The 66,124-nt window shown below is 41.4% G+C and overlaps 1 protein-coding gene across 1 annotated transcript; it reads right to left on the bottom strand.

The window, feature by feature from the left end:
• Nucleotides 1–10,755: 10,755 nt before the first annotated feature.
• LOC307012701 (uncharacterized protein) lies at nt 10,756–33,938 on the bottom strand. Its single transcript, XM_079639660.1, has 16 exons — nt 33,868–33,938; nt 28,812–28,914; nt 27,535–27,641; nt 27,213–27,258; nt 26,898–27,041; nt 22,926–23,090; nt 20,649–20,795; nt 20,389–20,547; nt 20,112–20,258; nt 13,120–13,266; nt 12,683–12,829; nt 12,230–12,382; nt 11,964–12,119; nt 11,457–11,603; nt 11,197–11,355; nt 10,756–11,014 (listed from the first exon to the last, which is right to left on the bottom strand). The coding sequence occupies exons 2-16, from the start codon at nt 28,822–28,824 to the stop codon at nt 10,917–10,919; spliced, it is 1,935 nt and encodes a 644-aa protein (XP_079495786.1). The 5' UTR covers nt 28,825–28,914; nt 33,868–33,938; the 3' UTR covers nt 10,756–10,916.
• Nucleotides 33,939–66,124: the final 32,186 nt, after the last annotated feature.

Genomic DNA, 66,124 nt, shown 5'->3' with positions numbered 1-66,124 from the left:
TGAACATGCAAAAAAGGGACATACACACTTGTAAACAAACGCACACACACGCACGCACGCACATACACGCGCAAACACACACAATGCGCGCGCGCGATCACACACACACATACACACGCGCAAACACATGAACATGAACGCAAACACATGAACATGAATGCAAACACATGAACGCAAACGCAGACACACATGCATGCAAACACATGAACGCACACATGCATGCAAACACTCAACGCACACACATGATATGCAACGCATATACACACGCGCATACCACACACTAAGATGCGTGAAACAGTGGTATTCTGAACTGAAATACTGAATATGTGACTATTTTACTGACATTTATCACAGCTTTATCAGAAAAAAAAGACAAGCTTCACTTACCAATCCATGTCTGGATCAATACCAGCAGCATATGCCTCTTCAACATCTGAATATGCAGACTCCGGGTCTGAAGAGTCCCGCTCAGCCTCCTTCCAAGCGTCATCAAAAATAAACTCAATCGCCTCCTCTCTTGTATACTCTGTCTTCGCCATGTTTTTGTCCTTTTTTAATTATGTTTTGTAATCTAAAAATCGTCTTAACTAAAAATCGTCTCTAACCTGCCGCGCTCCGTATATCCGTTCAAATCCTTCCTTCCCGCTCTCGGCTCGCCCCGAAAGCCGCTGTCATTTGCTAATGGAAAGCATGACATTACCGTAATAAGCCGTATATTGGCAAAAAGCGCACAATGTCTACTTTCAGGATCTATTTGAAATGTTATGATAGTGCAAACGGTTGAAGAGTTATGGTAACATGAATACAGCTCGGTCGGCTGTGTCGGCGACGACACATCCGGTTTTAAAGGGTTAAAGGGAATGTGAGAGGACGCTCTGATTGGTTTATTTCATGTTACGCCCAAACCACACCTATGAATAATGAAGCTACTTCAGACCAACCCCTTTTAGATTTGCGTCGGGCGCAAGAGTCATTTATCCGCCGGGAAAATAGCAACAGCGCCGGGATCCGCCCACAAAGTTACTTGCGCTTTGCACTTTGACACTTGCGTTTCAGATCGTTAAAATAGGGCCCCTGATCTCTCAACACATTCATTCACATCTTTATTAAAAGGAAGTTATGGGAAAAAGAACAGTTTGGGTCAGTTTCATATAATTTCTTTTCATCTTTACAACACAATGCTTAATTTTCAAAATTAAAAGAAAAAAAATCGATACATTCTATATAATTATGTAAGGTTAGACTAAACACAAATCTAAACTGTACCTCTACATGTGTTATTGAAGCTGAAGGTGAGACTTGGGTTTATTACAGTGAATCCATCCAAACATGAGCAATTGTAACTTCCTATTTCATTTGTACAGTTGGAATGGGGACCACACACAGGTGGACTGACCAGACATTCATCTATATCTATGAAAAAAAGTGATTATTTGATAAAAAAATAAATCAAAAGGTATACATACAAGGAGTATCCAAATTAAGTAGTAATGTTACCCCCTCCCCCCCAAAAAAAACCCCTCCTTAAATAAAACCATAAAATAAATATAATAAATAAAAAAACTGGATCCTGAATGTATTTTAAAACTATACATTGTAAATAAGAATCATTTAAAATAAATACATTTTTATGTTATTGCCAAAAGTTGAAATACATAAGCATGACTTGTAAATTACAATTTAGAATATCAAATAAACAAAACCTTACCGATGCATGGGTTGTTTTTATTAATAGCTTGATTGCCATCTGTGACAGTATATCCATTCCAACAAAAGCATGAGAAGCTTCCATTGTAATTGTAACAGTAAGAGTTGGGCCCACACACTGATGGTGAGTCAAGACATTCATGAATATCTGAAACAAAGTAATTGATACAGTAAACAGTTGGCAGAATATGGCAGTACAAACAGTAACAAAACAGAGAATCAGCTGCCAATCATACCTCTGCATGGGTTACTGCTATTTATAGGGAGGTTTGGGTCTGTTACATTATATCCAGTCATGCACAAGCAATCGTGACTCCCAACAGTGTTGTTGCAGATTGAGTTTGGACCGCAGACCTCTGATCTCTCGACACATTCATCCACATCTTTATTAAAAGAATATTATGGACATAAAAATAATAGTTTCCTCTTTAGGTCACTCATGCAGAATGTGGAGGTCAACTTATTAATTGCCTAACAGTACACTCTAATATTCCATTTAGAATATTTTATCCAAAGTAGGAAACACTGAAACTCCAAAATGTTAGCATTAAAAACATATTTGCTATTTATTTTTATAAAATTGATTGGACTAAGGGTGTACAAAAACATTTAGTTTATTATTCAGTGTTAGATAACAAAGAGATCTGAATATAGAATGTACCTCTACATGTGTTATTGATGCTGATGGTGAGATTTGAGTTTGTTGCAGTGAATCCATCCAAACATGAACAATTGTAACTTCCTATTTCATTAGAGCAGTTGGAATCTGGACCACAAACAGATGGACTGAACAGACATTCATTTATATCTATGGAAAAATATTTAAGTAATAATTTAAAAATTGTTTTCATTAACACAAACACCTAAAGGCATGAAATACATTTGTTATCTCATAGCATTCATCTATGGAGACAGATTAGTCTAAAATATAATTAACGCAAAAAACATTCACATGCGTAGACAATTTCACATGCATGAAACCTAATTCACAAACACACACAAAAAAATCATGTGCGTGAAAAAAATATATATTCACAAAAAGCAATTAACATGCACAAAATAAAATGATATATTCCTAAAACACATTTCACAAATGCAAAACACAATTCGTAGATATACAACTGTGCACAAAAACCTTTGAATGTTTAAAATGTACGAGTTTATTATTGAATGTGAATGTGTAAATCGTCATTCACATGTAAATCGCCTCGGATGTGTGTGTGTGTGTGTGTGTGTGTGTGTGTGTTTGAGACTTTCATGGCAGCGCTCTCCTTCTACACAGATCAGTGGTACTCTTTAGCCAATCAGATTCAAGCTTATCAATGTGGACTACAATGTGTTGCTGTATACGTGCAGTTCATTATTAGTTCATGTTAACTAATGTTAACTAATGAAAGTTATTGTAAAGTGTTACCAATTAAGACATTAATAAATAAAAAAAAGTATAAAAGAGAATAAAGAAACAACATGAATTAAGATGTTTGTGACTGCTATCAAGATGTCATGCCAAAGGTGAGTAATCCTGAAAAATGCAGGGGAACAACAAGTGTTTAAGAATTTAACAACATACACAAATTGCACAAATGGCAAATAAACAATGGGTGCTCATTAAAATAGGTCTATTCACTATTTAAAGAACAATCTCGATGAGGCCAGTGCTAAGAGAGCTAGGGTGGGTATTGACCACAGATAATTGTTTTGCAATCATTAGCATGATTGTTGTAGCTGAGAGCTGTCTGTACATGCAGCTAAAATACAACAAAACAAGCATCATTCTTCTTCATTTTTGACACGATATGGGACATCTGATTACCACAGCACTTGCTTACATCAGTTAATAATTCATAAACTATTGCTTCAACTGATCTCAAACTAGTGATGGCAATTTCAAAACACTGCTTCATAAAGCTTCGAAGCCTTTACGAATCTTTTGTTCCGAATCAGTGGTTCGGAGTGTGTATCAAACTGCCAGAGACACGTGATTTCAGTAAACGAGGCTTCATTACGTCATAACTGTTTCGAAACACTTTGAAATTTAAATGGTTCACCGCTGGGGGCGATGATCTCGGTCACCAAAATCAAAATCATGAGGAGTCACTGAGAATGAGAGGAATGAATCAATGAACAAGTGTCTGTGCGTTTTACCTGATCTGATCTCTGATCAGTTTTATACATTTGTAGACGTTTTAATTAGACATTAGAAATAGTATAATTAAAACGAATAATGGTATAATGGAGTCTTATTGGTCTGTTTAGCTGAGCCATTCATAGAACAAACAAAACAAACCCCGACAATTGATAAAATAACACATACACTTGATAATCTTATTAGATTATTAGATAATTCCATGTGAAAGATTTTACTTTCAATAAAAAATTTGCAATATTTATAAAAGGTGTTTTTATGAATGTTTGGCCTGGGTTTTTGTTCCATTTACACTGTTTTGACCACTAGGGGTCACCGTGGAAAAGGGTGTCAGATTGTTTCGAAGCCTCGACACAATACGGCACATTTGCTTCAACTGTTTCAGTGTTCCATGAAGCCTCGATCTGCCCAGCCCTATCTCAGACTTCTTTAACTTCAGTAAACAAAAATTAACTGATCAACTGCACTAACCTCTGCTAAACCATGAACTGGTCGAAAGCGGATGATGTAACATGTAGGTAGGACTGCCCTCACATTGTAAGGCAAATTTGAAAAATTTGACACGATACCGATACTGATTGGTCGATTGATAAGCTTAAATCTGATTGGCTAAAGAGTACGACTGCTTTGTGTAGGAGGAGAGCGCTGCCAGGAAAGTCTCAAAAACACACATGCAAATCTAAGGCGATTCACACGTGAATCATGAATGACGATATTCACATTCAAGGTTAAACTCATTTATTTTAAACATTCAAAGGTTTTTGTGCACAGTTGTATATATATCTACAAATTTAGTTTTGCATTTGTGAAATGTATTTTATGTATAATATATAATTTTATTTTGCGCATCTGAATTGCTTTTTGTGAATATATATATTTTTTTCATGCACGTGAATTAGGTTTCATGCATGTGAAATTGTCTACGCATGTTTGAATCATGTTTTTTGCGTGAATTATAATTGAGACTATTCCACTTCCATATTTCCTTTGTCTATAGTAAGGAGAATATAAATCAAGAAGGTAGAAACTGTAATATTTAAAGCACAACAGGCCCGAGCAAATGAAAACGTATCTCCCAAAGAAAAAGCGCTGGATAAAAATAGTATAAACAGCCCCAAAGTCCAAACTGCATGTGCAAATAAATAAATAAAAAAGGAGAAAAAATAAGTCAAATGAGATTTTTCTAAAAAACTATATGAAATATGTTGATAATCATTGTTTTTTTTAATAAAAAACATTTGAAATGATGCAAAATTATGACAGAGAATATTACATAGTGCAAACTTACCGATGCATGGGTTACTTTTGGTAATCACCTCATTCCCATCTGAGACGTTATATCCTTCCCAACAAAAGCATGAGAAGCTTCCATTGTAATTGTAACAGTGAGAGTTCGGCCCACATACTGATACTGAGTCAAGACATTCATATATATCTGAAATAATATAATTGATAAAGAGAAGGGTTACATTTGATTTGACAAAATATTTAGACAGTACAAATTTAAACTGCTCAGTGCTTCAGTGTTCAATCATACCTTTGCATGTGTTATTGCTGTTTATAGGGAGGTTTGGGTCTGTTACATTATATCCACTCTTGCACGAGCAATTGTGACTCCCAACAGTGTTGTTGCAGATTGAGTTTGGACCGCAGACCTCTGATCTCTCGACACATTCATCCACATCTAGTAAAAGTAGGTTATGGGAAAAATTACAGTTTGGGTCACTCACATGTGTGCATTAATAATGAGAATAATGAGAATGAGAATGGTTAGCTTACAAAAATTACATAAAAAAATGTACAGTACATAAACTCTTATTTTTCAAAGTTAAAGTAAACAAATCTGAATATAGAATGTACCTCTACATGCGTTATTGATGCTGATAGTGAGACTTGAGTTTGTTGCAGTGAATCCGTACAAACATGAACAATTGTAACTTCCCATTTCATTTGTGCAGTTGGAATCTGGACCACAAACAGATGGACTGACCAAACATTCATTTATATCTATGGGGGGAAAAAAAATCAATATTATTAAAACAAGCAATTGTTTAAAAACAGTTTCATTTCCTCATTTCAAAAGTAAAATTTCAGCCCAAAAACTGATGGTGAGTCCAAACATTCATGAATACCTGATATACAATAGTTGATCAAATGTAAGGTGCCAGTTAACAGAAGATTCAGGCAGTTCAAACAGTAATGCTTCAGCTGTCAATCATACCTTTGCATGTGTTATTGCTGTTTATAGGGAGGTTTGGATCTGTTACATTATATCCACTCATGCAAGAGCAATTGTGACTCCCAACAGTGTTGTTGCAGATTGAGTTTGGACCGCACACCTCTGATCTTTCAACATGTTTGGTTGATATGTGGCTGCATTTAATTTTGAAGAATTAAATCAGGGGAGGGCAACTTTGATAGTGACGAGGGCCAACAAATTTTCTCCTTCATACCAGATTACTAATCTACCCCACACCTTTTACACCGTTTTACTCAATTTCCTTTTTATTAAGGAAAATCAATGTATAATTCATGTAATTTGTTTTTAAAGATTTTATTAACTATAAAACATGTGCAATTACGCTAATTCAAATGGGATACTTTGTAAGCTGCATCCTGTCGAGGCAGGCGCTGAGGCACGGAGATTGGAAGAGTTTTTGTCGTGCGGAAGTACAGTAGATCTGTTCACATCTCTGGAGATGGCACATTGTCCTCTATGGTTCTCCCTTACACACCCAGCTCCTTTTGGGATGGATGCCATGGTGAAGATATGCACGAGGCTACTTCTGTTTACATTTCCCAGATTGCTCTGCAGAGAGTTCGCTGGGACGGGCCCGTCTTCTCCTAGTAGCCCTGTTCTGGCCGGCCCGAGTCTGGTTCTCAGACCTTGTGTCCTCGATTGTCGGCTCTCCTTGGGAGATTCCGGTTAGGAAGGACCTTATGTCTCAAGCAGGGGTGACAATCCTTCACCCCGTCCAGAGTTGTGGAAGCTGTCAAAGGCTTGGCCTTTGAGGGGCCCAACTCATAGACTTAGAGGTTGTTGAGACCATACTTCACTCCAGAGCTCCATATGAGGAAACTATATTCCCTGAAGTGGAGAGTATTCACTTCATGGTGCGGAAATTGCCAGCTGGACCAAGTCAATTGCACATTGGTACAGTGCTGAAGTTCCTGCAGGAACGGTTCTCTGCAGGGTTATTCCCCTCCACATTTAAAAGTGTATGTAGTGACCATAGCTGCTGCTTACCACACTTACCACTCCTGGGTGGTGTGTCTTTAGGGAGAAACCCTCTGATGACTTTGAGGCTGAGCCCTGCAGTTTGCACGAGAGTGCTGGCTTGGGATTTGGCCATAGTGTTTGAAGGCCTTTCTATGGCTCCCTTTAAGCCTATCGAAGATGTTCCAGAAAAGTTTCTCACTCTCAAAACTGCGTTCCTTTTGGTATATACTTAGTGTTTAGAATTTGTACCTGGTATGGTGAAAGCCTTTCTCCACCCTAAACCGGGTTACGTTCCTAAACTCCCCACACATGCGGCGAGACCCATCATGCTGCAGGCCTCCTGTCCTCCTCCCTTTTGGACCAAGAGAAGCAAAAATCTGCTTTGCCAAGTCAGGGCATTAGATGCATATGTCCACAGAGCTGTCCTGTGGCGAGAAACAGACCAGTTTTGGGTCTCCCAAGAAAGGGTTCCCAGCATCTAAGCAAGTGGGTAGTCATGGCTATCTCACTTGCATATGAGTTAACCGGCCAGTCTTCACCTACGGCTGTCCAGGCCCACTCCACTAGGAGTATGGCTGCTTCAAAAGCTTTGATATCAGGAGTTTCCCTCCAAAATGTTTGTGATGCGGCAGGCTAGTCCTCCCCGCACATATTTGTGAGGTTTTATAACCTAGATTTGCTCTCGTGCTCTCATCTTAGTTTGCGCATTATGACTTCACACAGACTGACACTTGTTAATACGGTGGCATGGGTATAAATGGTCCCACAGTGTTTTTGAAAAGGCAAAGAGAACGTCTCAGGTTACGACTGTAACCATGGGTTCGTTGAAAGGGAACAATACGATGTGTCATCCTGCCATTCAACCAGCATGCATGTATCAGAAGCTAGTGCTTCTAGGTCTGGGTGTGCTTTATAGTTTCCTGGTCATGATGTCACCCGCCTATGAAGTTCTGTCACGTCATTGGACTGAATTTCACAAGTGCTTTACGAAGCAATCACACAGAGACGTTCCCACAGCGTCTTCAACGCAGCGCCAACGCAGAGGTCACTCTTGCGCCGGAACTTGAACTTGCGAACAGCCTTTACCGTAAGCCAGTGATTATAGTTTTATAAAGTTTTAAATATGGATATTTTTCTCACAAAATGACATTGCTTCGCTTCAGAAGGCATTTCTTACAGTTTTTCTCAATCGCTTAAACACAAAACACAAAACCACTGGATACATTGGCACATTTTTATTCATTCATGTACCACACACACACACACACACACACACACACACACACACACACACACACACACACACACACACACACACACACACACACACACACACACACACACACACACACACACACACACACACACACACACACACACACACACACACACACACACACACACACACACACAGAAACACACACACACACACACACACACACACACACACACCATGGACAAGGACATGGTCAACTAAAGTGGCTTGAATTTCATCCGAGACGGCTTGTCTTCTTGCCCTTGCCCTTCCTCCTCCTCCTATCCCTCCTCATCCTCATCCTCCTCCTCTTCCTATCCCTCCTCATCCTCATCCTCCTCCTATCCCTACTTGACCTCTTCCTTCATGTCTTTCTGGATCCATTGTTCCAAAGCTCAATAAACTGATTTGGGCCGTTTTATCTATCTATTGAAGGATCTGATTGATGTGTGTTAAATTTTGACTCTTAGTGTCTTCACCTGGGTAATTGTGTGCTAACTGAGCTAAAGCTGTGCTGACTTGAGTGAACAATATTGAATGCTAGTGCTTTCTAAATGACAACATGGTGTAGGCAATGAGAAATTAAGGGATTTGTGTGAGTTTTGCAGTGACAGTTCAACAAATCTGACTCATGGGCCAAAACCAGGGAATAGTGTTTATAGTTTAGTGCAATGGGTGTGCTTTTTGATAAATGGCATTATGGTTTTGAAATTTTAGTTCAAAAGCCTGGTTATAGTGTTTAAGCAATCGAGAAAAACTGTAATGAAAGGACCACTTACGCTGAACTCTGATTCATAATTTGGCTTTCTATTGTGCCACCAGTATTGTATTATTGTGGTGGTTATCGGTACATATCAAAGTAAAAATAAAGATTTTGGTATTAAGTAGGTATATTAACACAACAATTTAATGAAAAGTACGGTTATACGTTTTAAGCAAAATATACTGGCATTCTGTTTTTTGTGTGTTACAGTGGGCAAAAAAACCAAAGGCATGAAAGACTATGGGACGAAGGAAATGTAGAGGCATTAAAAGGATGTTTTTTAAGTACGAACTGGTCAGTATTTCACGACACAGATCTGAATGCAGTTACGGAGACGACTACGGACTATATTCGCTTCTGTGTGGATACAATACTCCCCAAAAAGGAGATAATGGGGTTCCCTAATAATAAGTCTCTCATAACAAAAGAAGTGAAAGCCTGCATCAATAGGAAAAAAGTAGCTTTTCTGAAAAAGGACCGGGTTGAGTTAAAAGTCGTCCAAAAAGAACTGAATAAACTATTATGGGAAGCTAGGAAGCGAAAAAAGGACTACATTGAACAAAAGATTGCATCTATGAACAATAAAAAACTGTGGAATTCACTGAGAACTATCTCTAACATGGATTCTAAAAAACAACGTTTCATTACCACTGATGATTTTAAGAAAGCAAATGAGTTGAGTGACTTTATTCGGTTTGATAAAAATGATCCTGTTAAGGAATGTGCAAGAGTTTTTACTAAATATTGAATGTGCAATGGATGTTAGATTACTTGTGGACCCTCAAGAAGTTACTTCTCTTTTTCGGAAAACTTGCACTAAGAAATCAACTGGGCCAGATGGTATCTCAGCGTATCTTCTACGAGAGTGTGCTGAAGAATACGCTTTAGCCGCAGTTACTCCTGGGTAAGCTTGTAAAAAGCAATGTAAACCCTTTTATCATTAAGTGGCTCTTCTCTTTTTTAACCAATCGTACACAATATGTAAAAGTAAATAATACACTCTCTGATGTTAAATCTATTAGTATCGGTGCGCCTCAAGGTTGCGTATGTTCGCCCTTTCTGTTGACTCTTTATACAAATGACTGTTTTAGTATAAATAAGAACAACTACATTATTAAATACTCTGATGACACAGTGATATTGAGTCTCCTAGAGAAAGATCGAGATATATTAGCGTATCAGTCTGAAATTGAGAATGTTGTGCGGTGGTGCAATGTAAATCATCTTATCGTAAATGTATCAAAAACGAAGGAAATGATAATAGATCCAAAAAGATTAGGTGATTATAGCCCAGTTATCATCTATGATAATATCGTTGAGCAGGTGGATACCCATAAGTATCTAGGTGTGATCATTGATCGTTCATTTACTTGGAAAGCCCACATTGATTATATTTGTTCAAAATTCCAACAACGACTGTATTTTTTAAGAAGACTTAGGCTGTTTGGTGTAAATCAGAGAATTATGCAATTATTTTATTATGCTGTTTTAGGTAGTCTTTTGAATTATGGGATGCAAACTTGGTATGGCAATCTTACGGTCCAATTAAAATCACAGCTTGCTCGTCTTGTGAAAATTGCAATGAAAGTTATGGGTGTAAGGGAGTACTCATCACTTCAATCAATTTACGAATCGCTGATTTTAAAAAACGCAAAGACAATAGTGAGTGATTCAAGCCATGTTTTATTTTCAATGTATCAGATGCTACCATCAGGAAGACGGTATAGAGTCCCATTATGTAAGAGCAACCGTTACAAAAAGTAATTTATTCCTGTATCTATTAATATGTTAAATAGCTAGATGTAGTAATGTAGTCTGGTAATGCTCATATAGATTTGAGCTTTTTATTTATTGGTTTGTGTGTGCATATGTTGTATGTATGTATTTGTGTATAAATGCAGCTTTGAGTCCAAGACAAATTTCCTGAAAAAGGACAATAAAGTATACAAACAAACAAACAAACAAACAAACAAACAAACATACATTACATAAATGTTAAACATTTTCTAAACCACCAAACGTGTCAAGTGTCACTGAGTAAAATCATACTGGTCATGTTACTACAATTACAATCAGTACATTTGTGATCTAATGTGTTTTCTCACCTCTCTGGCAAAGTGGACCCTCTGAAGGGAGAGCTTGAATACATCCACAAGTGCCTCCCACAATCTCATCACACTCATGATAGGCCCTGCAGGTGTCATTGGGCCAAACATGACGCTCCTCACACTTGCACTCATATTGTGTTCCATTTAACCCACACACTGTAATAGAATATGATTTATTAATCTGTGTTCAAACTGTCAATTTGTCCTAATACTGAAGTCATCTTAGTATGTGACATTATGAAACATTCTGCTCTCACCAGTAGTCATGTCGATTTCTGTGATATTTATGCGGTTGCTCAGAGTCAAAGGCAGGCTGATATTTCTGATGAGATTCCGTAAGTAGTTCACCAGGAACAAGTCAAAGAATCTCACATCAATGTCAATCATGTACTTAGAAGGCAGCACTGCAAGAACAAACAGAAGCAGGTTGAGCCAAACAATTAGTACGATTATATTCTTATACTGACTAAAAGTATAAGAATGTATACCAATGACTAAAACATTGGTTCCACTTGAGTGAACTAATATATATATATATATATATATATATATATATATATATATATATATATATATATATATATATATATATATATATATATATTCAGTAACTTCAAATTTGGAATATACAGAGCTATTAGCAAATAAAAACAACAAGCACATCAGTCCGTGAATCCTAGTAGCAAAATGCAGGAAAATCAAAGCAGAAAAATTAATTAAAGGGATAAAACTGATGTTGTCGTAGAATGATGCCAGTGTCTGACCTCGACAGAACTGTCCATCCGCTGGAAGGCCATTGATACATGTACATGATCCATCAGTGATGACATCACAGGCCTCGTATGAGTGACACGTGTTATTTGGCCAAACAAACAGACCCTCACATTTACATTGATACTGCGTTTGGTTCAATGAACACACTGAAAAGCAGAAGAAGAATCCAAACATCAAATAATCTAAGTCAGTATTCATGATGTACAGAGTTTATTCTTAGCTATTCAACATTACAAAGCAGAGACAGAGCTCGTACCAGTAGTTATGTTGATTTCTGTGATGTTAGTGCTGTCACTGAGTATGTAGGGCAAATTAAAAGACATCAGAAGGGTCCTCAGCTGATCAGTGACGCTACTATCCACACTATTGATCTGAATTTCAATCAGATATTCAGTCAAAGGTAGAGTCACTGTAGAAAAAAAGATTTAAAAAAAGAAATCATGACAATGCCTTTGACCTACAAATACAATAATCAAAGTGAACAAAAGAAAATGATTAACAGACAATGATTTTTTCAGGCCAATAGGATTTCATGTAACAGTTTTTTTTAAACAACTTGATTATGTATTTAAGCAGCTTTTATCATGGATGAAAACAGAAATTACAGAAACACACACCAAACCATATAATAGATTGAATCGATATTTCTGTCAAATTTACTTACAATATAAATAAAATACATCATTAAGTATATTTTCTACATGCTCACCATTGCATGGGTTACTGGTACTGACTGGTTGATTCATATTTGTTTCAGTAAACCCAATTAAGCAGGAACAGTTGTAACTCCCGATTGAGTTGATGCAAGGAGAGTTTGGACCACAGAACTCTGATGTCTTTAGACATTCATTCACATCTATATTACAGGAAGATATGAAAAAGGTTTTATTGTTATCAGGAACACTGAAATACTAATGCCACTTTAATTCAATTATTATTTTTTTTTTTTATGTTTTAGATACTTTATAAATAGAAGATAAATACAATTTAGCATGCAACAGTTGAAAAACAACATTGCTGGTCAACTGTTAATTAAACAACAAACAGTGTTAAATATGATTTGATTGAAAAATTAAACGTCTACAAAACCTACACTAGGTTATTTTCCAAAATTAGACTATAAATAAACATGATTATAGGATTTACCTCTACATGTGTTATTGATGCTGATGGTGAGATTTGAGTTTGTTACAGTGAATCCATCCAAACATGAGCAATTGTAACTTCCTATTTCATTTGTACAGTTGGAATCTGGACCACATACAGATGGACTGACCAGACATTCATTTATATCTATGGGGGAAAAACAAACAAATGAAAAATAGAACTGTTGTTTTGACTGTATTAAGGCAAAGAGGCTAAAGACATGAAAGACTTTTGGTATTTAAACAAAAGTATTGATATTATAATTCCAAGACGGGGAAAAAAGAATTATTTGTTGGGTGATGTCACAACTCAAACAGGAACAGCTAAAACTCACACTAGTTCTCTTACGTAGAGTTCTCTCGTACTGCGTCGAAAGAACGCTACGGGAAAGATATTTCTTTGTCGAGATTGAAGCCTAAAATTAATCCTTAATTTTGTAATATTGTAAAACGCTTTTCTGAAGCATACAACCTAGGCGGAGCAATACAGCTCACCCATTGGCTGCTCTGCCAGAAAAGCACAGCCTATGCGAGGCCAGAGACGCTGACCAATGAGGACGCTTCGCGCCCTTCTGCGTCACCTCCCGCCCAAACAGGCGTGGCCTAGGCCTATAAATACGAGCATAGCTGTCTAACACGCCGATTTTCTTAAATTCAACGAAGCTGCACGCATCGCTGGATTGATTCGAGCCGCCACAGCCGTTTGGAACAAGCACCTCAGCAGGACGCGCCTCTTACCTGAAGCCGCTGGTCATCGCCGCCTTCAGCCGCCGTTCCCTGCTGCGCTTCTCCGGCGTGGAATATCCTTTACATTATGTGTGTGTGTTTTGTGTGTGTGTTCGCCGTCGCGTCACACAGTTTTTCCACACTAAAAGAGCCGAGCGTCTTTTTCAAGATGTCTCGCACCTCCTGTGGCTCGTGTAGAGCCCCGCTCAGCGACGGGGACCACGTGCTTGTGTTTCCTGCCTGTGAGTATCACGCAGCTTCAGCTCTCGTCGATGGCGGCTGCCATCACTGTGATTTGATGCCTACGGTGACTCTGCGGACTCGCCTGGCGTTCATTTACTGAAGCTGCACCTTTTCCGCCCGCTGTAGTGCCGCGCCGTGAAAAGCGCCGTGCTCAGCGGAGCCCGGAACCTCCCTTCACCACGAGGTGCTCGCCGCTGCTGCCGCTAGCTTCTCCGCCCGCTTCGCTCGACTCTCTGACCGACGGACAAGGGCCGCTGTGTGCCGCCGCGTCCGTCATGGATGAGGAAGATGAAGCCGTGTCTGTGAAGGACGACTGCTGTTCTCTCCTCGCTTCGGGTAGCGAGGGATGGGCGAGCTCCGAGGATCTCCCCTCCCCCGCCGCTCGTGAGCGTCGACGGAGAAAGACCAGCATCGATGCGCTTACCGGCTGGATGGCTGCTTTTCTGCAGAGGAACGTACGTTACCGTCCTCACGACCCGCGCCTTTTTCTTCCTGAATTCACGAAGAAATCGCGGAGTCCCGGAAAGCCCCGGTTTCAGCCAGGATGCGCATTTCTGCTTCGAGGAAAGCTACAGTGTTAAAATCCCGCCGCGGCCGGATTTCACTAAAATGTCTCGCTCGCACAGTCCCAACATTCGCGACCGTGCCAGTGTATTTTGCAGTCACCAAATCGGCATCAATGCCCGTTTGCCTGCACACAGACGCCGTTTTCACGACGCCCCAGGTAAATCTGAAAATGTATTTACTGGTGTCCCGGCCACGGCCGATGGTGTAATGTGTGTATCCGTAATGCCCACGACCTAGTGCCCATTCGTACACACAAGCACAGCCCTACACAATACAGGGCTTGCACACATAAAATCGACTCATGTCGGTTGTGCTTCACATGTAAGTTAGTGAACGTGCCCGCTTTTCAGTGCCCACAATCACTACACACTGCATGTCCCGTGGTTTCTGTAAAAACGAAACGAATGCACGGTCAGTCGGTTCTGATAGACAGTACTCTCTGTGCTACACGGTGTCCCGGCCACAGCCGATGATGTAATGTGTGTATCCGTAATGCCCACGACCTAGTGCCCATTCGTACACACAAGCACAGCCCTACACATACAGGGCTTGCACACATAAATCGACTCATTTCGATTGTGCATTATATGTAGTGAGCGTGCCCGTTTTCAAGCGCCCACAATCACTACAAGCTACATGTCACACGGTTTCTATGAAACGAAACCAATGCACGGTCAGTCAGTTCTAATAGACAGTACTTCCCAGTGCTATAAATGTACCCGCGTTCACGCACCCACATTTATTCTCAAACATGCCGAGCCGTACGGGGCTCGCACCGCAGCTGAAAGAGAGAGCGCGCGCGGGCTGCCCGCTCGATTAAGCGCGCCCCCGCATCACGCTGCAATGGCGCCCATGTTACAGCAGACGACTGCTCTCGTGTCGCCGCCATTTCGCGACCAGAGCCCGGTTTTTCAACCCGTGCAAGCACAGCCCTGAACAACACAGGGTCTGCACACATAAAATCGGCTCATGCCGATTGTGTTTTACATGTAGTGAGCGTGACCCACTGCCAAGTGCCCACAACCACTACACACTGCACGTTCCGCGGTTTTCTGTAAAAACGAAACTAACGAACGGTCAGTCAGTACACAAAAACAGTGTCCCCGGTGTTATAAATGTGCCCGCCACCAAGCGCCCACGTTTATTTACAAACATAACGAGCCCTACGGGACTCGTCCCGCGCGCTCTCTCTCGACACAGAGAGCTGAGCGCGCGCGGGATGCATACTGTGTTAAACATGCCCCCCGCCTCACACGCCACGGCGTCCATGTCACAGCACACGGTTGCTCTCGTGTCGCCGCCATTTCGCGACCAGGGCCCAGATTATATTCAACCCCTAGTCACACGTGCAGATGCATGGGAATGACTTCCCGGGGTCTCAGAATGGGTGCTAGAGACTATAAAAAGAGGCTATTCGCTACAGTTTCATCGACGCCCTCCCCGTTTCACGGAGAAAGTCGAAACTACGGTGAAAACAGAAGTAGCACATCTACTTCGAGCCGAAATAGCGAAGCTATTGAGCAAAGGGGCCATAGAGCCTTTATCTCAAGCTCAGAGCGAAGGGGGTCTGTACAGCAGATATTTTCTGGAACCGAAAAAAGACGGGGGTCTCAGACCCATTTTAGATCTCAGGCATCTGAACAAAGCGCTGACAAAGCGAAAGTTCAGAATGCTCACGACCAGAGCTATCCTCGCGCAGATTCGCCGAGGAGACTGGTTTATGACAATAGATCTGAAAGACGCGTATTTTCATACAAATTGCGTCACGTCACAGGCGATTTTTGAGATTCGCCTTCGAGGGCCAGGCATATCAGTACACAGTCCTGCCATTCGGCCTGTCTCTAGCACCTCGTACATTTACAGTGTGCATGGACGCGGCGCTGGCACCCCTGAGACTCCGCGGCATTCGAATTCTGAATTATTTGGACGATTGGCTGATTCTAGCTCAATCACCTTCAGAACTCATCCGCCACAAGACCCTAATTCTCGATCACCTCGAGTGCTTAGGTCTGAGAGTCAATTGGGAGAAAAGTTCACTGTTTCCCAGTCAAAGGATCTCCTTTTTAGGACTGGATCTGAACTCACTGTCTATGACAGCACAGCTGTCATCACAGCGCAGGCGAAATACCCTGCAAATGGCGAAATCCTTCCGCAGCGGCCACATAGTGCCACTCAGGAGATTTCAGAAAATGCTGGGCCTCATGGCCTCAGCCTCAACAGTACTGCAGTTGGGCCTGCTGCGCATGCGCCCACTACAGTTCTGGTTGAGAGCGCGCGTACCGCGCCGAGCATGGTTACACGGTCGTTATCGCCTCAAGGTCACTCAGGAATGCATTTCAGCCCTGACACCATGGAGAGCGTCAGACTGGTACCGGTCAGGTGTAAGCCTGGGGACTTCCTCGAGCCTGAAGGTGGTGTCCACGGACGCGTCCACCTCAGGCTGGGGAGCACTGCTCGACGGCAGACCGCTCTTTGGCCAGTGGGCAGAGCGAGCCAAACTACCGCACATAAACTGCCTGGAAATGATGGCAGTGGACTTTGCGCTGAGGCGCTTCTGTCCCCGGATAAAAGGACACCACGTCCTGGTCCGCTCGGACAACATGTCGGTAGTAGCCTACATAAACCGCCAGGGTGGCGTGAGATCCCGGAACCTATTCAGGTTAGCGGAACGCATACTGGTGTGGGCCCAGCACAACCTGCGCTCGTTAAGAGCAATGCACGTGCCAGGCCACTTGAACGTAGGCCCGGACAGACTCTCACGGAACAACGTTCCTACGGGAGAGTGGTCCCTACACACACAGACAGTGCGTCTGCTGTGGAAAACGTTCGGCAGAGCGGAAATAGACCTGTTTGCAAACCAGGAAAACGCTCACTGCCCAGAATTCTTTTCGAAGAGCGCGAACGCGCTGGCCAGAGTCTGGCCCCGCCGCCCGCTCTATGCTTTTCCTCCTGTCTCACTCCTGCCTCAAGTGCTGGAGCGTATCAAGGAGAGCGGATGCTCAGTACTGCTAGTTGCTCCATTCTGGACGAATCAGACCTGGTTCCCAGCTTTGATGCGACTGAAAAGTACTGCCCCGTGGCCGATTCCAGTGAGGAGAGACCTCCTCTCACAGGCCAAGGGCTCGATTCTGCATCCTCACCCCGAGCTTTGGTCCCTACACGTATGGGCCATAAACGGGTACCCGCTAACCTCCCAAGAGGAGTGTTAGACACGATCGAACAAGCTAGGGCTCCGTCTACTAGACGGCTCTACGCTTCCAAATGGTCGGTGTTCTCTGGATGGTGTTCAGATCAAGGTCTGTCACCACTTCAGTGCGGAGAACCGGAGATTCTCTCCTTCTTGCAAGAGCTATTGGATAAGGGAAGAACCCCATCCACGCTCAAAGTCTATGTGGCTGCCATATCAGCGTTCGTTAATCCAACGCTTGGCCGTTCACTAGGCAGGAACGACCTGGTGGTCCGCTTCCTGAGAGGCGCCAGGAGGTTAAACCCTCCAAGGCCTCCTTCAGTCCCCGTTTGGGACCTTTCTACAGTGTTGAACGCTATGAAAGGGGCCCCTTTCGAGCCTATTCACTCAGTTGACATGAAACACCTGTCTCTCAAGACCGTGTTTCTTTTGGCTCTCGCTTCAGTGAAGCGTGTGGGAGACTTGCAAGCGCTCTCAGTGAGAGCTTCTTGTATGGAGTTCGGGCCAAACGACTCTGTAGTCGTATTGAAACCGAAGCATGGGTACGTGCCTAAGTCCCTCAACACACCGTTCAGGGCTCAGGTCATCTCCCTGTCGGCCCTGCCGGCCTCAGAGGACGGAAATAGCTCCCTTTGCCCGGTCAGGGCATTAAGAGCTTACGTGTCCCGCTCCGCTGTTTTTCGACAGACGGAGCAGCTCTTTGTTTCGTTCAGCGGGCGCTCCAAGGGACGAGCCGCAACGAAACAGAGTCTGTCTCGATGGGTAGTGGACGCCATTGCGCTAGCCTACGCATCTAGAGGCTTGGAATGCCCTTTGGGCATCAGAGCACATTCCACGAGAGGCATGGCCTCTTCATGGGCTTGGTATAGCGGAATCTCGTTACAAGATATCTGTATGGCGACAGGCTGGGCCTCCCCGTCTACATTTATTAGGTTCTATAACCTAGAGGTTCCTGCGTTGCAGGCTAAACTGCTCTCGGTCTAGAAGACTATGTATAAGTGTTCCTGCCCCGCGCTGCGGCCCAGGTCACTTCGATGTTAATATGTATAAGTGTTCCTGCCCCGCGCTGCGGCCCAGGTCACTTCAATGTTAATATGTATAAGTGTTCCTGCCCCGCGCTGCGGCCCAGGTCACTTCAATGTTTAAGCATCACTCACTGACAATGTGTCCCATGAGCATGCTATTACCCCTCATATATATCTATATTTACATATATATGCTATTATGCCTTAAGAGGCACTACTATATGGGATGATGCTATTTTAGCCGCTCTCCCTATACTTCTTGGGGTAGGCGCTTGTATACCAGGGCGCGCGCGCCCTTAGGTGTCTGTGTCGATCCAAGAGCACGCACAGCGGTTTGCATAGGGTTCCCGTAGCGTTCTTTCGACGCAGTACGAGAGAACTCTACGTAAGAGAACGTACTCGGTTACTAACGTAACCTCGGTTCTCTCTAGGAGAGGGAACGAGTACTGCGTCTCATGGCCGTGCGTGCCCACGCTGCGTCGCTTCATTGACGAAAATCGGCGTGTTAGACAGCTATGCTCGTATTTATAGGCCTAGGCCACGCCTGTTTGGGCGGGAGGTGACGCAGAAGGGCGCGAAGCGTCCTCATTGGTCAGCGTCTCTGGCCTCGCATAGGCTGTGCTTTTCTGGCAGAGCAGCCAATGGGTGAGCTGTATTGCTCCGCCTAGGTTGTATGCTTCAGAAAAGCGTTTTACAATATTACAAAATTAAGGATTAATTTTAGGCTTCAATCTCGACAAAGAAATATCTTTCCCGTAGCGTTCTTTCGACGCAGTACTCGTTCCCTCTCCTAGAGAGAACCGAGGTTACGTTAGTAACCGAGTACGTATTCACACAAACTGTAAAGATACAACAGCTCTGCACTCTCAAGTTAATGAGACTAAAATAGAAACCAAAATCAGTTGATAATACTCACTCAGTTGATAATACTTAAGTAGGTATATTAACACAATAATGTAATGAAAAGTACGGTTATACGTTTTAAGCAAAATAAACTGGCATTCTGTTTTTTGTGTGTTACAGTGGCCAAAAAAAAAACAAAGGCATGAAAGACCATTCATATACATTATAATTCCAAGAAGATGGAAAAGAGTAAAATTAATAATTAGTTTGGTGATGTCATTCTTCAAACAAGAACAGCTAAAATTCACAGCAGTATTCACACAAACTGTAAAGATATAGCAGCTCTGTACTCTTAATTCTATGAGGTAAAAACAGAAAACAAAATCAGTTGATAATACTCACCCTGACATGACATGTTGCGGCTCACAGGACTGTCTTTATTGGAGGTATTAAATCCACTCCAGCATGAACACATGTGACTCCCTATGATGTTGATACAATCTGAGTATTGACCACAAACTGACACTGCATCTTCACATTCATTGATGTCTGGGGAAAAAAAGAGTGAGAAAAGCTATTCTAAACCACCAAAACGTGTCAAGTGTCACTGAGTAAAATCATACTGGTCATGTTACTACAATTACAATCAGTATATTTGTGATCTAATGTGTTTTCTCACCTCTCTGGCAAAGCGGACCCTCTGAAGGGAGAGCTTGAATACATCCACAAGTGCCTCCCACAATCTCATCACACTCATGATAGGCCCTGCAGGTGTCATTGGGCCAAACATGACGCTCCTCACACTTGCACTCATATTGTGTTCCATTTAACCCACACACTGTAATAGAATAGGATTTATTAATCTGTGTTTAAACTGTCAATTTGTCCTAATACTGAACTCATCTTAGTATGTGCCATGATGAAACATTCTGCTCTCACCAGTAGTCATGTCGATATCTGTGATATTTATGCTGTTGCTCAGAGTCAAAGGCAGGCTGATATTTCTGATGAGATCTCGTAAGTAGTTCACCAGGAACAAGTCAAATAATCTCACATCAATGTCAATCATGTATTTAGAAGGCAGCACTGCAAGAACAAACAGAAGCAGGTTGAGCCAAACAATTAGTACGGCCCGGCTAAATCGAACCAATGAGGGCAGTCGATCAGTGGGTGAAGGTCTTTGCGCGTGACTGTCTTAATTTGAATAAATTTTTTCATATGTATTTTCTTGTTATTATGTAATATCATGTAATAATGCAACCTTTTAACATTTTGTTTTACTTATTTGGAAATGAGACATTTGTACCAGTTACCCTGAGACATTTTAAATGATACTAAATATGTATAATACTTGATGATAATCATTAACTTTAAACTATATATATTCTTGGGTGAATTTTAGGTGAAAACAAAAACTGTTACAAGTATTAATAACTACTAACAAAATATTTGTTTTACAAAAATTTCACAGTGTCTGGTGGTTCCCTGGGTTTAACACTAGAGGTCTCAGTTTTCACGGTGTCTAGGCATTTTCACTACATTTCCCATAATCCTGTCTGTCACTGATTGTTCATTTCCTTCAGCTTTTTCTCGTCACCTTGTTTGCACTTGTGTATATATACCATGTCTGTTTCAGTGTTTGTCATAGAGTCCTTGTATTTTGTCCCCACACTTCCGTTTCCTGTTGATCGTTTATGTCTTGTGTTCTTTGGATTGCCTTTTGATTTCGACCCTTGCCTGGACTGATTGTGAGTACGGATTACCCTTTTAATAAAGAATACTGCTCTTGGATCTACCTGTTCCTGTGTGTGTTCGTGACAAAAAATATCACCACACAGGCATTAAATAAACACATAATGGATCAGATTATGTCAAAAACTCAATTTCGACCAAAAGTGGAGATAGATCCTTATAATTCTAAGCTCACGAAATATACAACTAATTGAATAAAAAAATTAAAAAAATAATATTGTGCAAACACTGTGTAACAAAGCTTTCTGCTCTCAGTCACGTTGACAATTGTGATATTTATGCTGTTGCTCAGAATGAGAGGCAGGCTGATGTTTGTGATTAGACTTAAGTAGTTCACCAGGAACAAGTCAAAGAATCTCACATCAATGTCAATCTCGTAGGTAGAAGGTGGGGCTGCAAAAAACCCCCACTAAAACAGACAGAACAGAAGCTAGTATAGCCGAACAAAAGTGAAACTATGAACCAGTTTTTCTTGATGCCACGGACTCCTTCTGGAATGTTGTTGTTTTGCTGTATTTTTATGAATGTTCTTACTCTGCAATAGAGATCAGCCGATTCTGATTCAGATCATTTTTATACAACAGTGTCCAATTACTGATATGCTGAACCCATTTTGATGTGATTTCCTCTTTCCTATTTTAAGGATCTAAGCGCACAGTCTAAAGCGTACGGCGCAAGTGCACATAAGGCGTGTCTGAATCCAATTTTTGCTTAACAACGGGAAAAATGGTCGGCGCGCCCGGCTCATGGTCTAAAAGGGTTGTCCCTATTCTCTTAACGAGTAATGAGTGTGTTTTGGGCGTAACGTGCAATAAACCAATCAGAGTGTCCTCTCCCATTCCATTTAAAAGCCTGGCGGAAAAACATAGCGGAATTTGCAAGGAATCGGATCAGCTTATGCGCAATGTTAAAGCGTGCAAGCAGACCATCTACGGGACAAGCCAGATTCCACCATAATGTACACAATAATAATCTTTTACGTTGTAATACTTGTACATTGCATTTGTAATTTATATGTACTTTCAAGTACAATATATCAATTTATATAATAAATTCTATTAACAATAAAGCAATGTTTAAGTACATACAGTACAATTTAGCCTTCTACGTATTAAGTGAACTTTGTACATTAGTATTTGTCAAATCCTACATGTGTAAAAGCTGTAAAAAATAAGAAATTGAAATATAAAAATGTTCTTATAAAATAAATTTAAATGTAAAAATATGTACAAGACTTAAATATGATATAGACTTTCAATGTAAATTACATGTATTTGCAAATAATTTCAAATATATATACTGTATATATTAAAACTGCATATGTAAAGGTAACAAGTTAACCAATTAAGAGTTTTTTTATTATTATTGTTTAATTGTATCGTTATTTTTCTTTTAACATTACAAACTTTTTTACAGCTTTTTTTGGGTGCATTTGCAGTTGGCTTGTTTGGTCATGATTCTTACCGCTCTCCAGCACACACATCTCTCCATCACTCGGAATACCACTGATACATCCACATGAGCCCAGACTGATGTCATCACAGGCCTCATATGTCTTGCAGTTGTTGTATGACCATGCATAACCATCTTCACATACGCACTGGTATTCTGTCACATTTGGCTGGCACACTAATGTAAATATAACAGAACTGGTTAACAACAGTAAAGATGAAAATTAAAGGTAGGGTTGGCAATTTCGCAGAGGCTAGCAATAGTAAGCTAGCTTTGAAAGCATGAGATCCCGCCCTCCCTTCAGAGTGTCTCCAAAGCCATCAAAGTCCCTGCGTCACCGCCTCCATCACCCGGATTTATCATCATCATTATTGACTATTAATAAAGAGCCTTTTACTTGCATATTGTGTCCTCGTTTCTGACGTAACAGAACGATCTGACCAAGGATGGATACAGCAAGTACATCAGCGCCGACCATGGAGGACTGTTTGAGTAACAGTATGGCTCGTTTGGACATTCAAGAGAAGAATTTAAATGAGACTGGTCGCGCTGTTCAGGCGTTAGTGTTGCAGATGTCAGAGCTCACCCAGCAGATCCAACAGCTACGAGCTCCCACTGCGCCGCCCACACCGGCCGCTCCCCCCACACCATTGGAGAGCCCATCCCAGTCGGAGCCATGCCTACCAGCCCCAGAGCCCTATTCAGGTGATCCAAGATTTTGCAGAACTTTTCTAACCCGGTGTTCCATGCATTTTTCTCTCCAACCCAAGACCTTTCAGACCGAGCGATCCAAGGTCGCCTTCGTGATCACCCTCCTGACTGGGAAAGTGGCGTTATGGGGAACGGTGGTGTGGGAGAATGAAGATCCGTGCTGCGCCTTGTTCCAGGAGCTCTCCGATGAGAAGAGTTTTCGGCCGGGCGGTCGGCGGAAGAGAAGCTGCAAGAATGCTGGCTGAATTACGTCAAGGAAATAGATCAGTGTCAGACTTTTCGATCAAGTTCCGGACCCTTGCAGCGGAGAGCAAATGGAACGAGGAGGCGCAGTGGGAGATGTTCCTGCATGGGCTGGCTGACCGCGTCCAGAGAGAGATCTATGCTTTGGACCTGCCTCAATCTTTTAATGAACTCATCGCTTTAGCCCTCAGAGTTGATGCTCGACTATCCCGAGTTGGAGGTCACGCCATGAGTAGACGCTCTCTGGCAGGTGCCGAGGGTCCACAATTTGGAGGCGGGAAAGGTGGAGGTCCCAGGGCCTTTGCCTATACTGTGGAGGGGCCGGACACTATGCTTACAACTGTCCGGTAAAAGGCCAAGCCCGATAGTAAGTATGAGGCTACTATCGGGTGGGATCTCCGCCGAGAAGACCTCATCAACATCTACCCTCCTTCCGGTAAGACTGAGATGGTCAACACTCACTCATGACTGTCAAGCACTCTTGGACTCCAGGGCAGAAGGTAATTTCATGGATCACTCATTTGCACGTCAATTCAAGATTCCCCTCAAACCCCTCACACATCAGATTGCTGTACACGCACTTAATGGACAAGAACTCCCCACCATCACTTTTGCCACAGAAGACATCACCCTCATCACTTAAGGCAACCACACCGAGATCATCTCTTTCTATATCCTGGACACTCCCCTTACACCCATTGTCCGTGGTCACCCTTAGCACACCCTGCACAACCCTAAAGTGGACTGGCAGCTCAAGTCTGTCTTCGTGGAGTAATCAGTGTCATAAGTCTTGTCTAGTGTCAGCCTGTCCTTCTGTTTCTGTCCCTGTGTTGCAGGAGGAGGCAGTGGATCTGTCTAACGTGCCCGCGGAGTACCTGGACCTGAAGGAAGTGTTCAGTAAGTCTTGGGCTGCTTCTCTCCCTCCGCATCGTCCCTATGACTATGCTATAGATTTATTACCAGGTACGGCTCCGCCCAAGGGCAAGTTATATTCGCTCTCGACACCAGAGAGGGAGGCTATGGAGAAATATATTTCTGATTCTCTAGCAACAGGGTTCATCCGCCCTTCCTCTTCTCCAGCGAGGGCGGGTTTCTTTTTTTGTGGGGAAGAAGGACGGATCTTTGCGACCTTGTATTGACTACCGGGGGTTGAACAACATCATAGTAAAGAATACTTATCCTTTGCCGTTGAATTCTTCAGCCTTCGAGAGGTTGCAGGGAGCGTCCATCTTCACAAAATTGTATTTACGTAATGCCTATCATTTGGTCCGCATCAGGGAGGGGGATGAGTGGAAGGCTGCGTTTGCCGAACTGAAGGGTTGCTTCATTTCAACCCCCATTCTGACAACCCCTGATCCATCACGTCAGTTCATGGTGGAGGTCGATGCATCAGAGGTGGGGGACAGTGTTATCCCAGCGCTCTCTCTCAGATGAAAAGATGCATCCGTGCGCGTTTTTGTCTCATTGTCTATCTCCTGCTGAACGCAATTATGACATTGGGAACAGAGTTGTTGGCAGTCAAGGATTGGCGGCACTGGTTAGAAGGGTCGGGGGTACCTTATCGTTTGGACCGATCACAAGAACTTAGAATACATTCGGACTGCTAAAAACTCCAGGCAGGCTCGGTGGGCACTTTTTTTCGGTCGTTTTGATTTTACTCTCTCGTACCGCCCGGGTTCTAAGAACATCAAACCGATTCTTTATCGCGCATTTTTGATCGTTCCGAACGCCCGTCTACTCCCGAGTGCATTTTACCGGAGACTCTATTCATCTCGACACTTGTATGGGAGGTCGAATCGAAGGTCAAGAAGGCCTTAGAAGGGGTAACGCCTCCGGTCGGTTGCCCACCGAATCGTTTATTTGTGCCTGAGGGTCTGAGGTCCTGCATCATTTAGTGGGGGCATTCTTCCAATGTGGCTTGTCATCCAGGAGTCTGTCGCACTAGATTTTTAGTCAAGCAACGGTTCTGGTGGCCTCTCATGGCTCGTGACATTCCCAATTTTGTTTTGGCTTGCTCAGTTTGTTCCACTGGTAAGACTTCCAATCGACCCCCAGATGGGTTACTCCAACCGCTGCCGGTCACTTCGAGACCCTGGTCCCATATCGCTCTAGATTTTGTTCCCGCCGTCCCACCCTCTCAGGGTCACACGGTAGTTTTGACCGTGGTGGACCGGTTCTCGAAGGCGGCCCATTTCATTCCCTTGCCCAAATTACCCTCAGCCAAGGAAACAGCAGTGATTGTCGTTGACCACGTCTTTCGGATACATGGCCTCCCGACAGATGTGGTTTCTGACATGGGACCCCAGTTTGTGTCCAAATTTTGGAGAGAATTTTGTAAGCTTCTGGGGGCTACTGTCAGTCTGTCCTCAGGGTTCCACTACTTTCACGGTTCATAGATCCAATGTCTCTCTCTAGTCTCGTGCTTTGTTGTTTACATGTGTGTGAGTGGGTGTGTCCGGATCGTTACAGTTGATCAGTAACCAGCTGCCACTCATCTCATCTCCTATAAATCCTCACCACTTTCTCATCTCCTTTGTCAGATCATTGCAAGAAGTCTCCGTGTTGTCTGATCCTGTTTCCGTGCCTCGTGTCCCGTCTTGAGTTCCTGTGTTCCGGTTTCGCGTCTTGTTGGATTACGTTTCATGTCTGCATTACGTCATCATTCATCAGAGCACGCTGCACTTCACCCATCACTCCGTGTCTGACCATCAAAGTCCCCGCGTCACCGCCTGCATCACCCGGATTTATCATCATCATCGTCATTATTGACTATTAATAAAGAGCCTTTTACTTGCATATTGTGTCCTCGTTTCTGACGTAACACGTACGGGTTTGGAACGACATGAGGGTGAGTAATTAATGACATTTACATTTTTGGGTGAACTACTGTAACCCTTTAGGACCACTTCTATTATTGATTGCCATCCGGGTGTGAAGAGAGTTTCAAGCTGAATAACAAAAAGTGTTTATAAAAAAAAATGCCAACCCTGCCTTTAAGTAGTAAGAATGATGTAAATGGCTTTTGCTCACCTGTTGTAATGTTCACAGCAGTAATTTTAGTTCTGTTGTCCAATTGAAGTGGAAACACATTAAAAGCCAACGCTGCTCTGATTTGTTCAATCGATATAGCTTGGGATGCATTCAATTCCACAACCACAATGTATTCCAATGGCTCTATTCATATGAGAAAATGAAGGATATTTTAATAATCATGCTGTCATAAGGAGGCCTGTACTATTAAAGTACAGGACAAGATAAAACAATTCATAGACAAAATAACAAATTCAAATCTTAATTTATATATATATAACATGTATTAGTAGAGGTCAAAACCATGAATCAGACCTGCACTTATATTATAGAGTTGCCCTTCTATGTCGCTGGAATAAAACTAGAAGAAAATAACAGAAAAATACATTTATTTTACATATCAAATTTTATCATTTAATCATGTGATCATGGCTTTGTTTATAGTAATAAAATAAAAATGTAATGTTGCATATTTTAAATTTGCATTTAATGTGTACAAAACATTTGATTAATAATGCAAATGATTGAAAGTTCTGAAAATGACAGCAATCTGTTGGTTTTTATATTTTTTGTATTGTATTTATTTATATATAATTGTATTTATTTATGTTTCTGTAGTAAATAAACTTTCCCCTACCTGGAAATCTATACTTGTTTTTGGGAAATCAGGTGTTTGCCCAACACATTCATGGGTCAGCAGGAAAGCCATGATTCCTGCGAAGTACTTTAATACCTGTCCTGTATCTGAAGTATAAACGGACACCATTAGAAAACAAAACACTTATTAGCCTGTAGTCCAGAAACTAAAGGTCTCGGAAAAGAAAATGAAACAGAATTGTACAGTAGTGCCTGACTTCTGTCTTTTACAAAGCAAATATTCAAACTAAGCATTTTCAATGATCTGGCAGAGTAACTCAAAATGAGCCAAGAACTGGGAGATCCGCAAAACTTTGTGTGAAAAAAGTTTGTGTGAGCTGTCTACGCTCATTGTATAAAACTAGTATGTTTGCATAGCATACTTCTTCAAATGTGAACACATTTTGGCCCATGTGATATCTGTATATTGTATGTTTACTGTATATTATATCACCACTCTGTTACACATTTGTTTGTTATACATTTTTTAAATACTACATAGATTTTGTTATTTTCACTTGTTTGCATATTTGAATGATCAGTTACTTAAAGGGGTGGTATAATGCCCTTTTCACAAAATGTAAAATAAGTCTATGATGTCCCCAGAGTGTGTATGAGCAATTTCTTTAAAATAACATATCTAAGTGAAATAAAAATCAATCACCCCTTTACATTTATATTTAAGAATACTGAAGTTTAATGTTTTTAAATGATGTGCATATAAGTTTTGGTAATAACATAACATGTTTTGGTACAGTACATGTAAGTTCTGGTAATAAAAATAAATGTTTGATTATCTGAAGATCAGTTAGCCTACTTTTCTTTACTATACTTCAAGTAAAAATCAAGTAATGTTGTACTCAAGTAAAATTGAAAAGGAGTATTTATTTTTATTTTACCACCACTGGTATTCTGACAAATCATAAATACTGTACTTCTTTATGCAGAATTATATTATATATTATTTTTTATAAATATTTCGGAGTGGAAGAGTATGACGGGTGATAACAGGTGTAATCAAAGCCAGAAAATATTTGTCATTACACTCTAAAAATCGTATAGCTGTCACAGAGGCAGTAACCTTTCAAAATGTGGATCTTTTAGAAGAGTTTCGCCCCTGTGAGAGCTGTTGTACCTTTTTTTTTCTTCTTAAGAGTGTAGCAAAACTAATCCCTGTTAAAGGTTCAAGTGGTTTAATATACAAGATGCACCATAGCATTTTTGTGACAGTAGGTCTAACAGTAAATCAAAAATAAGTTTATTTGTCATTTATTGTACCTTGACCAGCCATGCTTCTCTCTGATGTACGTCAGTCAAAATAACTTCAACCTATTTCTTCAGAATAAAAGGCAATCATATGGCTCATCCAGACACCTTACATCTGTAAAATAGGAAATTCTGTCATATAAAATCAGATAATAATGATGAAACTGAACAATCAATGATAATTTCATGCTGGTTTTTTTTGTTGTTGTCACAAATCACCAAAAAACTACTGACTTTGACTACTGAATGGTATTTTTAAATAAATAAAAAAATGTATAAAACATCTGAAGCACTAAGCGCTGTGTAAAGCGGAGGGCGCAAGTTCACTTAGGGCGTGTCCAAATCCACTTTTGCTATTTTAACGACGGGAAAAATGGTCGGCGACTAGGCGCATGGTCTAAAAGGGTTGTCCCTATTCTCTTAATGAGTAATGGGTGTGTTTTGCGATTTACGTGCGTTAAACCAACCATGGGCGAACAAATGGGCGCAAATGCATTTTCTATTTAAACAACGTGGCGCAGGACGAAAAAATAATAACTGAGCTAAAAACACTTGCGTCGCGCTTGGCACTGCATTGCGGTAAGATAGGGCCCACAATGTCTAAATGTTGTATCCATTAATGTTTACAACAAATATTTACATTACTATAGCAAAGGTTAACTCTTGTGTGGAAGTGCATTGGCATCAGTCAGAAAATAAAATAAGATAATTTAAAGGATAATTCCGGTATTTAACACCTTGAGTCTATATTGTAGTTTGTTTTGGATGAACAAGAGTGGTGGACAACATTTTTTTGACAATGGTTCCTCTCTCGAGTTTTTGACTATAAAAGAATTGGCCATGGACCCATTTAACATTGGAGTTAAATGTCCGAAAATGTCCGAAAATGTCATTAAAACAACCTTTAACATTAGTTTTCAAAACTGTGCAACTCACCGAGTGATTAGTGATGTTAGTTGATGTTCCAGAAACAAAAAGTGTTGCGAAATACAGTTTCTGTCGTGTTTTATTCGTCATTTTGTAAAATCCCATTGAATTCTGTTGAAGGACTGAGTGCTCGTTAATATAAATGTGCTACCGGAAACGGAAAGGGGGCTGTTTACATTTGGTCGATGTAGTCTTTTTGCTCGCTTCCGTTTCTCATAAGGCTAGCGAGCAGAGCAACTGTGCTCCGGGAGAGTAAACGAAATAAAAAAACAAAACCTTCATTAATTGTTACTTGTGACCACTGACCAGTGCAATATGAAGTTGAACTCGGCTGTGACCGTGAGTGTCCCGCGAGACATAAACATCGGTTATTGCCATCAAGTGGTCGGGAGTGTGCTAACGCTTCAGATTCAAATATTGAGCGGAAGTTACACGTTGTGAAGTGTCTGAAAAAATAGTTCCACTATAGCAAAATAAACGGATTGGAATCATATATTGTGACGATATATTGTTTATAATCATCAACGAACACCACTAACCACTCGGTGAGTTTAACAGTTTTGTAAACGAACATTATTGGCTGTTTTAATGACATTTTCGGACATGCCCATTGACTCCAATGTTAAATGGGTCCATGGCCAATTCTATTATAGTCAAAAACTCGAGAGGAACCATTGTCAAAAAAATGTTGTCCACCACTCTTGTTCATCCAAAACAAACTACAATATAGACTCAAGGTGTTAAATACCGGAATTATCCTTTAATAATAAATTACAATGACCCAAACTGAACGCTTTAACTTCATTTATGTAAAATTCTTGCTCTTTAGATTTATAACATACTCCTGCATGACTAGATCGAGGACGATTTAAAAAAAGTACAGCACTGAACAGCACATTTTAAAATCAAAGAAGTTCTAACTTCACTCAAAAAATGTTAAGGCTTTAAAAAAAAGATTAAATCAAAAATAACTTCAAATAGCAGAATTCCATCAAATTGAATTGAATGATCCTTACATATTATTCATATTATGACGAAACCATTTTAAATTAGTTAAAACTATAGCTTAATAAAACATTTTGTTTAAATCTTAATGGAACACGGGAATGGACCATTTAGTTTATGTGATTCGTATTCATAAATAAATACAAAATTAAAATATGTCTACATTTATGAATATGAATCACATAAATTGAAATAGTCCACTCCCTTCCCAGACAGCATGGTAAAATTTATTCAATGTTGAGTTTTGATCCAAACCATAATTTTGGTTGACATCAAAATTTCAATGCTGATCCAAAACACTTTAAACATTGAAATTTTGCCAAGAAAGCCAACAGCACACATTGGTGGATTCAGTGACATTGAACTAACAGTGATTTGTAGTAGTGGTGGGCAGATCGAGGCTTCGTGAAACAATGAAACAAATGTGCCATATTGTGTCGAGGCTTCGAAACAATCCGACACCCGTCTCAACGGTGACACCTATGGTCACTTGCAGGTGTTGGTCTAAAACAACCTTGACAACGAGCCATTCAAAAACCTTTTTTTTTTTTTATTGTATTTTTCTTATATGTGAAGCTTGTAACCTGTAGGCTCCTCACTGTGCATGATGTTATTTTGGTCATGAAAAATTTATATTAATTGAAGAAATCAAGCCACAATGTCTCACTTTTTTATAGATTTTTATTCAAAAATATTAATTTTCTTTGCTGTGGAAGGACTTAGCCTACTTTTTACAGATAATTTCTCCAGCCTTTGAAAAAATCCTCTCACAAAAACCCAAGAGGTCAAGATGCGTTGACTTCACTTTTATACAGATGTGCGATTGTGTGGTCTGTTTCCGACCCTGTAAATCAAACGCTGATTCGGCGGACCATGCCACCTGTCGAAACACTGGTGGAAAGAGTACTAACAAATTGTATTGTGATTATACTTGTTGTTGTCGACAGCGTAATCACCTGACCTGGGACTTGATGATATCCTGTACCTTATCACTACTTAACCAGGTAATCATTTATATTCCTGAATCTGTATTGAATTTGAGAAATGTAACGGATTTCCATTCAGTTTAGCTTGTTTCCAATGAAACACAATAAAAAATAAAAAAACATCTTGTTTTTATTAATAAAGTGATTGACATGGCTATTTTGTGATATTTAAATAGATTAAGTTCTACATAAGGTGAATCTGCAGCTTCAAAGGGATAGTTCAGCCCGAAATGAAAATTATGTCATCAATTAATCACCCTCAAGTTGTTCCAACCCCATGAATTTCTTTCTTCTGCTGCACACAAAAGAAGAGTGAATAATTTTGGCTACCAGACAGTTGATGTTAGCCGTTGACTTGCATGGTATTTATTTCCTACTATGGAATCAATGGCCACCGTCAACTTTCTGGTTACCAACATTCTGTAAAATATCTTATTTTGTGAAAAAAACTCATACAAGTTTGGAACGACTTGAGGGTGAGTAATTTATTTATTTATAAACTATCCCTTTAAAGAATTTTTTATTGAAAAAAAACGTAAGCTCTTTTATTCTACAAGATAAACATGTTATTTGAATGCTGTAGTTTCACAGAAAATGAACTGAGATAGTTAACGGCTATAGCTTAGAGGTGTTTGTTCCTCTTCATGAAGAGTTTAGCTCCAACACATCTGCCTGGAAGTTTTCATTGATCCTGATGACCTCATTAGCTGCCTCAGGTGTGTTTAATTAGGGCTGGAGATAGGACACCCCTGCCATAGTGCTTTCTTTAGATATTGAAGCATTAATAGAAATAAATAAATTAAATGAACAGAATTTAACGACACTATAATCGTAGTTAGAATATTTTGTTTTTTAAAAAGTGATTCATATTGTGTTTAGTATATTAACATTCTTGAATGTGACTGCATGTATGACAACTGAATTAACTTGTTCTCAAGTAACATCATGCTTTCTTTTTCAGATTTCAGAGAACCCAAAGGAAAAGAGGCAGTAGTCAGATGTAAGACAGATTTTTAAAAACCAGAACCGTTGGACCACTTGTAGTTATGACATCAGACTTCTGAAGCCAATTTAACTTTTAAAGGTTGAAATGCTTTTGTCCCATTTCTACCCCTTTCTTTTTAAAGAAATTATCTTTAAATATATTTTTGTCATTGATTGTTTGAATAAAATTAACTGACTAATCTGCTGGAAAGGTGTCATTTATATTTTAAAAGGTTTTCGGCCAAAATTTTGAAATGGTCAGGAATTTGTTGACACACCATTGAATTGTAGTTGAAATATTAATGTTTCAACATTAAGTTGGTACATCAGATGGCAACATTGACATTCCCTTTCAGTTGTATTTTCAGTGTTTCAACAAAATGTATTTAGAATCACATTGTAACACAAAACACATTGCAACATTGATCAAACCATATTACCAAATATTATTTGCATCATTTGCATAACATCATTGTGTAACATTGATTCAACAATATTACCATTGATTATTTTTGTTAATTTCAATATTGATTCAGCATCGGTGATGTAGAATCAATCAGTGTAATGTTGATTCAATAGCATTACCATAGATTTTTTGTTCAACATAGTTTCAACATTAACTGAGGGTGCAAAAGTGATGTTGATAAAATATCACTTTGTAATGTCGAATCAATACTATTACCGTTGATTTTTGGTTGAAAGCTCAACATTATTTCAACATTAACTGAGGGTGCAAAAGTGATGTTGATAAAATATCACTTTGTAATGTTGAATCAATACTATTACTGTTGATATTTGGTTGAAATCTCTCATTGTTTCACCATTAACTGAGGGTGCAAAAGTGATACTAAAGGAACATCACGTTGTAACGTTAATTCAATGCAATAAGCGTTGAAGCATCAACACTGGCTCAACATTGTTTCAATGGTTACATGCTATCTGGGATTCCTTTCCATTAAGATTCATACAAAACTCTGTTTTTCTACTTGTTTACTCTACTGTTTTTTTACTCATTCAAAATTCTGAATTCATAATATGAAAGGATTATTCAATTCAAATTGATGGAATTTTACTATACAATTGAAATTCGTAAATCTGAAAAAAAGGACGTCTACAGCATACACATTTAATAGAATAAACATACTGATTTATCGCTCCTACCTTACCTCTGGAAACAACCATGAAGTGATACTGAGCTTGTTTCTAAGTGTCTGAGATTTTGTTTCCTTGCCAAATTATGCACCAACAAAAATGAATGCCTCTTTGACATGTTATCACCACAAGAATGTGACTGTGTGGATAACCTGCTAGACAAGTTTGATTCCCTTTGTTATTGCCATGTTCTCTTTTTACTTTAGATCAGATGAATGTCCGAATGATTAGCTTTGACTATGCCTAGTGCCATTCATAATTTAAGAACATCAGAGAACCCCTTAAGCAAAATGCAAGTCAAATGTGGTGTCTCATCCTTTTTTTGCCTTTCCTGATTGGAAATTTTTTAAGTGAAGGTGATAGTCACTGGAAATTGTTCCTTCTCCTTAAAGAAATTTGTAGTATAATTTTTGCACCAGTTGTTACCAAAGGATTAGCTGTATTTTTAAAGCAGCTAGAATTGATCACCATAATTTGTTTAAGACTCTATATCCAAACATATCACTAATACCAAAGCATCATTTTATGACTCATTACTGGCGAATGATGATACAATTTGGCCCACTGTCTAAATTTTGGTGCATGAGATTTGAGGGAAAGCATGGTCCTCTAAAAAGACAAAGCACAAGTTGTATGTAATTTTGTAAATATAAGCAAGACATTAGCCTACAAGAGTCAGGTTCAGACTATGTTTCATTGGAAACTGGGAAGTCCATTAACAGAAAAAATTACTGTCTCAAATGTTTTTCCAGTCATGGTTGGATCTTTGGAAAAAAGTGTTCTGTTTGTTGAAAACATGAGAGACTTTGGCTATGAACTTTACGCATGTAGCACTGTTCCCTATCAAGGGAAATCCCACTGCGTTTACGCAATGGGAACACTTCCAAGTGTTGCGTCATGAAGCACGTGTCAAATCAGCCTAAAGAATGAGCGGGACGTCAGGTGACGTCATAGACCAGGAACTATAAATCACCCCTGAACGCAGAGCGTGACAGCTTCTGTTTCTTCAGCGAAGCGATATCTGTGTGAATCTATCTTGTCTTATTTATTGTTGTCTGTCAAGTTGCAATACATATTTTATGGCAAAAAAAGAGCAAACAAGCGTTGTGTTGTTCCCTGCCCACGTTATATCACGAGCGGACACACACACATCAGCTTGTTTGGGAGTGGAGCATGCCAACAGTCAGTTCTCGAGGGGACTGCCTGTGAGGATTGCGAGAAGCTGTCCGTGAGGACGCTCCGCTCCCGCCGGGCGTTCTTCAAGGAGGACGGTTCGGTTCGCGTTCCCCGAGGCGCGGGTCCCGCTGTTGAGGGGTTGAGACGGGCACGCCCTATCTCAGCTTTCATCTGCCAGATCCAGTGCCTTATCTCAGGGAGAAGCACGCTCTGCATTTCTCCTCCCCGCGATGAGGCACTTATGCTGCGATTTTCCAGTTCCGAGGAATTGGTATCGTTAGTGTTTTGTTAAGAAAGAGAGAACAAAACAATAAAGAACATATATATATATATATATAATGAATAAGGCAGATGTTTATGAGTTTCTATAATAAATAAGTCAGCTCATAACTCTGTTGGATAAAGAGGAGCTTATAAAAGGAGGTTTTATTTAGTGCTGTTGCTAAGGTAAATATTTACTGGCCAGCCAACATTATGAGAGGGCTAATATAAGGACAACTCTATATCTCAGCCTCCTCGTCGGGGACTGCCGTTTTTTCCCCATCTCCACACTGAGGTGTCGAGATCGTGGAATAAAACAGTTTCTATTTATGTGTTTAAATCCCCAAACTTCTACTATAGTAATGTTATGGGTATTTAGTATCATGGTATGACAGAGCCTCGGGTTAAAGAGACGCTTGCAAGCTATCTCTCTCCTGAGTCCTATAGTATCCAGCTGCAGACCCGCAGCACCACCAGTTTCAGAACCCCAGCGCCAGAACCGGAAGTAAGGGGCGGAGCTTACGTTCTAACACCAGCACCAGAACCGGAAGTGAGGGGCGGTGCTTACGTTCTAAACCGAGTAACGCCACCTAACGTTTTGGAGTGTAATTTGCTTAGACACGAAACGGTATGCTTTTATTACAGACGAAACGTCATACTGTATGTTATAATGATACATTAAGGTACAGAAACAATGGGCTTCACCATATTTTTAATATCGTGGTCCGTTGTATGCATTTATATTTACTATATACTTTTTTTATAATAATTTTGACAATGTATTTACCTACATATTGTAAATACAGGTGTTATGATAACATTACTTCTATTTGTATATAGGACAGTTAAGCTGTCATTTTTGTAACTATACAAGAATATAGAAACTATTTAGCTATTTTAGTAAAATGTTCTTATTAAAGTGGTACTACTTACAAGCAAGAGTATGTTGTTTGTGCACCACAAATTGACACTTACCAATCAGGTATTTCAAATAATTGTAAACTAGCATGAGAGAAAATTCCACAAACTATTGTAAAGTGACACATACCATTGTTAAAGCTACACTGTGTAACTTTTTTAGTTTATTCTTAGCTAAAAACACTTAGTTCTTTCAAAAATATATGTGCTCATTAATGTATATTTACTTCGTTCAAGTAATAAAGTATTCTCGTGAGTGTATAATATGCCATTGAAAATACATACGGGTGAGGGGTTTGAATGTCGGTCGCCATGTTGCCCCTCCATCTTGAAAGTACATTAGCCAAAGAGGGACATACCCGTTAATTCAAGCTTCGCCTTTCGCGTCTCCGCAATTCACTGGCACCGGCCCTGTTTTAATTTTTTCCATTCCCTCTACCTCTCCCTTTACCTCACACCTCCGTCACATCAGCTGATCTCTGCTCACGGAGAAAATGATATAGCCTACAATGTAAACTTTGCCTTACGCTAGTGATGTCGTACAATATACAGAATAACGATAGCACTGATAAAAGTTACTTTACTAAGATTAGCTTGCATTCTTCTGGGAACCTGATAGATGATGTTAGCAATGAAATGGTAAAAAAATAACGAAAACATAAAACTATTATTCATTTTACATAGATGTCATAACCTATATGTTAACTGACAAATTAAATTACTGCAAATTATAATAGGTTTCTAAAGTAACCTCATCACTTGAAGGAATACTCATGGACGAGGTCGAACTGGAAGCTATGATAATCTTGGACTACATTGGTCACCGTAGGAGTTAAAACAAAATCGGAATTGAGAGGAACAGAAACTAATATTCACTGGATGGTCATATACCTTTTCACCGCTAGATGGGGGTAAACATCACACAGTGTAGCTTTAAATTAATTATGAAAACTGGCACCAATCATTCAGAAGTGTGCTGGACCTTGACACTGGCTTTTCACAATGCAGAGTAGTGTACATCTGTAGATCCTATATCTATTATAATGTGGATACAGCAAGTCAAATATTTGAACAAAACATTCGGGCATCTCCAGAAGATATATATATATATATTAAATTAATTTGTAGTTATTGTAGACTTGTATTGCTTGTCTCTGTAAGGCTGGAGAAACTGGTTGGAGAGATAGACTGGTCTATGAAACAAAGGACCTTGCTGGAAATTAACATCTGATTGGTTTAATATGAATGATTATTATGTTTAGTATCATTTAAAATGTCTCAGAGTGAGTGGTACAAAGGTCTCATTTCCAACTTAGTTAGACAAAAAGAAATCAGGTTTTGAGAAGTTTTTTGAGAAGACTGGCACACAAAGGAAGGTTGTCTCTAGGCAAATGGTCTCCTACCCCCAAAAGGTGTCAACTCTGAATGTAAATTCCCATTGTTAACATGTGAAAGAGGTTTTGGCTATTTAATGGAATGCAGTGGAGGGATCGGGGCGCTTTCTGTATCTAGACTGGCCTGTGATGGCTGGGAGTGACCGAGACTTCCAGCCTCATGTATTTGCATCAGGCTGGGTTCGCATCTCTTTTATTCATGTTTTATATTGATTATCTTTGAATTGATTATACAATTGACCTGATACCTGATTTAATAAATTGTTACATTTGATTATTCAAACTGATTTTGGCCTTGTTCATTTAATAGTCTAAAGGTGATAATCAAACATTCGCTCACTTTTAGTGATGCATAGATATTATCCAAACCTTTCATTTATGGAGTCAGATGAAATAACGAGTAAATACATATGAGAAATGTATTGCATTTAACCCAAATTACTTTGAGATGCTGGAAAGACGGAACGCGCAAGAAACCTTCCCCGTGCTATTGGAAACCCCCATTGGACCAATATAGTGCGGCTTACTTCTCATTGTCAATAACTCCGCCCCTCACTTCCGGTTCTGGCGCTGGGGTTCTGAAACTGGTGGTGCTGCGGGTCTGCAGCTGGATATATCTCCCTGAGTCGGCGTCATTATAACCCCGACGTTGCCCACCAGCCATCATAAATAACAGATAAATATTATTAGGCAGCGCTGGTCGGTAAAATATATATATATATATTTATATATAATGACATGGATGAATGTGAGGATGTCAGCGCTGAATAGCGTCGCGCAACAGACAAACTATACCGTGGAGGGACGCCCTCTGGGGTGCGACGCTCTGAGGAGGGTCGCAACGCTGCCAGTTCGGTTGTTTCCTGCCGGTCCTCCGTTCAGGGCACCGAGGTGTCAGCGTCCCCAAACGATCCTCCGAGGAGGGTCGTAGAGCGGTCAGTTCGATTTCCCTGCCGGTTCGCCATTTCAGGGCGCCGAGGTGCCTGCTTTTTCCAACGATCCTCCGAGGAGGGTCGCTGGAACTAAGATAGTTAGAGGTAGGCAAGATCTGAGGACTGTCGTTATCTCTAAAAAAACTTAGACAAGAATTCCTGACGCTGAGGCTATCAGGCTTCTGAAGGTTCCTCCGGGGCAGGGACGGTTTTGAGAAATCGTTTCTCCTCGGTGACCTCTGGGGTGCGACTCTTTGAGGAGGGTCGCAGCGCTGCCAGTTCGGTTGTTCCCTGCCGCTTCGCCGTTCAGGGCACCGAGGTGTCAGCGTCCCCATACGATCCTCCGAGGAGGGTCGTAGAACGGTCAGTTCGGTTGTTCCCTGCCGGTTCGCCGCTTCAGGGCACCGAAGTGACTGTTCAACCAAATCCAGAGGCCAGTCTCCAGAGACTGGTGCCCTTAGTAGAATTTCTGGCAGCGTGGAAACTACTGCCACATATTTCTCAGTGGGTCCTGCACACTATAGAAGGGTTTCAGAATTCAGTTCGGTTCTCGTCCGCCCAGATTTCTAGGGGTCCTCCCCACAGTGGTGGACCCCGAGCAGGCTCTGGTTATGGAGCAGGAAGTACTGACACTTCTGCAAAAGGAGCTATAGAAGGGGTTCCTCCTCCCAGCAGACAGTCAGGGTTTTTCAGCCGTTACTTCATTGTTCCGAAAGAGGATGAAGGGTTGCGTCCTATTCTAGATCTGCGTCAATTAAACAGCAGGTTTCAGAATCTCAAGTTCAAAGTATGCTTACGCTAATATGATTGTGCACAGATTCAGTCCGAGGACCGGTTTGTCACAATAGACTTGATGGACGCTTATTTATCAATCCATCCTCATCACAGGAGGTTCCTGCGGTTTGTTTTCAGGGGGGAAGCATACCAGTATCGGGTTCTTCCATTCGGCCTATGTTTATCACCCCGCCTCTTTACAATATGCGTGGATGCAGCTCTGGCTCCTCTGAGACTCCAGGGCATTCGCGTATTATACTATATCGACGATTGGTTGATCCTAGCTCAATCTGAGCATATGGCAGCTCAGCATCAAGATGTTGTCCTGTTTCATTTAAAGATGTTGGGGTTGCGACTCAACACCAAGAAGAGTGTGCTCCTCCCAGCTCAGAGGACCACTTTTCTACGTGTGCTATAATGATTCGCCGTAAATGGGGTAAAACTAGGCCAGTCACTCAATGTGAAGCAGTTTCAGACTGTTGGGTCTCATGGCAGCTGCGTCCAACGTAATTACTTTTGGCCTTCTGTACATGAGACCCCTGCAGTGGCGGCTCAGGACCAAGGGGTTTTCTCCGAGGGGAAAATCCGTTTTCACATGATCAAGGTCACGCGGCTATGCCTACGTGACTCGGTCATGTGGAAGAACCTTGGTTCCTCGTCCAGTTTTGGGGGTTTCTTGTCGACGCATAATGCTATCGACAGATGCTTCCCTCACAAGTGGGGGGTGATCATGAGTGGTCACTTGGCGAAGGGTCTTTTGCAGGACCATCTTCCTTTTTGCACATAATTGGCTAGAAGTGATGGCGATATTCCGAGAATCTCAATACTTCCTGTCAGAACCGAGAGGTCACCATGTGCCTGTCCTTTCGGACAACACACTGATGGTCTCGTATATCAGAGCAGATATCCTTTTGAGGCAGGGGCTGAAGCCCGGGGAATGGACACTTCACCCCGAGGTGGTGGAGCTCCTTTGGGAGAACTTCGGTAAACTCAGTCTACCCTTTTGCATCGTTTATACAAGGCATTGCCCTTTGTGGTTCTCCCTGACGCACCCAGTTCCGCTTGGACTGGATGCGATGTACTAGGTGTGGTTGAGGCTTCACCTGTATGCATTTCCCGATATCTTTGCTCCCGGGATTTCTGGAGAGGGTTTGCCGGGTAGGGGCTCATCTATTATTAGTAGCCTCATTCCGGCCGGCCCGAGAGTGTTTCTCAGACCTACTGTCCCTTCTAGATGGCTCTCTCATGGAGATTCCGATCAGGAGGGACTTAGCGTCCCAATCAGGGACACAATATTTCACCCTCTTCCGGAGTTATGGATACTGTGGGCTCGGCCTCTGAGGGGGCCCAGCTCATAGATTCAGGTCTCTCGACCGAGGTCGTGGAGACCATACTCCAGTCTAGAGCTCCTTCCACGAGAATACTGAATATGCATTGAAATAGAAACTTTTCTCTGCCTGGTGCAGAGAACACCTTCTGAATCTTGTTATCTGCCCTGATGGTACAGTACTTGATTTCTGCAATGAATGTTTCTTTGCTGGGTTATCTCTGAGGAGAGATCCTTAATTTTGTTTTCTCCGTGGTACATGAGGCTGAGGCCTGCACGTACTTGGATTTGCACCTGGTAGGGAGATAGTCTTTCTTCACCCCAGGCCGGGTTGTATTCCTAGGTCCCTTCTAAATTTGCGGGTCATTTGTGCTGCAGGCCTTCTGTCCTCCACCTAATACCCCAGATAAGGAAAAACTTAATCTGTTATGCCCTGTCCGGGCTTTGGATGCTTATGTCCACAGAGCTGCCCTGTGGCGTATATAAGAGCAATTATTTGTTTGCTGTGGGTTAACTAGTTAGGTTGCCCTGCATCTAAAACAGATAATGAGCAAGTGAGTAGTTGAGGCTATATCACTTACTTATGAAGCGGCCGGACAGCCTTCACCTTTGGCTGTCTGGGCCCATTCTACGAGGAGTATGGCTGCCTCTATGGCTCTAATTTCAGGAGTTTCCCTTCACAACATTTGTGATGCGGAAGGCTGGTCCTCGCCGCATACATTTGTCAAATTTTATGACTTAGACCTCTCCACTCCTGGGGCTAGGTTGCTTGCTTCTAGTGTGCGCAAGGTCTTCACACAGAACGAGCACTTGTCATTATGACGTAGTGGGTATGGGGTTCCCATTGCGTAAACGCAGCGGGAGTTCCCTTGATAGGGAACGTCTCTGGTTACGTATGAACGAAACGCTGCGTTCGCCGGCCATACTTCCTGCATTGCCCTGATCGACTTGCTTCAGGCTTTTCAGAAGCTGTCACGCTCTGCGTTCAGGGGTGATTTATAGTTCCTGGTCTATGACGTCACCTGATGTCCCGCTCATTCTTTGGACTGATTTTACACGTGCTTCATGACGCAACACTTGGAAGTGTTCACATTGCGTAAACGCAGCGTTTCGTTCCCTAAAGTTACATACGTTGCCAGAGACGTTCATGTTTCTCACTCTGTTGGTGTGTTCGGTCAGACTTTTCAAACTGGTTGTATACCTGCTTTAAAATGTGACTTAAGAGAAGAGTGTCTCTTTGGTGAAGTTTTACATATAGTTCCACAATGTGAAAAATAAATTGTTTTAGTTTTTTCTTAGAGTTCTATCACAAATGTACTTTCACCCACACTTGTATGCTTATGCAGTCCAAAGAACAAATTAATACAAAGTGATTAATTTGAGCAATGCTGCTGATGTAAAACCTCTTCACATGATTTCTTACAAAGAAAACCTTTTTGTAAATCCAAGATATACTTTTTTTTTTTTAAATGTCTTTATGAAATTCAAATGACATGTGAATGTTGAATGTGAAAATGTAGCAGATAAGTTTTAATAAATATATATATTTTTAAAATGCTTTGTTTTGCATTAATTTTAACTGGTCAAAAATAGCACATCTATGACACAAATTGTGTGATTTAAGACACATTAGTGTGTTAAATATTTTATATAGGCCTACACTGGTTAACGCTATACACACTAACACACTGGTTGAGTTAAAAGTAACACAAAATGTGTTGTCCTTAAAGGGGGGGTACAATGGTGTTTCATGTATTCAGAGTTGTTTACAGTGTTAAAGAGATGGATTCTCATGCTAATAATGGGCAAACTTTGAAAAGTTATTTTGAACGAATAACAGAGAATTTCTGTGCTGAAAATCATACTTCCGGATTGCAACACGTTTCGGCTGGTTTTTTTCTATCGTGGATCTAATGACGTAGACCAGAGTGGAACTCCTTATATGAGCATTGCTCTCGGAAAAGCGCGTTCACGCACACGTCGACCAGAGGAGAGAAAGACCCATAGACAGTAAAGACCGCGCACATCGACGCGCTACTACCGGAAATCATCATCAGCAGCGCTAAATAGGAATGGTTGATGTCAAGAATGTCTCCAAAAAAGTGTGTTTTGGGATGTGAGGGAAAGTTTACCTTGTTCAGCTTCCCAAAGAACCCAGTGTTACTGGAACAGTGGATGCAGTTTGTATGTTGTGGATGCTCCCGCTTGACTCTATAGCTCCGCCCACGCCCAGAATCAAGGACCTCGGCTTTTTCCGGATAGAATCGGAAAGCTGTATTTTTATTTTATAAATATGATGAAACTAAAGACTTTTTGGAGATATGAAGGACTCACTATTACTCTATAGGTACTCAAGATTAACATGAGATTGACTGAAACTATATTTTACCCCCCCTTTAACTAGACACACAGGTGTGTTAAGATATAACACAGGTTGTGTTGTTTTTAACACATCAGTTTTAAGAGTGTGTGAACAGAGAAGAGAGATATCATAACATAAACAATGTGGGCTACATTATATCAGGTAAATAATAATATTATCTTGATGAACTATAGGCATATTATAAATGGAATGTATTATAAGTACTGTGACATTTCACATCAAGTCTAACACTTAATCAAAAAGCAAACACTTACTTTTGTATGACCACACCTAACAGCTTTTGTTCAAAAATACTTATTTATGAAAGGGAGGATTTAAGATTAATTGCGCATGATTCATCAGATTCCTGTAAGCTCAGAAGACTACAGGTGAAACTCGAAAAATTAGAATATCGTGCAAAAGTTAATTAATTTCAGTAATTCAACTTAAAATGTGGAAATAATTATATAGACTCATTACATGCAAAGTGAGATATTTCAAAGTGAGAAAACCTTTTGGAGTTTGGAGTTTTCATAAGCTGTAAGCCATAATCAACAAAATTATAACAAAAAAAAGGCTTGAAATATCTCACTTTGCATATAATTAGTCTATATAATATATTAGTCTCACATTTTAAGAAATAAGAAATAAGAAATAAACGAACATTTGCACGACATTCATATTTTTCGAGTTTCACCTGTATTTATATTACATATATATATATATATATATATATATATATATATATATATATATATATATATATATATATATATATAATATACAGGAAATGCTATAATAATAATTTGTGAAAACATCTCAGGTTACTGTACGTCTGTAACCATAGTTCCCTGAGAAAGGCTAATTGAAGACTTTTCTCCAAATCCACCGTGAAAACTAAACAGTAGCCTATAAACAACAAAATACAGAAATGACATAAGCTTGACAAAAAGCGAAAGCCTGCGCAAAAGCACGTGCAACAGCTGTAATGGCATTTTACTGACACAAAATACAGACAAATAAAACAAAATACCTCGTTGGCTGCATGCTGCGAGAAAGGAAAATAGTCTTCGAATCTCCTTACAAACATTCAAGTCCTTTGTGACAAAAATAACTCTTTATCTGAGCATACATGTCTGCGCTCGCCACTTGCTTGCATGAACTATGAATCTGATGTGAAGTTTGCATTTGCGCATAAACTTGAACCAATCCTTCAAAATAAAGGTAGGCCTACTTCAAATAATAATAATAAAAAAATGTATAAATAACAAACTTAAATTCTAAATTATGAAAGTGATTATAGAAAAAATAAACAAATTATATATAAATTATATCAACAATATAAAGGCAGCCTTACACTCCCACCAAATCACACAAACTTTAACACAATGGGTGTTGCTGTTATCCACTTCAACTTTTTCAATGAAAAAGTTATTTTGTTAACTAATTAGGCTAAAACATTATACCCCTTAATCTGACGCAAGCAAATAAGTAACAATCTTCTGTATGCCTTTCAAGGAACACCGTTTTAGATGTGGGTTTCCCTTTTTTGTCAAATGTGGTGTCACTAACTAACAATCTTAATTTTCTCACCCTACCATCTGACCCTGGGTAGACTTCTGTGATTTTGGCCAGCTTCCATTTGTTCCGAGATGTCAGATCATCTTGTAAGAGGACAATGTCATTGATCTTTACATTCCTTCTGTTCTTGTGCCACTTTTGTCTTGGCTGTATAAGTTCAAAAGATATTCTTTCTTCCATCGAGTCCAGAATTCATTAGCCAAATACTGTACTCTGCGCCACCTCTTTAGAAGTTAAAGATCTTCTCGTAAATTGTCCAGGTGGGGGCAGAATGATTGTGGACTTCATTGTAAGGATATGGTTCGGAGTTAAAGGTTCAGGTCCGGATGGGTCATTCAAATGATCAGTGGAGAGTGGTCTGCTGTTAACAATGGCCATAACCTCGTACAGGAATGTCCTTAAAGAGGTACTGTCAAGCCTCTGTGCTGACTTGTCAAGAATAGCGGTAAGAACACTTCTTATGGTTCTTATTTGTCTCTTCCAGACACCACCCATATGACTTGCTGCTGGAGGGTTCATAAGAAATTCACATCCTAGAGCCTTCACTCTTTCTTGATCCATTCCTTTCATGAGTTCTGCAAACTCTCTCCTTGCTCCAACAAAATTGGTTCCTTGATCACATCTCAGTAGACGAACATTTCCTCTTAGGGCAATGAATGCTCTTAAAGCATTGATAAATAGGCCAGGAGCCAGGTCCACTCCTCAGGATATTTTTTGCTACCTTTTTTCACTATTATTTCCTATTATCTTATACCTTGGGCCATTACTTAAGTTGATAATGACCACCCCCAACTCGGCCCCGTTTGGTCTCATATAACCCTAAAATTTTGCATGGTGAATCCTGACACATAGGGGAAACTAGCAGAAAAAGATTCTGGGGATTTCTGCCTTTTTGCTGTCAAATATCACCCTCAACATACCCCAAAAGACCAAAAAATGTCTGTCCGCCTGACAAATTGTCATCAAAAGTGATAATTTTCAAGCATTTTATTATACATATCACTGCCTCAAATGTACATGAAAAACTTCCCAAGTTTATAAGCTTCAATTTAAGACCAAGATGACCTCTCTGTCTAGTGGATTACAGCTGGTATAACCAAAGTTCTCCCCTATACCCCAAATCGGAGAAAACAGAACTTTCAAGCATTACCATTCCAGATATGGGATTAACCCCTTATATTGGCATCAGCCATTACATATTTAAAACAGTAATATTCTATACTAAACCTAAACTAATATTCACAAACTATATATCATTTGAAAGCTTACAATCTCTAGTTTACATATTTGGTGACTGTTTTTCAAAATAAATTACAGAGGAGCCGTAATTTATCAATTTGCAACAGGAATATTTTTATACTCCTAAGGCGTGTTCAGACCTTTATTTTGAAATAGTGATGAACATGAAAAATCACGAAAAAATGGTAAAAATCTCAGTTTGTTTTCATGCCAAGAGTTCAAAAGATAGCATCCATTCAATTATTTTAGAAAAAAAGGTCTGAAAATGTTTTGAATAAAAAACTTTTGAATAAAAATTATAAAAAATAATAGATTAACCATTTGTGATGTGGCAGCGAGTTATAATGCACATACGGGATCTTTTTGTGTTTCTTAGAGGTTGAATTCATTTCAAAATCTGCCAAACTTCCAATACTACTTCTGAATGGGATGTCTACTTCATAAATTGTATGAAAATTGTTAAAAGAATGGTTAAGATCACTCAAACAACATATCGTCCCCTTGGAATTATAAGGTTCTATCTGCATTCTGACTGGTTTTGAGATATTGAGCTTTAAAGTTTTTGCATTCCATTCGACTGTGTAGAAAGAAACTCTTTATTTTCTAAATAAAAAGTTCCAAAATGTACACAACTTAAAAAACAACATCACATAATGTAAATAAGTTGTCACAGAATAAGAATATGTGAATAACTAAATTTTGACAAAAATGTCAGATAGAACCTTATAATTCCAAGGGGACGATATGTAAATTGAGGCGCCCTTATATGGGCAGTAATGTCAACTAGTGAAACAGTTTGGTACTGCACCCAAACAAAATCTCACTGAAAGCTTATTTTTTGAGATATCAACCTACAATTTGAAACAACATGTTCAGATTTGTGGCTCTGATTTTTTTGTTGTTGCATTTTTAGAGTCCACCAGGTTTTGAAAATTTATTATTTTATATAAAATATGAATAATTACATTTTTAACATTGTACATTTTCATAAACTCAAACTTCTATAACCTTTTTTTCTGTTTAACTTTCTTATTTTGTTTTCACTTCAACAAAAATCTGCCAAATGTCTTCTTTAAAACAAGACCAATCTTACATCTATATTCAGATGTAAAGCATTCTTGAATTACAACCATTTAAGTTCGGAATGTGCATTTTCATGTCTATTAAAAAAAGGGGGGTGCCGCTTAAGGGGTTAGGCACATTTTTTGCATATGAACAATACTTCTAAAAAGAGTTGAGACTTGACTTACGTACTGCTATACTATATGAAGTGAATTGCATGATGTTTATTCAGTAATGTTATGCCCCTAGGTGGACTGGGGTCAGGGTGCAATATAGGGTACAATCACACAAAATCAATAAACCAAATGTCCATCCATCCATCTTCCGCTTATCCGGGGCCGGGTCGCGGGGGCAGCAGTCTAAGCAAAGATGCCCAGACTTCCCTTTCCCTAGACACTTCCTCCAGCTCTTCCAGGGGGACACCGAGGCGTTCCCAGGCCAGCCAGGAGACATAGTCCCTCCAGTGTGTCCTAGGTCTTCCCCCGGGGGCTACTCCTGGTGGGACGCGCCAGAACACCTTCCCGGGAAAGTGTCCAGGAGGCATCCGGAACAGATGCCCGAGCCACCTCAGTTGGCCCCTCTCGATGTGGAGGAGCAGCAGCTCTACTTTGAGCTCCTCCCGAGTGACTGAGCTCCTCACCTTATCTCTAAGGGATCGCCCAGCCACCCTGCGGAGAAAGCTCATTTCAGCCGCCTGTATCCGGGATCTTCTCCTTTCGGTCATGACCCACAGCTCAAGACCATACGGTAAATCGAGAGCTTTGCCTTGCAGCTCAGCTCCTTCTTCACCACGACAGACCAGTACATCGACCGTATTACTGCAGAAGCTGCACTGATCCGTCTGTCAATCTCCCTTTCCATCCTTCCCTCACTCGTGAACAAGACCCCAAGATACTTGAACTCCTCCACTTGAGGCAGGAACTCTCCACCAACCTGAAGTGGGCAAGCCACCCTTTTCCGACTGAAAACCAAGGCGGCCTCGGATTTGGAGGTGCTGATTCTCATCCCAGCAGCTTCACACTTGGCTGCAAACCATCCCAGTGCAAGCTGAAGGTCCTGGTCTGAAGGGGCAAGCACGACAAATTCATCCACAAAAAGCAGAGACGAAATCGTGTGGTACCCAAACCGGACCCCCTCCGGCTGCGCTTAGAAATTCTGTCCATAAAAGTTATGAACAGAACCAGTGACAAAGTCAAACATGCACCGGGAACAAGTCTGACTTACTGCCGGCAATGCGTTCCAAGCTCCCGCTCCAGTCGTACAGGGACCGGACAGCCCTTAGCAAAGGACCCCGGACCTCATACTCCTTCCTAGTGCCTTCTCCTAATCCACAAAGCACATGTTCATTGGAGTCAAACTCCAATGAACCCTCCAGCACCCTGGAGAGGGTATAGAGCTGATCCAGTGTTCCACAGCCGGGTCGAAAACCGCACTGTTCCTCGTGAATTCGAGGTTCTACTATCGGTCGAATTCTCCTCTCCAGTACCCTGGCATAGACTTTCCCGGGGAGGCTGAAAAGTGTAATCCCCATGTAGTTGGAACACACCCTCCGGTCCCCCTTCTTAAAAAGAAGGACCACCACCCCGGTCTCTCAGCTCAAATTTACTGTTCCTGACCGCCACGTGATATTGCAGAGGGTTTCAATACCGGACGGTTTGTCAGAATCTCTTTAAGGCCAACCGGTAGTCCTTCTCCATGGCCTTACCGAACTCCTCCCAGGCCCGATTTTTTTGCCTTCACAATCACCCGGACTGCAGTCCGCTTGGCCTGCCAGTACCCGTCAGCTGCCTCAGGTGTCCCACAAGCCAGCCAGGCCCGATAGGACTCTTTCAGCTTGATGGCATCCCTTACTTCCGGTGTCCACCACCGGGTTCGGGGATTGCCGCCTCGACAGGCACCGCAGACCTTACGGCCAAAGCTCAGAGTGGCCGCTTCGACAATGGAGGTGGAGAACACGGTCCACTCGGACTCAATATCTCTAGACTCCCACGGGATCCGAGGTGGAAGTTGAAGATCTCTCTGACAGGGGACTCGTTCCCAACAGACCCTCACAGCACGTTTGGGTCTGCCGAGTCTAACCAGCTTCCTCCCCCGCCATCGGATCCAACTCACCACCAGGTGGTGATCAGTTGACAGCTACGCCCCTCTCTTCACCCAAAACATACGGCCAGAGGCCAGATGAAACGTCCACAAAGTCGATCATCGACCTCCGGCCTAGGGTGTCCTGGTGCCACGTGCACTGATGAACATGGTGTTTGTTATGGACAAGCTGTAACTAGCACAGAAGTCCAATACCAGAACACTGCTCGGGTTCAGATCAGGGGAGCCGTTCCTCCTAATCACCCCCCCCCCCCTCCAGGTGTCACTGTCGCTGCCCACGTGGGCGTTGAAGCACTGCCGTTCGGCCCGTATGCACAAAACGAAAGTGAGAGATCTATCCCCGACCCGAAGGCACAGGGAAGCGACCCTCTCGTTTACCAGGGTGAACTCCAACACATGGCGGCTGAGATAGGGGGCTATAAGCAAACCCATACCAGCCCGCGGCCTCTCACCATGGGCAACTCCAGAGTGGTAAAGAGTCCATGCTCTCTCAAGGGGTGTGGTTCCAGAGCCCAAGCCGTGCGTGGAGGTGATCCCGACTATCTCTAGTCGGTACCTCTCAACCTCACACACACTCTCAGGCTCCTTCCCCCGCCAGCGAGGTGCTGTTCCACGTCTCTAAAGCTAGTTTCCGTGTCCAGGGATCGGGTTGTCGAGGCCCCCCCCTTCGACTGCCGCCTGATCCACTTTGCACCGGTGGTGGTGACCCCACGGGAGGGCAGCCCCACGTCACTCCTTCGGGCTGAACCCCGTGTGGCCCCATGGGGTGAGGCATATGAGCCCCAACCCCGGGCCTGGCTCCAGTGTAGGGCCCCAGCTGCTCCATTCCGGGCGACGTCACGATCCTCATTTTTTATTCTAGCATAAAGGGTTTTTGAACTGCTCTTAGTCTGTCCCGTCACCTGTTTGCCTTGGGAGACCCTACCAGAGGCACATAGCCCCGGACAACATAGCTCCTAGGATCATTCGGGTACTCAAACCCCTCCACCACGGTAAGGTGGCAGTTCAAGGTGGGGCCAAATGTGAGATTTCCACAAAGTCCTTAGCCTGGTAATACCAAACTCTGCTACTTCGCTTTGCTTCAGAGACAGAGACTGGCATGGCATCATTGAAAAGTGTTTTCTTTATCGCGGGGGGGCGCTCGTCTGAAGTATAAAATCATTGGTTACCCGTAAGCCAATCACATAACGTTTGGTTATGCGCCAGCTCAGCAGCATCGAACTGCCACTGTAAACACATTATAAATCATGCGAAAACGAAACCATCGAGAGAAATACCGGAGTGAACATGGCTGTCAACGACTTTTGTAGATTATGTGATGTAAATCTATGCATCCACGGCACAATCGGGGCCTCTAAACTATTATTTGACAGTAAAGAGAAACAGGAAAATATTTGCAGCCAACTCTCAAAGTTAGGATTAGTTATGTCAAACACAGCTCTTTGTTCATTTCGAGTCTGTCCGAAATGCTGCAACTTAATTGCAAGATTACAGCATGACATGGCAATATTTACGAACTGGGAAAAAAAAGGAGACACTGACCTGTCAAAAGGGTGCCAGTTCGAGCTCGACAGATAAAAGAGACCTAGATATCACATATCGACATCACCTCCATTCAAAATGTTTACCAAACACTCTTCTTGTTCGTCCTTCAGTTTGGAAATGCCGGGAATATTCTCCACAACAGAGTGAATTTCATCCCTTGACTCCATATCCGCGGTCGTTTTCGATTTCCCCAATATCAAACTCGGCGCTTAGCGTCTACGTCACGGCTCTCAGCCCGCTCTCTGTTCGTTGATTGGCCGGCTGTTTTCAGGCCGGAGGAAAACTGAGAGACATGTCGATGTCTCAGACTAAGTACAGAAGCAAAATGAAATTGAGCGGAAGTACGAAGTCTGACGTAGTCAGGCTACAAAGTCCTCACAACACAAGGAATAAAGATGACTAGTGTGCAGTCTGTTATAAAAAAGCCAACCAGAGATTTCACATAAACACAGACAGGCAAGCTAGAACCACTCAGGTCTGAGGGCGACATCATGGATAAGCAGCAAAAAGGTCTAAGAACCAAAGAAATATTTATTTATTTATTTTATGCTTGAGCTGTATTTTAGTTTCGCCATTTGGCTGTAAATAATGTTTACCTGTACAGAAGGTTACTAACGTTTACTCTATTGAAGGTTGGCTTTTTGATAACAGACTGCACACTAGTCATCTTTATTCCTTGTGTTGCGAGGACTTTGTGGACTTTAATAAATGTGACCCTGGATTACAAAACCATAATATAAAAATTATCGATTTTTTTATGCCAAAAAATCATTAGGATATTAAATAAATATCATATTCCATTAAGATATTTAGCAAATTTCTACCTTAAATATATAAAACATTTATTTTTGTGAGTGAAGCACAATCGTGAACATAAATGCACAACTTTAAAGGCGATTTTCTTAATGATCCGATAAAAAACATTAAAAAAAAATCTTATTTTATATAAAATATATATTTTAAAAACCTGGTGGACTCTAAAAATGCAAAAAAAATCAAAGCCAAAAATCTGAACATGTTGTGTTTCTATGGAGACAGATTAGAATCATTAATAATTCACGCAGAAAACCTGATTTACACATGCGTAGACAATTTCACATGCATGAAACCTAATTCACGTACACACAAAAAAAAGCACGGTTCTGCGCACCATTTGCGCAATACGGATTAATTAGAACGGAAATGAAGCTTTCAATCCAGCGAAGAACGGGTACGAGTTTGGTTTATTTAATAAAAGTCTGAGTATATGTAACGGGAGGAGGTTGATTAGGTGCGCATGTATGTCTGCAAGTCTCTGTCTACAGGTGCGCCCAATATTGTTAATGAGCCAGCAGTCCAACGGGATTGGCAGACCCACGGAATAAGAAGATCAGCGTGCAGTCCTACAGGAAGAGCCTTCCACCGTAACACGACGAGCTTGAGTGTATCCCCGCCTAAAGAGAGCCCGTCATCGAAACCGACGCCGTAACGCTACAGCCCGAGTGTACCCGCGCCTATGAGAGTTCATGCACGATTCCACGGAGTGACGACGATCGCGATTGGTCCCGGACAACGAGAGGTCTATGACAATCACCGCACTCTATCCATCCTGATTAAGGGAAGTGGGAACTCTTACCACTCAACTTACGAACGAGTGAGCACTGACGTGTGTTGTTCAAAACTCATTTCCTTCCCTCTGTCTCGCAGCTCGGATCAACGGTTCTGGATTTCCCCGCTGGTCAGCTGGAGTGCAACTTGTTCAAAGCCGGGACTGTGTGCGCTACTGCAGACCACTGCCATCTCGCCGTCAGAGCTTTCCTTTGCGCGCTAAGGGCGCCGGTTGGGCTGGGTCGTGAGTGACTTAACTGTGGTTGACTTTTCTTTAATGAAACCCTGCTAAATGTATGTAATTGTGATGTTTTTGCCTATTTGAACTTCCTTTGGCTTAGGGGAATAGTTTACTGAGCTGCTCGCCTGGGTTTTAGTATTATGAGTCTATTGTTATCCTCGATGGAGTGAACAAATTTGTGAAGGCTACTTTTCTTTATCACTGTCGTTGTAGATTTATCTCAAGTGTGGGGTTTTATGTGAAGTGATTGCACCTGTATATTTTTATACCTTTGCCTTTGCTGTGTGAATTTCACGTGTGATTGTGTGCAGAGTTAGATAGCCTACAACTTAGTGAGGTAATAAGTGTGGTAGACTCTTACTATATATTCGCTGACCACTAGGGGGCGCTGGATTGTAATATTCTTCCCAGCCATTGAACGGACGCCGCAAATTACATCTATGTTTCTTTTCTTTTCTTTTTGTTTTTGTTTTCATGCATATGATTGCATAGTTTTTAAATTATTGTATAAATAAATTTTTGTACTTTTTTCTAAGATTGTGTACGTCTGTTACTTGTGTATCACAAGGATAAAAGTCCTGCGTGTTTCTAAGTATCTACGGCTACATATACACGGTTTATCGTTTACAGTTTGATTTTGAGATAGCGGATTTTTGGTGATATAGTGACATAGTGCGATTTGATTAGTTAGCTATAGGCTAGGCTTACATTTAAATTTACACAACACATTGACTGATAGGCTAGAGACAGACAGAGTATAGCCTACATAGTGACACATCAATAGATAGATATAAATATAGAGAGCTAGATTAATAGATAGATACATATAGGCTATAGATAGTTTATAGATAGCCTACATATATAAATACATAGATATTATAGATGCATATCTAGGTACATGGATAGATTATAGATACATATCTAGATACATAGATAGATTCATATAGATAGATACATAGATAGATAGATTTGGATAGATGGATGCCCAGAACTCATGATCCACTAACTTACTGGAAAGAGAGAGCAGTAATCTTTCCTCATTTGTATGTCCTAGCTAAAAAATGTCTTTGTATGCCAGCAACAAGTGTCCCTTGTGAGAGGATTTTTTATAGGTTACAAGTCATATATTAGAAAAATACAATAATAAAAAATAAAAATAAAAATTTAATGGCTCGTCAAGGTTGTTTCAGGATCAACACCTGCAAGTGACCACTAGGTGTCGCCGTGGAGACGGGTGTCGGATTGATTCGAAGCCTCGAAACAATATGGCACATTTGGTTCAACTGTTTCATTACTTCACGAAGCCTTGATCTGCCCACCACTACTGTCCTGCACAGTTCATCTCCAACCCTAATCAAACACACCTGCCTTTAATTTTCAAGTGATCCTGACGTGCTCTGAAGACCTTAATTGGTTGCTTCAGGCAAATTGTGTTTTGCATTTGTGAAATGTATTTTATGAATATATAAATTTATTTTGCGCATGTGAATTGGTTTTTGTGGGGAAACATTTTTTCCACGCACATGATTTTTTTTTGTGTGTACGTGAATTAGGTTTCATGCATGTGAAATTGTCTACGCATGTGTAAATCAGGTTTTCTGCGTGAATTATTAATGATTCTAATCTGTCTCCATATGTTTCAAATTGTAGGTTGATATCTCAAAAAATAAGCTTTCAGTAAGATTTTGTTTGGGTGCAGTACCAAACTTTTCCACTAGTTGACATTACTGCCCACATAAGGACGCCTCCATTTCCATATGTTGTTTGAGTGATCTTAACCATTCTTTTTACAATTTTCATACAATTTATGAAGTAGACATCCCATTCAGAAGTAGTATTGGAAGTTTGGCAGATTTTGAAATGAATTCAACCTCTAAGAAACACAAAAATATCCCGTATGTGCATTATAACTCGCATTATAACATCACATGGTGAATCTATTATTTTTTTCTTTATATTCAAAACATTTTCAAACTTTTTTTTCTAAAAGAATTGAATGGATGCTATCTTTTGAACTCTTGGCATGAAAACAAACTGAGATTTCTACCATTCTTTCGTGATTTTTCATGTTCATCACTATTTCAAAATAAAGGTCTGAACATGCCTTGGGAGTATGAAAATATTCTTGTTGCAAATTGATAAATTACGGCTCCTCTGTAATTTATTTTGAAAACCAGTCACCAAATATGTAAACTAGAGATTGTAAGCTTTCAAATGATATATAGTTTGTGAATATTAGTTTAGGTTTAGTATAGAATATTACTGTTTTAAATATGTAATGGCTGATGCCAATATAAGGGGTTAATCCCATATCTGGAATGGTAATGCTTGAAAGTTCTGTTTTCTCCGATTTGGGGTATAGGGGAGAACTTTGGTTATACCAGCTGTAATCCACTAGACAGAGAGGTCATCTTGGTCTTAAATTGAAGCTTATAAACTTGGGAAGTTTTTCATGTACATTAGAGCCCACATGGAAAAAACCTATATGAGGATATATGCGCATATATGAAACCTATATGCAGTTTATATGCACATATATGCTGCATATACAGCATATATGCACATATATTAAACCTATATGCAGTTTATATGCACATATATGCTGCATATATACAGCATACATGCACATATATGATAATATATATATATATATATATATATATATATATATATATATATATATATATATGCTGCATATATGCGTATATGCCACATATAGGCAAAATTGAGGTGCATATATGTGCATATACAGGCCATATAGGTCTCCTGTATTGCTTCTTTATATCCACATATAAGCCCTATATGTACATACAAGATATGTCTCCTATATAGCTCATGGCAGGATCTGGAACTAACTTTAAAAAAAAATGGCATGTTATGGAATTTTATTATGGCAATTAAGTGAGAGGAGATGGAAAGTTATGATGTCCGCACGTTTTCTTGAAATATTTACAAGGTCAATTCTTTCTAAGATAGTGGAAAATAAAAATATATATAAAAAAATGTATCTTCCTAAGTGTATTCAACCAAGTAGTGCTCCATACTCCAACCCAGTAGGTGGCGGAAATGCACCTTTAGTTGGTTTGCCAACCGCCATATAAACAACAGAAAAAGAAGAAATGTATAACAAATTGGTTTGTCGTTTTTTTTATTTTGTCAACCAAGCCTTTTTCCAATTTCAAGTCAACGAGGTACCGTTTGTAACGTACTGGATCCATATCTATTGCTTTTCTTTAATTGCGTCTTATTTTAACTGGCAAGCATTTCTCCCATAGACATGTATAAAGGCTAGATGCTTACCGGCGCTGAGAGCCAATGGGACCCGACGACGTCACACGGCGGCCATCTTAGGACAGCACCGCTCGTCCAGTTATAACATTAAAGTCTATTGTGCATGTAGTGCTGAAATAACTATATTTTGCTCAATTTTCAACCGATTTTCAAACGGCTTGGTGTGTCATAAACGTCAGGGATGCCATGAAACACACAGCTACGCTGCAATTTTAAGCATTTCTCAAAACGTGAAGCTACAATTTAAACATCGGCATCAGCACAAATCATAGCCACGTTAATAAGGTTTGTAATAAACCAAACCGTTTGTAAATCCGTCAAGAATTCAGCAAGTTACGAGCATTTGTCACTCACCTTCCGTCCACAGCAGCAGGGAGCAGCCTAGGCACAGTCTCCTGACCTAAGATGGCCGCCAAGTTGACGACACAGCTGACTCCGCCTTGAGCCATCTAGCCTTTATACATGTCTATGATTTCTCCACTCTGCTGCTACCGATTGGCCGCTACAGCGTCGCGCTGATGACGTCATCTGCATGCGGCCCAGCGCGCTATTTCGCACCGAAAGATAGCGGCTGGGAGTAAAAACGGCGATATCAGCGTTGGAGTGCCTTCTAACCTTCTGAAATACATTATCATCAATCGTCGTAAGTATTCCTAATTTTAGTTAAAGCGGTTTGTGTGAGAAAACGAACAGTATTTGTATCGTGTTTACCTCTTGTACACAACCGTCCAAGTAATTTGAGGGCGCGCGCGCTTCCTGGTGTGTGACGCGCGCCCTCCGATTGGACGGTTGTGTATGGGGTTATTATTGTTATAATGGGGATAGTTCGATTGGTTGGGTCCTTACCTATGGTCCTTACCATAGACTGTAAAAAAAAATAGGTCCTTACATGCGCTTCGTGAGGCACACACGCACACTAGCACACACTAGCAAGGTCTCTCGCTCCCTTTCTCTGCTGTGCGCGCGCTACACATGCGCGCTCTTGTTTGCTCGATCTAGATTCCGGGAGATTTTTTAACTAATTTGCGGGCAACTCTGAAATTATCGTACATTATGGGAATTTTTTCATTATTGATCGTACATCGTACAGAGGTCAAAATTATCGTACGTCTGGCAACACTGTCTAGCGCAGACGTGCAGAGAAATCCACAAATAGGTGGACTCCACCCACCGCCTACTCAAGCCAATCAGATAACGGCCACATCGAGCTGGCCAATCATAGCACGTTATCGCTTCAACCAATCACGTTTGGCTTTACACTCGGGGCGGGAAGTGGGAACTCAACTGACTGATTCTTGCATCAATGAAAGGACAAAGGAGCACTGGAGCGCAGTAGTAGCGCTGAACTCTGTGTGTGGTAAAAACACTCTGTTTTCAAAAGATTGTTGGAGTTTAAGGCCTCTTTATATTTCCATCAGGATACACTCAGGGAATTATGATAATCAGAGATCCCGAACATCATGAACAGTCTCTACACCGGAAAGAGGCGCGACACAGCGCGTCAAAAGCAAATAGGCACTGTCTGTTCACTGCTGTCGCTGCAGTTTCAAATAATGTAAAACTAGCATGTTTGAAATGTTAACACATATTCCCTATGTGACGTCTGCTTAGCTTTATATGCATAATCGTGCTCTTAACGGCTCTGATCGTAGCCTGCTTATTGACTAGTGCTGGTTACTATCATATTTCGTGATATTGTACTGGACGCGGGGCATTCATTGATAGTAAACGGATGCCCGCACTTCTGATGCAGCGGCTACTTCACGCAATTAGGACAAATGTTTTTGTATTTATACATTTGGGCTTATATTTGGTATTCTACATTAATTTTTTTTATATCCTATTGCTATTTGTCACTGCGATTGTGCTTTAAAAGGCAAAATCGTATAATGTCATCATGCATCGTGTCTACCCTGTGCGAGGCAATCTACACTGGGCAAAGCGAATGTGCAAAAACATATGTCCTAATTGCGTGAAGTAGCCGCTACATCAGAAGTGCGGGCATCCGTTTACTATCAATGACTGCCCCGCGTCCAGTACACTACTCCAACAATCTTTTGAAAACAGAGTGTTTTTACCACACACAGTTCAGCGCTACTACTGCAGTGCGCTCCAGTGCTCCTTTCATTGATGCAAGAATCAGTCAGTTCCCACTTCCCGCCCCGAGCGTAAAGCCTAACGTGATTGGTTGAAGCGATAACGTGCTACGATTGGCCAGCTCGATGTGGCCGTTATCTGATTGGCTTGAGTAGGCGGTGGGTGGAGTCCACCTATTTGTGGATTTCTCTGCACATCTGCGCTAGAAGTGTTTCAAAATCCACAAATGTGTGAGGGGATTCACAAATGCACAGGAACCGATTCACAAATAAATGCCAGGCAGAGTTGTGTTTGTAAAATAAGAAAACATTTGTAAATATTTTATTTATTTGCAAATCTCATTTTATTTATTTGTGAATTTTATAATTTTTTGTGAAACTCTTTACATTTATTTGTGGATCTTAATCTATTCATTTGTGCATTCGATACATTTTTGTGAATCTCTTTACATTTATTTGTGAATATTAATCTATTTATTTGGAATATTGCAACAATAATAACCCCATAGTTGTGTAGGTAAACACGATACAAATACTGTTCGTTTTCTCACACAAACCACTCGTTTCGTGTCTTAGGCCATCGATGTGTACTTACGATGGGGAATTGTTTAATTTGTACTTCTCTGTGCATGCTCTTTGAGGAGGTGACGCATAGACCTGCATTATGTGACTGACAGACAAATATCAAAATTGAAACTACTGCGGAAATAAAGACACCTACATCTTGGATGCCCTTGAGGTAAGCTAAAACATACCAACATTTAATTTCAAAGTGAACTAACTTATCCCTTTAATGTGTTTCATATCTTTATCGTTAATCTGCATTTATACATAAAAACCTATTAACTATTGGGAAGCTAAACATAAGAATCAATATGAAACATGAAAAAGTTTCTAAAAGTTGCCAATAAATTAATATTGTGATGTGAAATAATTTTTCAGATTGAAGTTATAAAGGGCTCTGGGGTGTTTTGCCAGGCAGAAGCGTGGAAAGTCTTGCCACCTCTGCTACTGCCATGGTGTGGATCTGCTGCTGGGCACCTTTGATTTGGAGACTGCTGAAAAGCAACCTGAATGGTACAAAACAACATGTTCCTAATCTCTTCTGTCCTTGTCATGTCAGTCATATTCTGTGGAATAAATTATGTTTGTATGCCGGCATACCATCGCTTTTTAACTTGGCATTTTTGTATTTCCTTGCACCTCAAGAAAATGTGATGTGTGTGTATATAAAAAAACTCTTGCTTTCTCCACCTTCATTATAATATTTGAAATATTACTTTAAGGTGGGAAGCCAACCAGAGGGGATGGGAAGCAGCTGGTCGCCCTTGACCAAATTAAAAAGGCAGCCATTATTTGGTGAGTAAATGCATAATGCGTTGAGAAGGGAAACCAAAACTTTTAAGACTTTATCATTTCACCACTTTAACAATAGCCTACTTGTATCAATGTTTATTAGGCATCAATGGAGACTCCATTATTGTTACTGTATCTGCTTGGCACCTATAATACTAATTCATGGGAGGCCATTGTAAAGTATTTTGGGTACTGTTGGGTGCAGGAAAATGTGGGTGATGTTTTCAATCAGAGTTTTTCAGATTTACCAGAATCCAATCAGAATCTTCCAATTGACGTGTTTACATGACGCATTTTTTATTATGATCAGCCCTTTATCCAAAATATGTGTCCAATCGCAGCTGTACTGTAAGCACTTTGGGTTCCTGATGAAGCACTATATTATTATTATTATTATACTGTCTTATTATTTTTGTCTTTTCTAGATGCTACATTGAAGAAGTGGCCGGCACCCAGCCGAGGGCAGATGGGCACATCTATCAATTCGAAGCTCACGGAGCTGAGAAGATCAACAAGATACATTTTTTTTTCTGTTGTTTTTTTTTTAACTTATTTTTGTTCTTGTACTGATTGTTCGTAAGTAAATAAATTATGTAAATTTCTACATTTTGGGCTTTTATTTATGTTGCCTAGTAGCTATGGATTTTCATAATTTTACTAATATATAGGTAAACGTATAGGTGCATATATAGGTGAACATATACGTGCATATATGCACACATATATTCATGCATATATGTACCTATAGGTACATGTATGCACATATATATGTACACATATATGTGCATATATGTGCACATATATATGCATACATGTACACATATATGTGCATATATGTGTGCATATATGTGCACATATATATGCATACAGTATATGTGTACATATATATATGTACATATATGGGGCGACAGTGGCTCAGTGGTTCATGTAGATTGTCTACAAACCGGAAGGTTGGTGGTTCAATCCCTGGTTCCACCTGACCAAGTGTCGAGGTGTCCTTGAGCAAGACACCTAACCCCAGCTGCTCCCGACGAGCTGGATCGCCTTGCATGGCTGACACCGCCGTCGGTGTATGAATGAGTGGGTGAATGTGAGGCAATATTGTAAAGTGCTTTGGTGGCCATTGGGTCTGTGATTATAATCCGCTATAAACGCTATATAAATGCAGCCCATTTACCATTTACATATATGTGCATATATGTACATATAATATGGGAAAACGGCCAATTTTATAATATGTCACATATATTAAAAACCTATATCAAAACCTATATTAAAACATATATGTTTATATAGGTTCTTTCCATGTGGGAGGCAGTGATATGTATAATAAAATGCTTGAAAATTATCACTTTTGATGACAATTTGTCAGGCGGACAGACATTTTTTGGTCTTTTGGGGTATGAGGGTGATATTTGACAGCAAAAAGGCAGAAATCCCCAGAATCTTTTTCTGCTAGTTTCACCTGTGTCAGGATACACCATGCATAATGTTAGAGTTATATGAGTGGACCTGGCTCCCGGCCTAAAATGAGTCAGTTGGCATGTCATCAATCACTGTGTATTGCCCTTGAACAGACAAGTGAGTTGGGAAGCTCCAAAACTTTGGAAGGAAGCCACTGTAGTGCCAGTGCCAAAAACTACACATGCTGTAACATTAAATGACCTTAGGCCGATAGCATTAACATCCCTTTTAATGAAATGCTTTGAGAAATTAGTAAAAGTAGAATTATTAGACAACACTAAGGATATGTTAGACCCTCTTCAGTTTGCATAGAACAAAGCGAGGTGTCGAAGATGCAACAGCAACTCTACTAAACATGGTATTGCAGCACCTAGAGGGTAGTAAGAAGGTAGTAAGGTAGTAAGCTCTTATTTATTGACTTCTCATCTGCTTTTAATTCTCTACAACCCCATATTTTAGCAGATAAGTTAATTACTAATTTTAGTCTTGATCTTAACTTGGTAGGTTGGGTCTTAGATTTTTTAACTGAACGAACTCAGAGAGTGAGAGTAAATGGTAGTCTTTCAGCCCCCCTGACAATATCTACAGGTTCTCCTCAGGGATGTGTTTTGTCTCCCTTATTGTATATTTTATATATACAAATGATTGTCTAAGTAAACATAAAAACAGGTACTTTTTTAAAATTTGCAGACGACACAGTTATTGTAAGTCTTCTAGAATAAAATGAAACGTGCCATGTTACAGTGGTTGATGATTTTGTGAAGTGGTGTGATGATGCCTGTTTGCAGATAAATGTATCCAAGACAAAAGACATGAGTATTGATTTTAGAATACAAACACATCCTTCCCAAGACACATTTGTTAAGAACAATAAGGTTGAATGTGTGGATAGTTATAAATATCTCGGAACAATTATTGAAAAAAAAATTGAGGTTTGATTTGAACACAGAGGCCCTGTGTAAAAAGGGACAGCAGCGCCTTTACTGTCTTAGAAAATTAAGATAATTTAACATAGACAAAACTCTGATATAATTATTCTACAAGTCTTATATAGAGTTGTCCTTTTCCATTATCTGCTGGTTTGGAAATCTTGGTGTGAAATACAAAAATGCACTAAAAACATTAGTCAAAAACAGTGGGAAGATTATAGGTAAAGAGCAAAGAAGCTCAACAGTTCTGTTTAACAGAAATGTTTTGAGTCGAGTCCATTCTGTGATTTCAGACAGTGGACACTTCTTATACCCAGAGTTCTCTATGTTGCCCTCAGGTCGTCGCTATAGATTACCAAAGATTAAAAATAATCGATACAAATACTATTTTGTTCCGAGTGCAATTAGACTATTAAATAAGTCTTAAAGGTATTTATTAAGGTTTTTATATTTATATTTTTTTGTAATTTGTAATATGTGTTGTTATTTACTATCATGATGTATTGTATGTGTCAGTTTTTTTGTCTGTTTACCTGTGCTGCAACCATATTGCCCAAAAGGGATCTTAACCCTCTGGGGTCTGAGGTGTTTTCTGGGTCCTGGAGGTGTTCTGACATGCTCTAACATTTGTGCTTATTTCTATTACTTGTGACATTTTCATGGCTAAAGTCTTATTACACTGCATTCAGCACAAACTCTGCTACAATAATATGTCAGCAGCATGTATGTAAAAGTTTGTAGCTTTGCGATAATAACATTTATGCATGGTTTGTGAAAATGACAAAAAAAAAGTCACTGATATAAGGTCATGAAACCCAAACTCATTTTTTATTCACAAGACTTTTGAAAATTGTATCACGTAGCCTAGAATATTTGCTCCAAAACTATGTGAAAATCACCTTGTGTCATGATCTGGGTTCCTCCTTTTTCTCTGTCTCCCTCTTGTGGCCACACTTCACACTCATTCACTACACAATCATTTTAGCCTCATCAGTTTCAGCTGTTCATTCACCTTAATCTCTGCTCAATCCTCACACCAGGGGCGGATCTAGGGGGTGGCCAGGGTTGGCCGTGGCCACCCTTTGCCTAAGCTTGGCCACCCCTCTCACAACTGCTGTTTCTGTCTCTTTTTTTTTTATTGTCAAGAATTGAACGCAGAACCGTCTCTTTAAGACCACAAAAAAAAAAAAAAAAACGTGAGACCCGCACTCCAACTGCACCTCAGCGTCAGCGCAAGTCAAATGAGTGCAGAATGTGCAGGTGCTGAACGAGCTTCAGCAGAACAACAGACAGTGATATACGCATAGTAAATATAGAGTCAATGTTTCTCAACTGGTTGCAAGACCGTAAATAACAAGCGCAAACCAATTGTTTTTCTGATGCCACTTTTATTTTGAAAGATGTGTGTGAAAGCTGGTGACACTTCTGTCAGATGCTGAGAAAAGCGGCGCGCGTTGTCCTACATCAGTACTTCGGTAAGATGAGATGTTGTCAGGCCAAATGTCAGTAAAACTAACTTTCCTGTCCTGTCAGCCGTTGTACTGTGCTCGCGGTGCGCAAATGCGGCGTGCTGTAGCCTTAGTTCTCTTACGTAGAGTTCTCTCGTACTGCGTCGAAAGAACGCTACGGGAAAGATATTTCTTTGTCGAGATTGAAGCCTAAAATTAATCCTTAATTTTGTAATATTGTAAAACGCTTTTCTGAAGCATACAACCTAGGCGGAGCAATACAGCTCACCCATTGGCTGCTCTGCCAGAAAAGCACAGCCTATGCGAGGCCAGAGACGCTGACCAATGAGGACGCTTTGCGCCCTTCCGCGTCACCTCCCGCCCAAACAGGCGTGGCCTAGGCCTATAAATACGAGCATAGCTGTCTAACACGCCGATTTTCTTAAATTCAACGAAGCTGCACGCATCGCTGGATTGATTCGAGCCGCCACAGCCGTTTGGAACAAGCACTTCAGCAGGACGAGCCCTTCTCTGAAGCCGCCGCCTTCAGCCGCCGTTCCCTGCTGCGCTTCTCCGGCGTGGAATATCCTTTTCAGTTTTGTGTGTGTTTTGTGTGTGTGTTCGCCTACCGCGTCACACACTTTTTCCTCACAAAAGAGCAACGAGTGTCTTTTTAAAGATGTCTCGCTTTTCCTGCGGCTCCTGCCGAGCCGCGCTCATCGACGGGGACCACCACGAACTATGTGTTTCCTGCTTGGGCGAGGAACATGCAGCTATCGCTCTCGGTGATGGCGGCTGCCATCACTGCGACATGATGCCAATCGCGACTCTGCGGACTCGCCTTGCATCTTTCGCCGAAGCTGCTCAACCGCCCCCTGTAGCGCCGCGCCGTAAGAAGCGCCGCGCTCAGCGGGTCCCGGAACCTCCCTCCACGAGGAGCTCGCCGCCGCCACCGCCGCTAGCTCCTCTCAACGTTTCGCTTGAGTCGCTCACCGACGGACAACAGCCGCAGCTCGCCGCTTTGTCCGTTATGGAGGACGACCAGCAAGCTGTATCAGAGGGGGATGATGACTGCTGTTCGCTTCTCGCTTCGGAGAGCGAGGGTTAGGCGAGCTCCGTGGACCTCCCCTCCCCCGCTGTTCCGGAACGCAGAGGAGGGAAGATCAGCATCGAGGCAGAACTGATGCGTCTGCTCACACAGGCCGTGTCGAGCCTCGGCCTCGATTGGTCGACGCCCGAGCAACCTGCACTCAACCGGCTGGATGGCCGCTTCCTCTCTGGAGACCGCGCTGCGCCCCCCTCCAGACACGCACCGTTTCTTCCTGAGCTTCATGAAGAGGTAGCGAAATCGTGGAAGGCGCCTTTTTCAGCCAGAGTGCGTACTTCTGCCTCGCCAGCATTCTCCGTAGTGGACGGTGCTCGAGACAGAGGCTACCACGCTCTCCCTCCGGTCGAGGAGGCTGTAGCGACTCACCTTTGCCCACCCTCTGCTGGACGGCGGGCTAAGGGAGTCCTACCATCCAAAGCTTGCCGCACATCGTCAGCTCTGAACGGCCGCGTGTATTCCGCCGCCGGACAAGCTGCATCGGCGCTGCACACCATGGCGGTGCTTCAAATCCACCAGGCCAACCTCCTCTGCAAGCTAGACGAGGAAGGCCCGGGCGCGATCAGTGTTCCGGACTTACGTAGCGCCACAGACCTAGCTCTTCGCGCTACAAAGTCCGCCGCACACGCCATCGGCAGGATTATGGCCTCAGCTACTGTTTCCGAGAGACATTTATGGCTGACTCTCTCTGAAATGGCGGAGTCGGAGCGCTCTGCGTTCCTCGACGCTCCCATTTCACCGACTGGCCTCTTCGGATCCTCCGTGAAGGACTTCGCGGACCGATTCGCCGAGGTACAGAAGACTTCGCAGGCCATGAGACATTTCCTGCCAAAGCGCTCCAGTTCCGCAACAGGCCGCCCTAAACAGCCGCCTGCCCGAACTCAGCAGCGCCCCGCGCCCGCCGCACCGGCCCAGCAGCAACAGGCCCGAGAGAGACCACGGTCTCGCTCCGCCGGACGCCGCCCGCCACCGCGTGGTCCTCGGCCCAAGATTTCACTCAAGCCCGAGGCCTCGGCGCCATCCTAGCCCTGCTAGGAAAAAGACGGTGTTCGAGTCCCGCTGCGGCCGGACTTCCACCCAAGTTTTTCGCTTGTACAGCCCAAAGTTCCGTGTTTGTACCAGTGTATTTAGCAGCCAACAAACCGGCCGTAAAGCCCGTTTGCCTGCACACAAACGCCGTTTTCACGGCGACCCAGATAAATCTAAAAAAGAGTTTAATTTCTGGTGTTCCGGCCAAGGCCGATGGTGTAATGTGTGTAACTGCAATGCCCACCCAGTGCCCATTCATTCACACAAGCACAGCCCCGTTCAACACAGGGTTTGCACACATAAAATCGGCTCACACCGATTGTGCTTTACATGTAGTGAGCGTGCCCACTGTCCAGTGCCCACAACCACTACACACTGCACGTTCCGCGGTTTCTGTAAAAACGAAACTAACGAACGGTCAGTCAGTTCACAAACACAGTGTCCCCGGTGTTATAAATGTGCCCGCTACCAAGCGCCCACGTTTATTCACAAACATAACGAGCCCCATAGGGCTCGCCCCGCGTGCTCTCTCTCAACTCAGAGAGTCGAGCGCGCGCGGGACGCATACTGTGTTAAACATGTCCCCCGCCTCAGACGCCACGGCGTCCATGTTACAGCACACGGTTGCTCTCGTGTCGCCGCCATTTCGCGACCAGGGCCCAGATTACATTCAACCCCTAGTCACACGTGCAGATGCATGGGAAAGACTTCCCGGGGTCTCAGAATGGGTGCTAGAGACTATAAAAAGAGGCTATTCGCTACAGTTTCATCGACGCCCTCCCCGTTTCACGGGAAAAGTCGAAACCACGGTAAAAACAGAAGTAGCACATCTACTTCGAGCCGAAATAGCGAAGCTATTGAGCAAAGGGGCCATAGAGCCTTTATCTCAAGCTCAGAGCGAAGGGGGTCTGTACAGCAGATATTTCCTGGTACCGAAGAAAGACGGGGGTCTCAGACCCATTTTAGATCTAAGGCGTCTGAACAAAACGCTAACAAAGCGGAAGTTCAGAATGCTCACGACCAGAAGAATCCTCGCGCAAATTCGCCGAGGAGA

The sequence above is a fragment of the Phoxinus phoxinus genome (assembly GCF_949152265.1).
Source record: "Phoxinus phoxinus genome assembly, chromosome: 16".
Classification (NCBI taxonomy): domain Eukaryota; kingdom Metazoa; phylum Chordata; class Actinopteri; order Cypriniformes; family Leuciscidae; genus Phoxinus; species Phoxinus phoxinus.
This window is presented reverse-complemented; position numbering and strand designations above follow the sequence as displayed.

Excerpts from the sequence above, each read along its gene's own strand:
- LOC307012701 (XM_079639660.1), bottom strand. Across the intron at positions 27,042-27,212 it reads ACTCTATAATATAAGTGCAG|AGCCATTGGAATACATTGTG; the intron begins GTCTGATTCATG and ends TCATATGAATAG. Across the intron at positions 20,796-22,925 it reads GATGTGTGTGCTGGAGAGCG|TGCTGCCTTCTAAATACATG; the intron begins GTAAGAATCATG and ends TTGTTCTTGCAG.